Source organism: Uranotaenia lowii, chromosome 2 (assembly GCF_029784155.1).
Source record: "Uranotaenia lowii strain MFRU-FL chromosome 2, ASM2978415v1, whole genome shotgun sequence".
NCBI classification, from domain to species: domain Eukaryota; kingdom Metazoa; phylum Arthropoda; class Insecta; order Diptera; family Culicidae; genus Uranotaenia; species Uranotaenia lowii.
This window is the reverse complement of record NC_073692.1, coordinates 53,100,963-53,173,051: the sequence shown is the minus strand read 5'-3', so window position 1 is coordinate 53,173,051 and position 72,089 is coordinate 53,100,963. Positions and strand designations below refer to the sequence as shown.

Genomic DNA, 72,089 nt, shown 5'->3' with positions numbered 1-72,089 from the left:
AAAAGAGGCAATCGGAAATTTTACATAAATATGGAAATTAAATTACGATATTATAAGCTCAAATAATGCCGATGTTTACACGAGCCCCTGCCAATTTGCCCCATCCAATAGGCGCTGAAACGGCCACTCAATCCTCCAAAGCGGCCGACTGAGCGCAGCGCAGCTCCCAAATAAGAGGGCCCGGCAGTTTCTTATTAGATTAATGCCATAATGATATATCAATTATTTCTTTCCCCACGAATCGTGCTTATCTGGTGGTGGTGTTGTGTGTTTGTTCTCGGTGGGTTCATGAGTTTCACCTTTTGGCCCGCGGGAGGATTCGTGGCCCCAGGATTGACCGATTTCATTCCATCAGAGCCGTGCGGAATGGATGGAAAAAGGGCAGTCGAAATAACCGACTCATGCAGCCTAAATGAATATTTTGGTCAATGACAGGGCGAAAACTGCGGTGAAGTTGGTTTTAAACTTTTACCTTTACCTTTACCTCTCCTGGTGCCCGCTTTTGGACCCACAGATAGGCACCGGAATCCGGATCTTTTTCTGTCTTCCCGTTTTATCGCTGGTTGGCTACCCTGCGTTAAAGCTTGATCGTCCCCTGAGAGTCATGGGAATGAATGAAATTCGACGGTTTGTGATTTCTGTTACATTTTTTTTTTCACATTTCCTCGAGCGCATGCTTACTAGACTAAGTCGATATGGGGTCATTTTTCAATTTCTCAAACCATGGAGTCTTAAATGATAGGTATTGGCTCAAAAATCCTCCATGATATTATGCAGAATTTTTAAGAAAAGATAACATTAGTAAATTTTAACTTTAAGGTTTGTATGGGGAAATTTGATAATTTATACTGAAAAATCAACACCATTTTTATTTCTACTATGGAACCTATACCCTTGGCTTTATTGTTGAATAAGGGTATGTCTTTTAGCACTGATAAAATATATAAATTTGCACAAAAACCGATCGCGTTGAAATTAACTCATGTGAACGTTACTTAAAAATTCTGCAAAAAATCATGTATGAGTTTTGAAGAAAAACGAATTCGAAGAATTCGAGAAATTCAAAAATGACCCACGAATAAAAACTTTAAAGAATGTTATCAAAATTCGTATTGTTGGCACTTTAGCCTTTATTGTTGGAAAACTTTAACCTTTAAAAACAAAAAAAAGCTAAAATTGGCAAAACTGACAAATGTGACAAAAATGACAAAAATGGCAATAACTGCAAAAATGACAAAATGACAAAAATGACAAAATGACAAAAATGACAAAAAATGACCAAAATGACAAAAATGACAAAAATGACAAAAATGACAAAAATAACAAAAATGACAAAAATGACAAAAATGACAAAAATGACAAAAATGACAAAAATGACAAAAATGACAAAAATGACAAAAATGACAAAAATGACAAAATTGACAAAAATGACAAAAATGACAAAAATGACAAAAATGACAAAAATGACAAAAATGACAAAAATGACAAAAATGACAAAAATGACAAAAATGACAAAAATGACAAAAATGACAAAAATGACAAAAATGACAAAAATGACAAAAATGACAAAAATGACAAAAATGACAAAAATGACAAAAATGACAAAAATGACAAAAATGACAAAAATGACAAAAATGACAAAAATGACAAAAATGACAAAAATGACAAAAATGACAAAAATGACAAAAATGACAAAAATGACAAAAATGACAAAAATGACAAAAATGACAAAAATGACAAAAATGACAAAAATGACAAAAATGACAAAAATGACAAAAATGACAAAAATGACAAAAATGACAAAAATGACAAAAATGACAAAAATGCCAAAAATGACAAAAATGACAAAAATGACAAAAATGACAAAAATGACAAAAATGACAAAAATGACAAAAATGACAAAAATGACAAAAATGACAAAAATGACAAAAATGACAAAAATGACAAAAATGACAAAAATGACAAAAATGACAAAAATGACAAAAATGACAAAAATGACAAAAATGACAAAAATGACAAAAATGACAAAAATGACAAAAATGACAAAAATGACAAAAATGACAAAAATGACAAAAATGACAAAAATGACAAAAATGACAAAAATGACAAAAATGACAAAAATGACAAAAATGACAAAAATGACAAAAATGACAAAAATGACAAAAATGACAAAAATGACAAAAATGACAAAAATGACAAAAATGACAAAAATGACAAAAATGACAAAAATGACAAAAATGACAAAAATGACAAAAATGACAAAAATGACAAAAATGACAAAAATGACAAAAATTACAAAAATGACAAAAATGACAAAAATGACAAAAATGACAAAAATGACAAAAATGACAAAATGACAAAAATGACAAAAATGACAAAAATGACAAAAATGCAAAAATGACAAAAATGACAAAAATGACAAAAATGACAAAAATGACAAAAATGACAAAAATGACAAAAATGACAAAAATGACAAAAATGACAAAAATGACAAAAATGACAAAAATGACAAAAATGACAAAAATGACAAAAATGACAAAAATGACAAAAATGACAAAAATGACAAAAATGACAAAAATGACAAAAATGACAAAAATGACAAAAATGACAAAAATGACAAAAATGACAAAAATGACAAAAATGACAAAAATGACAAAAATGACAAAAATGACAAAAATGACAAAAATGACAAAAATGACAAAAATGACAAAAATGACAAAAATGACAAAAATGACAAAAATGACAAAAATGACAAAAATGACAAAAATGACAAAAATGACAAAAATGACAAAAATGACAAAAATTACAAAAATGACAAAAATTACAAAAATGCCAAAAATGCCAAAAATGACAAAAATGCCAAAAATGACAAAAATGACAAAAATGACAAAAATGACAAAAATGACAAAAATGACAAAAATGACAAAAATGACAAAAATGACAAAAATGACAAAAATGACAAAAATGACAAAAATGACAAAAATGACAAAAATGACAAAAATGACAAAAATGACAAAAATGACAAAAATGACAAAAATGACAAAAATGACAAAAATGACAAAAATGACAAAAATGACAAAAATGACAAAAATGACAAAAATGACAAAAATGACAAAAATGACAAAAATGACAAAAATGACAAAAATGACAAAAATGACAAAAATGACAAAAATGACAAAAATGACAAAAATGACAAAAATGACAAAAATGACAAAAATGACAAAAATGACAAAAATGACAAAAATGACAAAAATGACAAAAATGACAAAAATGACAAAAATGACAAAAATGACAAAAATGACAAAAATGACAAAAATGACAAAAATGACAAAATGACAAAAATGACAAAAATGACAAAAATGACAAAAATGTAAAAAATCTCATTCGTCCTTTTTCATCAAATCTGGCGGTGTATTTTAAAAGTCAAAACTGGTTTTGGAGATTTTAATTTTTTTTTTTTTGGATTTATTAAAAAAAATTATTTTTATGAGCTTAGTGGCTGCTCTATGCCTGATTGAGCAGAAATTTTCATATATGAAATAAGAAATTTTCATCGAGTGTTTGTAGTGGTAAATTTTTCAATATAATTCTATTCTTAACTTCGTTTTCGGAAGCTTCTTTCTTAAACATTAATCAAGACTGATTGGGTGATCATTTCATTAACAGAATGAATATTAGTTCCGAATTTCTTATCTTATGAGTGATTCAATTCAAATCACAACAAAATAAGTAACTCATCCAGCTCGCATCCATCTCGAAAACAACGATCAACAACTAGTGACAGCTTCCAAGTTCAACGACCGCGCCTAGCCATTTGCTCCCAACTTAAGCAGTTGAACATTGTTAACAAATCACGCCAAGAGGATTTGATTGAATGGGCAGCACAACAACTTCACTTTTCAACGAGTTGTTTTCCAATATTTATAGTCACAGACACAATCGGACGGACAAGATTGTTAAACCACTTAAAGTCACTACCGATTTAGTTGGCCGAGGGTCTCTCGGAAAAGTCTCTGCCACCCAGATGTAAGTAAGTAGGTGCCTCCAGTAGGAAGGGGCCTGTAGCATCAGCATCAACTGCGTCCATCAAGTGGCTCTGTGTGTTTGATATTCTATTCAATTTAAATCATTTCACGCCGACTCAACCTCCTCGGGCAATTGATGATTCGGAGCTGCTTTATGACGACATCTGAAGTGGCAAGAATGAATAGTACATATTCATTGATTTTTCTCTCCTTCGTCGTACATCTAGAACACCGGTTAAGCGTGAGATCGATCGAAACGCAGCAAACGGCAAACGGATTAACACTCAACGAATCGGATTGGTCCGGACAGAGAAGGTGAAACATTCCAGTCCGTGCGAGTTTTGATTCAACTTGGCCTCCGCAATCTGCACCCTGACACTGTAAGCTATAGGCGGGTATCTGCAGGACACACTGATTAACTGCAACCCGATGGAATCCGGTAGAACCTAGGCGATGGACTTCAACGACAACGTAGGGAATTGTGCCGAGAGCCAACTCGTCCGGAGGCATTGAACGGAATTCAATGGCTCACCGCCACACCACATGGTCCTCGGCTCGGATGAGATAGCTATTTTTAATTAATTTAAATAACAATGTTGACAATTGCCTTATAAGCAACCGCAGTTAGGAAACACCGATTAAGGCTGACTCACGGCCGAATGAGGCCAATAATGCGGTTTGCGTGTGCATTCTGCGATGCGATGCGATGCAGCCAGAAGCGTATCAATAAATGCCAGGAATCTTGCCATTTAAATGCGGTGTGGGTTCTGCTGAGCCCTTCCAGTTGAAATAAGTAAAGGTTTCTGAATGGAAATGGGGGAGGTTTGTGGGTGCTGCGGTTCGATCAGATCGTCAATCAAATCCAACAGGTACTTAAGCCTGGCCACACACAACAAAAGATGATTAACGGGCGAGAACCGGCAAACGCATCAACCTATTGACTTCCAGCGTGGCCGTTCCATTCGGATGTTACCGTTCAATTTGCAACTTCGTGGCAAGGTCGTCACCTTTGAGGTGAGAACTTATTTGAGATACTTGAAGTTATTCATGGAAATACCGAGAGACCTTTCCGGCAAGTTGCAAGCGTTTGATAAAGTATTGTTCATCTTCAATCTGGACGCATTTCAACGGGTCTGTCTCGGAGCTATGTAAACGAAATAAAAATGTTATGTACTCAAATTGCACTTTAAAGGAAAAATTTAAAAAAAAAAACTACTCCGATGAGATCACAGTTTGGACACCCTCTTTGCTGACCTCAGCGGCCATTTTGTTCTACAATCTCTTCTCTGTTGCATCTTCTCGTCCTACCATTCTTCTTCATCTTCTGGTTGACAATTGCCCAATATTTTTCGATAGGGCGGAATTGGGTGGGTTGATGTCCTTTTCGACAAAATCCACCCCGATGTCTTGTTACCACTGTAGTACCTCTTTGCTGTACTGGCAGCTTGCCAAATCTGGCCAAAACATTAAATGCTGGCCCATTGTGAGATCTTATACACTGAAGAATTTGTTTTCTCAAGCACTCCTTCTAGTACATTTTGGAGTACATGGTCTTGTTTGTCACAAAATCGAGTGTTTTCGTCCGCAGTTGCAAATACCTTCCAGACCAAACAGTTTAATGCTAATTTATCGGCAAAAATGAGTTTTAACTTGCCGGGAATATCACTCCGACCAGTGGCGTTATAAAATTGTTGGCCTGGGAGCTACCCAAAATCCATCTTCACGTACGTTTCGTCATCCATGAGAATACATCCATTATACTTCGTTAGAACCTTGTTGTATAAATTCCTGGCACGTCCTTTGGCTACTAAATTCTGCTTCAATGTCCGGTTTGGTTGCTAACTGGCCCAATAAGATCGTATTCCTTCGCGCAGACGAATTCTTCTGACGGTGCGGTATGAACAAGCCGATCGATAGTATGCACCGCACGAAAACGTTTGAGAAAACTGCACGCGGTCGATTTGACCATTTTCAACGATTTCACGATTTTCGAAACTGACCTCGTCGGGTTTTTGACGTGGGCGTCCAAAATTAATTTTTGTTTCGCGGCTTCCATCACGTGGAATTTTTCAACAAGAAGCATGTTTATATTATTGCAGAACAGCGTGAATAAAAATGGGCACAAATTACTACCTTGTGGTACACCTGAAATTGGATTAATTTCGGTGAATTCAGCGGAGTCAATTTTGACTGCTAAACGGCGGTTTGATAGGATACACATAGTCTTTCAGAAAATCCAAAACGTTGTAGCTTTCTGAGCAAAATTTCGTGATTCGTGATTCAAACGCGGCAGTAATATCCGTATCAATTTGCTTGTCGCTATCGCCACTGCCCGTGAATAAATATAATGAGGTGAAAACTGTCAACATAGAGATACAGTCAGGACACTCTGTAGGAAATCCGATCAGTTTTTCGCAAAGTAATTTCACTGCCAACTTTTGCTGACATTGCCTACTAACAATCCATGATATCGTGGCATCTATAACTCAAGTGTACACAAACAATCCATAGTTTTTATTGGAGTAATAATTTTCTACGATAATTTTTGTATACAAATAGCCGTGATGGCTATTTTTAACGTAATAAAAATAGCTTCACCGACCCGGAGAACACAGGTAACAGTAGTGAAATACGCAATATTTATTGCACTTTTTTAAGTGCTGGAGCAATGTTGTAACCGGAGGCGGTTCGGATGGGAGAGTTTTTAAAAGGGGTAGGTAAGTGGCCGATTTATGCGCCACTCCCCAGAGGGAGATCTTCCACCTGTTTTGCTTTGCCCGGCTATGAGACCTATCCGCAGGGCGGGTATAGTCTTTAGTTTTAACCCAAATAAGATTAAGCCCCCAACTGTCCCTGGGATTCTCAACAGTTGATCGATGCCAACCGAATGTTCGGTGGAAAATTTAAAAGAATTTGAGAAAAATGAATGTTCGGTTGGCTAAGAGAGAAACTCTGGAAAATAAGGCAAAATTATCATAGGTCAACCTCTTCTGACCGGGATATCCTAGATTGCTTTGGAGGAAGAAACGGAGGTTGGAAACATCAGAGCCAACCCAACTCAAAAGAAAAATACGCCCGATAAAATGTGAATTCCCTTCCTCTGAAATTTCCTTTAAAACTAAATTTTATCGGTAGAAAAACGAAAAGAGTTTTGTATTCAAAAAAATAATTTCCATTATACAACTTTTATTACAATCTTGTATTCGGGATTCAACTTCTTCTTGCTAGCTAGCTTCTATTTTTAACTCTGCACCCTTGGTGCGGCCTACTCTGCAGATTTCCCCCAAATTAACTTCTGAGCTACCTAATTTTACTCGTAGGTTCTATTTTTAGCTGGAACTCAGGTGCGGCAAAGTAGTGCGTGTTCTTATCAAAAAAACGGCTCAATAGTTTGCTGGCGAGACTTGACGGCTAATAACGACAACCGTCTTAAAAAAAAACAACACAGTGCAGAAAAAAAATGATTGGTCTAGATCCAAGATTCGAACTTAGGTCATTGGATCGTAAAGCACCAACGCTGACGACTAGGCTGTCAGGTGGCGGCGAAAATAGTAGTCTATGGACCAATCAAACTACATCATATGCGCATGGATAAATGTTTTATAAGATGAGTACTCACTCGTAGAGATTCATGGGGCTTGGTGTTTAATTACCCATCGAATCTACCGTTGCTGTGCTGCTGCTGCTCCTGCTGTTCATAGCACGGTTACAACCGCCAGTGGATTCACCAGCGTGCTTCACCGGATGTCGACGTCGTTGTTGAGGTCTGGTCGATGCCGTCGGCGTCCCGATGAAAATCGTAGTCGTCGAGCCGGAAACTGAAGCCGTCTTGCGTATTCCGCTCAGCGGTAACGGTTGCTATTCCGCCTGAACGTACCACCGTTGTTGTAGGGGTGGAGCTTCGGCTGGCGTGTTTTGTCACGAGTCGATATGCAGTACCGGAAGTGTGATCTGAATCTTTTTTTTGGAATTAGAATTAGAACACGCTACGCACTAATGACTTTCCGCATTTACCTAAGGATTTTCTGAATCGCACTATCAAGAAAACTCCTATGATTCTGAAGCACTTTATTGGCGAATGCTTCACTTTACTACGGGGGAAAACGATAAAATTAATTCCACTAAAAACCCAAAGGGTAGAAAATTCACATTTTAAGCTCTACCTTTAATAAGAGCACACGACTCACGGATTATAATACCCGGTCCTGCGTCTACCACAAACTAGGACAAAATGGACGAGCCAAGGTATCAATTCCTCAAAAGAAGATAGCGAGTCCATACATTTCTTCAAAACCGAAATTCGTGCCGACTCTCGAAGTCACGACTTTCTCCGAAAAAACATTTCTTTTCAAAACTCAAATTTTCGGTTGCCCATCCCGAGGCGTCGAACGAAAATTGAGAATCGAAGTTCGGCTGAGATATAAAATTATAAGAATAAAAAGAAGAACGTCTTTTTCTTTGGATCAGATTCATACACGGACAAAGCATCCCAAACGGTCATCGCCCTCTAAAGGTGTTGCATATATCAAATTTAGAAAACCCCAAATTTAGAAAATAGCCGCCCGCGCTAGGCAACAGAACTCATTCAATATTGCGGCGGCTAAAATGACTAAGCGAGGACACAGTCACTTGCGGAAAAAGCTTTTTAGAAGACGGCGGCAAATTTGAGTACTGGTCGGCTGAAAATGTTTGTGAGTGATTATACGGTGTGTTCTCTCTTCTAAAGTTAACGCTAAGTGAATTAAGAAATAAATGAAATTTCTTAATTTTGCTACCTGTTACAATGTATGTATGTAAGGAGTGTATGGAAAATAGATTACAAACAGTTTATAAAGAAATACATGTAAAAAAGTAGTTATTGGTAATATTCTCAGACTTTCGACTAGACGCGTTTCATTAGGTTTTGTACAGCTGATCGATCACACTTCTTGGCCGCAGCATTCCAATTTTTCTTGAAACCCGCCATGGTCCTGTTGGCCTTACCAGCCTTCTTGAAAACTCTCTTGACGATAGCTGAATATCGTTCTATGGGGCGAAGCTGGGGGCAGTTTGGTGGGATAATATCTTTCTCAACGATATCTAGAATCCTCTTTTACATAAGTTTTATCGTAAATGAGAATGCACGCATCTGGCTTCTGCAAAATCCGATGATACAGCTTCCAGGCTCTGGTTTTGGCTCGTGATTTTTGTTCAGTCGTTTGTTTGGACACTTTCTGCTTCTTGTATGTTTTCAGGTTGTTCCGCTTCTTGATCCGCTGTACCATTCCGACCGATGTCTCAGCTTTTTTCACCAAATCCCGTATGGTCATCGATCGATTCCGGTTGATGAGGTTGATTACCTTACGGTCCAGATTTCGGTCAGATGGTCCTGGTTTTCTGCCTCTTCCTGGCAAATCATCGAACGTATAGTGTTTCCCGAACTTGTGGATGATGGATTTTACGCTCGCCGGATGAATGTCGGAACGTTTCGCCACTTCGTTCATCGAGATACCCTTCTCTCGCATCCAAGTGTCCAACACACGAATTTTAACTTATTTTTTAAATCGCGACATTTTGGGAAAAACGAATGTTTCAAACGTAAACCAAGCGCTGGTTCACTATTGACAGATCAAGATGCTACATACAGGTGAGCACAGTTGTGCGCGTTCACGCGTTAGTAAGTAGAAGGCCCAAATATGTTTATAATTAATTTCGATACACTCCTTAATGGCAGAACGGAGATTTAATTGACTTCTTCGTGGGCAGAAAAAATACTATAATATGGAACGCAGATATGCATATCTAATCATGAGAAATGCCTAAATGGCAGAATTATTTGCCGTGATATGATAATTGGAAGCCTCCTCCTGGACCACCTGATCGATAAACGGAACGGCTTGGTGCAGGAACAGTCAATCGTTGGTTGCCAAAGTAGGGGAACATGCCCTATTATGCGCCACCTAAGCGAATCGCTGATTTTCTATGTATTCCACGTACAAATTGTGTTAAAAATGGGTGTAATCGTTGAAGAAAAGTGTTTTCTACAAATTCCTATGATTTTTCATTGCTCTCAAATTACCATAGTTTCTTCAAAAACATGATTTTTAAAAACCATGTTCAAAGCCACAGAACAAAACTGTGTTGCGAATACGCGCCGCTGTGTATTCAATACGCACCTAGCAGCCGAACACACCCGAGAGCAGCCGAAGACCGAAAACACACCAATACTTACAGACACTTTGACTGAAAAGAAAATCAAAATGGACTAATAGAAATTTAACAAAAAATGAAAAATAGGTTTTTTGGGCTGAATTAACACACAAAATATGGTTTTAGACTTTTTGATCATTTTCAATGAAAATTGGCCTTTTTGAAAAATCAATGTTATTTTCAGCCTACTACGATTGGCGCGTTATAAAGAGCGCATGGGCCGTGATAGAACATACCCATGATAAGCATACCTTAGCGAGTTCAGTATGATTTTTTTAGCATAAAATCATAATTTAGATTCTCCTCTATCGATGTGTCAGAAAATATTGTCTTATTAGTGTTTCTCTGCTTGGTGACACCTTATTGAAAGCACAGAAAACAGACGTACAAGCTCGAACAAAAAACCGTCAAAAAAGTGTGTAAAATTTCAAATGCTATCACCAACAAAATACGTTAGAAACTGACTGCAAACAGTGCCATCTATTGCGCCGTTCAAGAGTTAAAAATCAATTTTAAAGTGCCCAGTTTTCGAAAAGGCGTAATCGTAGCCAAAAAACAAAAATTAGTTCAAAAAGGGTGTTGGAATTTTTACACAAGTTTCGTGGGCTAGCTTGTATGTCTGTTCTCTGTGTTAAAAGTGTTTTAAAATTTAGATCGAAATGAAGAAAAACCTAAATTGTGAAATTATCACGACACAGGGACATTTTAAGGAAAAATTCATACTTGCCATGACCAATCACAGCATTTAAAACAAATTGGTAATATTTTGCAGGCTTAAAATGTTTCAGATTCTTCAGAACAAGAGTGGCGCGTATTAGCCACATGGGGCGTTATATGAACTTTTCCCCTACATAGAGAGCTTCCGAATTGGCAAATTACCTTCTCTTCTTTCACTCCTCCGGTAGCTGTTTTGTGTCCCAGATCCTTTCCAGCAGACTTGTTGCTATTCAACTGTCCAATGGCTTCCTTAACTTCACTCATCGTTGAGAGTGGCTCCACCCCGTCGTTGGCTACGCCGGCGATGTACTTTTCTCCACCGTCTTGGTCTCCTGCATGTGCGCCGCTCAGGTGTTCATCGAAGTGCTGCTTCCACCTTTTGATCACCTCACGATTGTCCGTCAGAATGCATCCGTCTTTGTCCCGGCACATTTCGGCTTGCGTCACGAAGCCTTTGCGGGATGCGTTGAGTTTGCACTACTGCCGGCCGGGCGGCGTTCTCTTCGTCCATCATCCTCCTACACTCCTCTTTGAAACAGTCGTTCCGTCGAGTTCGTTCCATTGGGCGGGCATGACGTTCTCCGCAACGCTGTTGATGTCTGTCTTGATGGTATACCAACAGTTTTCGAGGAGGCTTCGTCAAGCTCGCCCTCTACCGGCAGCGCTACTTCGTGCGTTTGCGCGTAGTCTGCTTGCATTCTCCCATATAAAATGACTTGACAAGAACGATCAATCAGTTGCCATCTGGCCAGGTATATTATACACGGATGCCGGCATACGGCTACATGAATGTGAAAAATGCTTCGAATTATTCGGTTTAAAAGCGTGTAGCATTATAATTAAGTTTGTCTAGCTATTTTGTTCTGAGCGTGTAGTGATTGAGTGAAAAGATACCAAAGAATGAGTGTTTAGTATTAAGAGTTCAGCTGTCAAACGCGCACGTGGAAAAAACAATACAAACATAGAGCAACAAACAACAACAATTATCAACGTACTCAAAACAATCAACATAAGAAAACGATTAGGCGGTAAAATTCGCCATCGCGCGTTTAACTAAAAGTGTCCGCTGTCGTTTGGTGTCGCAGAGCCGTTGTCATCGGAAAAGGAGGACATTCCGGAACTGTTTGATGAAAAGGTGAGCTAGATAAACCTCTTGCAGTGGATCGGATAAAGGCTGTCATTTCTTCGACTCACAGGTAGCGAAAAAATAAGTGCTCCCCGAGTGTGTCCAGCAGCAAAGGAAACCGAGCGAAGGTAGCAGCAACTCGATTCCAGCTAAAGCGACTCAGGTAATACAACACTTTTCCTTCGACGATTACCTCTTAAACAACCAGCATTTTGCCGTAGATTGCTGAGAACTTGCAGAAAAAAAGGCAAAAGAAGGAGAAAGAAAGCTTCGCAGCCGCAAGACAAGGCAAAGGGTGAGTCTAACCTAAAATAAAAGCTCTCTCCTGGAGCCTTTAAAGTAACTGCTCGATTTTGTAGTGTCGTGTGGCTCGTAAACCACGCAGCGGGTGGTACCTTAGATCCAGCAGAAGACAACGGCCCCATTAGTGCCTTATTATTGTACTGCATTAGCCAATCCTAAAGTCGCTATGAATTTCAATAGGGTCGTTTTTGGGAGCTGAGCCAATCGCTTTTTGGGACTCGATTTTCGTCATCTTGGTTTTGCGAGTCCCGTTTTTGCGAAAGTAAGCTGCGGACGTGGAGAGAGCCCGCGGATTGAGCCGGAAGTCGTCGGAAGTGCTCCGGGCAGCTGTGGTACGCCCGTCGAAGCAGTTGAGTGTGGCAGGGTTGCCAGTTCACCGGATACGACTGTGATAAGAAGAAAGGAAGCTGTGATACCTCTGTGCCGTCCAAGCAGCTGTGATATGATTGTTGTGCGTTTGATGTTAAAGTAGGAGAAACGGGCCCGTGAGTAGATAATGTTGAGCTAGCTTAAGTTTTTAATATGTCGTATAAGTGAAATATTATAATTGCTACAAGTTTTGGGTCTTGAGTGTTTGTGTTTTGGGATTTAGTTAGCCGTGCAGCACACACTGAAAATCAGTGGTGCTCAACTTGTTTCAAGCGTTTAGACGAAGGTTGCCAGAATTTTTTCAACATGTATCTGGGCCTTACAAATGCGGGTTTTTTTTATCTAAAAGCCTTGCAAAATCCGGGCATTGTTTAAAAAATTGTCGAACAAAATCCGGGCAAATTTGGTCAAAACCTATAAGAATTCCATCAAAATTTATCAGCAGATTTTATATCGCTTTCAAAAAACCTATCATGAATATTTTTATAAAACCTACTTAAAAAAAATCGTTTTTGACGCATTCATTTTTTTTTCTACAACACAGTTTTTTAAAGTTTGATTTGAGAATGAGGATAAACCCCGAATTTCCAACGAAATCTGGGCAATCGGGCCGGACCAGAGTTTTCCCAAATTTAATCTTATATATCCGGGCAAACCCGGATAAAACCGGGCAATCTGGCAAACTTAGTTTAGGCTGACTTTAGTTTGCTTATTATTTCGGATCTTGTAAAATTGGCTTAACATGGTAAAAAATCCCCATAAAGCGTTTCGTAATTATTGGATGTTTTTTTCCTAAACATGTCGAAAGTGTAAGTAAATTGTAATCCAACAAAAATCGAAACAAAATAATTAAGAGTTATCCGTTTTCTAGCTTGGACTTGTTCAAGAAACAAATTCAGTGGCTTCATACTTGATCCACATTAGGAAACCACCGGGCGTTTGTTTTTTTTTATGAATGGCACCCATTGTTATAGTTTGCATTCACAAAGCAACAGCTAGAAGATTGGAGTGACACCTTTCACTTTGCTACGTAGTGCTGACGAAAAAAAAAGAGCGGATTGTCGAAACGTTGAAAGGCTAGGAGTCTTAAACATCTTAAACCTCCAGCAGCCCCCAATCTGAAGTATCACTCAAATCGTTGCTACTGCCCCGATGAACACGAATTTTCAATTAGACGCATGGCCGCAGTGGAAGAAAATCAAACACACTCGAAATGGATTAAGTTCACTTCGATGGGTTTGCCCAAGACAGAGACCCTTTTTTTTGGGTTCGCCTTCAAGGAGCTGATACGATGGGAAACTGAACTGAACAGCGATACTTAACCATTCTGTCTGTGTGTTAAGCCGTTTGAACTGAGACATTCGTTGAGCGATTAGCGGAATTCCGAGGAAATTCTCCTGGCAAATGAGAGGCTTTTATTTTTCTTGTTTCTGTTACCGAAGGTACTGTGAATCTTGATCAGCGGCCAAGTTGCAAATTTTCACATCCGCCTTTTTGAAGGCTGGAAGTTTTAGTTCATTGCCAGTTGTTGGAGTAAATGCGAATGAGAAAAGAATTTCCCGCAAAATTTATTAATATAGATAAGCTTTTAATTGGTGTAAATATCTAAGCTAGTGGAATCGTGATATAAGGCACAGCTCCAAATGATATATTCTGATTGCTCGAGCAGTAATTTTTGTTGCCAAATCGCGAACCCGTTTAATGCGAGCAGTCCAACTATTGAGGCAGGCAGCCTCAACAGTTGTGAATGAGAACCCGAAATGTTGAGGATATCGATTACACCATTTATAATCCTAAATGCTGTTAAAATTCATTCAACAGGCTCCAAGATTTGTTACCTCCAGCCAGGCTCACAAATGGAACGCGTTTTGATTCGTTGTTGGCGCAAAGCTAAGGTGAAAATGTATTCTAAACAGAGGTCACGAAACGATGCCTTCGCCATTTGGGCAATTTGGGGTGGGTTTTGTTGTTGTCAGATGGGTCGACCGGCACCGAAAAGTATCAAATTATTCTGGCGGATCCCTCGAATGCCCTGCCTTTGCCAAGCCCCTGATGAGTGACAGTTTGGTGAATCGAAGTGACGGCCAGTTGCGGTCCAGATATCATCTGTCCAAAGTTGGGAGCTATTGGCTTCCTGACAACCTACTGGGTTGTCCAATTTTTTGGCAGGGCCCGCGTGTCAGCTTTCAGCCGGTGAGAGCATCGATTGGGCAACAAATTGATCGATCAATCGATTAGAACTGGCAACTTTTGGCTAAGGGGAGGAATTTTTTTTTACTGGTGGTTCATTTGATTATAAAATTATGCGCTGTGTTCAACAACTGTGGGGAAAATCGGTGCGCGTCATCATCGACGACAAATCTAATGCAAGTTTGATTACAAAACGCTTCCCGGTGACCACTATTACACTGTTGGGGTTGACCAATGTGTTGATGACACGGAGACATATTTTTTTTATTAAAAATATCGGTAAAAGGCAATGATTTGGCAGCCATATGTTTTCCGAGCTATTCGTGACCGCTGTCACAAAAAATACAGCTATTTACTTCGGAGAGTGCCTTAACTTTTGCCTGCTGCCCAAGATCCGTAAGCATTATCACTCAGTACTGTTTTGACCGGATATGGTACCAGTTCATTACTTCAAGGACATGATAGATTGGTACCAATCCAACAAAGTCCAGATCGTACCGGAGCAGATGAATCCGCCAAGTTGTCCTGAAGCGTGACCGATTGACCGATTTTCGGGCGCTTCAAACATGGATCATCTTAAATGTGGACGCATAAATACGGGTCTATTGTAACTTCAAGGTTTTCGTAAATTAAAATCATAATTACAATTACAAAAAGTCCAATCGTTTTGCTCTTCAACAAAGTTGTTAAATGAATTCAAATCTTTGATATAAAAAAATCAACACTTTCTTCAGCGGTGTCAGAAATAGCTATAATCAGTTATGCGAATATCATCCAAAAGACAGTCGGGATCGAAACAGTCGCATAACATTTCCCAATGACATTCGAAGAGATCTCGTTGACATTGACGGTCATTCAAAAACATGTTTAACGACTGGAGAAAATCTTATTCAGTTTTGCAATGACAGTCGCTCAGAAAATTGTCATTGAATTATTCATCTCGATAACATTTTTGACTTGTAACTTGTAACAGTTAAAGGTTCTGTTGGTCCTCTGACTGTCGGAATTAAATTTTTGAATTTTAAATTGCGTGACTGTCATGGAAAATTAAAAAAAAAATGGTCATGATTTTAACGGTCATGAAGTTCATTGACCACGGCCACTCTGGCTAGTGGCGGAATTAGAAAAATCGAAATGATCAGATTTTAACTTGCGACTCATGAATAAAAAGCTCTTAATCTGTACATGATGAGAATTATTAGGAGAAGTGGTTCGGGGACATCTGGCCCTGGCCAATTTGACCGGTTCCGGAATCCGAAAAATCAATATGATCATATTTTTACTTGCGACACATTTTTATTTTTTGGATTACGGAACTGGTCAGATTGTCCAGTCTACATGGGCAAAGTCTCACTTTCAAAATTCTTCTGAGTAAAACCAGCAAGGGCCGTTTTAACTGTCGTGACATTCATTTTAATAACATTTCATTGAGATTCCTGTGAATGTTACGATTATGATTCTGTAACATTCAAAATGTGAAATGTCTCCATAACATTTGATAGTATGAATACTATCGAAGCAACGATCGACTTTTATCTGCTAAGCTTAACATTTTTTTCCCATGCATGACTATCACAATCTCGATGCAAGTTGTGACATTCATCTCAAATGTTATTTGACATTTTTTCGAGGGAATTCTTAGCGATGGCATTGACAAAACCATAAAGGACATGACTCCGACGCGTCATATTTTGAGGAGCTTTCGAGGAGTTTTTTTTCTAAACCCATTTTTAAAATAAACCACAACCAATATCACCAAACACTTCATGTCAATTTTGAATTAGAAAAAAACAGAATATATTTATTTAATATTTTACTGATTTATTGTTTTTCTATATTTCGTATCCATAAAATATTATTATTAAAGTTTATGTTAATGTTTCAATTGGATTTCATGCACTTTGACCAGAAAATTGGGTCTATGGTTTGATCAATAATCCATAAAAATTTCGGAAACCGTGATTTATTCGTATTTTGGAGTTTTTCCTGATAGCTTCTGAATACTAATTACTGATAATAAACCAAAATTTATAATGAAATTGCTCTAAAATATTAAAGGGATGTTTTTAAATGAATTTTCGAGAAAACTGAATAGAATAGTCCGATAAGAATTCAATCTAGTTCGTGACCCGAAAGATTCTTTGCTCAGAAGTAAAATTTGAGTAAAAAAGTGCAACCGTTCTTCGAAAAAATTGGCAGCGAAATTTGCAATATGTTTTAGACCTGAAATGTGAGAATCTATCCCACATAAAATTAAAGTGTAATTATAAAGAGTTTTTTTTTCTAATTTCTTGTTGACTTTTGATATTTAAAAATTCTGCCAGCTTTTCTGGTTTTTGGACCACTGTGCGACGCTCATTTTCGTACGGATGAATGTCGCTCTAGGCTTTCGAGAAATGTCAAATTACATACTGAAAGTTATCATCCCTGGTTATGATGTTATCAATTTCAATTACAAAAAAATGAAGAATTTTTTTTAAAGCTTCATATCTCTGCATGTACAATATCTAGGCAAAATCTTAATCCATGATGGAATGCAGGATTGAACATAGAATCTAAAACAGTTGTTTTTCATGTAGGTTTGCTGTCTAATAAATTATCAATAATCGATTTAATTCAAATCTGTTCAATTTCAAAATTTCCACATAGCATGTCATTAAAACCTCACCGGAAAGACAACATCTGTCAAAAGATTCGAATTCATGACTCCAAAATCCTCTTAAAACAGGAGTTAAAACAAAGGCACCAAAATGCTATTCCCTCGCGTTATTTGTAGTATCGGTTGTAACAAAGAAGTATTTCATTAACATGAAAATTTTCTACATTATCATCTAAAAATCAATCAAAAGTTCAAATATCTGAAAACTTCTACATTTGAAAACTCATAAATTGAGCTTCAAATGAACAAAATTTGTATTTTTTTTTTTTTGGAACACCTTTCCTTGTGAAATCAAAGCATTAACAATAAGGTTGCCAGTTTTTTTAAAGCACGTATCCGGCCGGACTATTCAAAATTGTCGACCAAAATCCTGGCTATACTCGGGCAAATTTGATCAAAACCCAAAAATTACTTAACAAAAATCATGGGAAAAAACTTGATTTTTTTCATCTATTTTATTTTCAGATTTTGACTAGTATTTAAGACTTCCGAAATGAAATTCCTGATAATTTTCATGAAACTTGCTCAAAAATTATTGTTTTGGACGCAACATTGAGAAAATTTACCACACAATTTGATTTGAGGGCAAAATCCGGGCTTTTCAATGAAAACCGAGCAAACGGGCCGGACCGGACTTATCCCAAATGTTATAATAAATGTAAAGCCGGATAAAACCGGGATATCTGGCAACCTTTAGAAGCAAAAAGGTTGTTTTGTGAAAGTTCTACTTTTATGGTTTTGCAAAGTTTTTGTTTTACTTTTATTGGAAATTTTACCCCTAAAGAAAACATTAAAAGCTTTTCAACGGATATAATTTTCAAAAAAAAAAATTCAAACCGTTAATTGATATTAACGGTTTGAATTTTTTTTTTTTTTTTAATTTTTTTTTATTTCAGTTTGGTGAATTGGATCACTTTTTAAGTGAAAATTTATTAGGAAAAAGCACTTTCCTTTTAAGGATTTTATTTGACTTCTTTAAACATAAATTTGTACCATTTAAACAATCCAAGACTAATTTCTGGTGAAAAATTTTATTGTAACTTTACAAAAGTAGTTTGAACTGAATTAATGCGGCAACTAGCCGTTTTTAAAATATTGAATGAAAATTTTAATAACTTCTTTAAACTTTCATTTCCGTGTAGGTATCATTTTTAAATCAAGTTTCTACATAATTCAGAAGCAGCCACTTTAAAATCAGGGTTTTAGTTGGAATCTCCAATTGCAGTACAAAGATGATTTTGTACATACACTGTAAATTTTTGCGTCGATTTCCTGCAAAAAAATTGCTGGAAACGTTCAGCAATCCAAATTTTTGCTGGAAACCAGCAATCGGTTTTCGAATTGCTGGATTTTTCAGCATTCGGTTGTGTTCTTGTCATTTTTGCTGAAAAATCAGCAATCGGTTTTCAAATTGCTGGACTTCCCAGCAATTGATCTAGTTTGCTGAAAAATCAGCAATCGAGTTGTCAATTTGGAGTTTGTTTTTGTTTTGTACGCTGAAGCAAAGTGAGACTCTATTTTACGAATTTTGGTTAAATTAATATAATTATTTTTTTTTCCTCTATATTCTAGCAAACAGATGAAAAGTCAAGAGTAAGTTTTTCTTGGACAGATAGATATTCTCTAAAATTTTCTAATCAAAACTATTTTTACAGGAGGCGGATGATCAACACTTTGGCACAAAGCTGCCAGCCCATGAGCCGGTGTTATAGAATATTGAAAAAAATATCATGTTTCTGCAAATAAATATATCTCTTTATTAAAAAAAAAGTGTGGAAATAATTGTTTTTATAGCTTATTATATGCACAGCCAAATCAAAATTTGATTTTGAATTAAAAAATAAATTTGATACTGAAAACAGCCGGTTGTTTGAATAATTAGCTGATTTCCAGCAATCTGGATTGCTGATTTTCCAGAAATTGGAATTGCTGGAAACCAGCATTAATGTTTGCTGTTTTTTCCAGAAATTTCAATTGCTGGAAAATTTGCTGGAAAGTCAGCGGGACAAAAACCAGCAAAATTTTGCTGGTTTCCAGCCAAAAAGGAAAATTGCTGTGTATGGTTTGCTGAAACTTTATCTCTAAATTTGGTTTTCCAGATTTGGGTATTTTGACTCTGTTTTTAAAGCTTTATAAATTTTTCCAACTTAGAATACTATTTTCCAAATTTGGAAGACCTTCAAACTACCATATAAACTTTGTATGAATCTAAATTACATATATATGCCACATTCGGCTCTATTTGTTTGGTAAGTTTGATCATCTTTATTTAATGTGTTATGTGAAATCCCTTAAACTAGTTTTATATATCCTGACAAACTATTGTATAGTTAATGTATTGTATGTGTTACATCCATTGATGGGTTTTTATGCCTTATGCTTTTCCCATTCCACCCATTTAGACTTGTCGTTCGAAGGAATAAAAAATAAATAAGAAATAAGCCAAATATTCTTCAATATTCGTTAAATAAAAAAAAATACTAAGCTTTTGGGTTCATATCCCTTTCACAATCCTTTTCTTTTTAATGAAAAAAATTATAATAATATTTTTTAATAATATTAATTTTTGGGTCTTTAATTACAATCTCTGCAAACAATCTCGTTTTGCTTGGAAAGTTCCTGTTGATTGTCTAACAATGCCCATTTTTTCGTAACCAAAAAACCCTCTCAACAACCAAATTTTATTTATTTCTCATACCACATGCTCTTCCATGCCAAATTTGGTTCCATTTGCTTCATTAGTTCTTAAAAGATGAAAAAAATTGAAAGGGAGCTCTGCAAAATAAAATTGTATAATAGATCCACACCCCCCTTCTTATGTTCAAAATCAAAATGACTAAAATCCTCCATATTCTCTCCTACATGAGCCAAATCTATGAAAATTTACTTTTCTTTAGTAAAAATGCCCGTTAAATTGAAAAGACATAGTTTCAGATACAACACGAGCTTACAAACAGAGATTTTGTGCCTTTTTATTTTTACTGAAAAGTATTGAACAAAAATAGACCTTTCCTGTGTTTTTTTTTTTCGAGGAATCAAATAAAGAATATTTTAGCCATCACACGCTTCGGAAAATGGAGTTTTGGCTGATTTAATCTTCTATTTCCCTATATTTTTTAAGTAATTATGAAAAAAGTAAGTGCGGAGTTGAAAATTTTGAACCAAAATGAGACAAATTGTATGTGATTTTTTTCCGAGAAACCGCATAAAAGCTGTTTTCCGCACGCATCGTAAAATGGAGTTGTGGCTGCTTTTACCCTCAATTCTCCTTCATTTTACAGATAATTCAGCAAAAAGCATGTTTGCACTTGTAAATGTTGAACCAAATGAGTGTGATTTTTTTTTTTTGAAAAATCGAATGAAAGCTATTTGAGCCACCGCACGCGTTGGAAAATGGAGTTATGGATGTTTTAACCTTAATTCCCCTAGATTTTTTACACATAGCAGAAAAGCATGTTCGGACTTGATAGTTTTAAACCAAATGGGACTTATATTATGTGATTATCGAATGAAAGCTGTTTGAACCACCGCACGCTTCGGAAATGGAGCTATACCCGCTATTCCCCTACGTATAACTCCACTTTACGAAGCATACGGTAGCTTTAACTGCCTTCTTTCGATTACTCAAAAAACACCACACAAGATAAGTCTTATTTTGTTTTGAATTTCAAGTCTGAACATGAATTTCTCTGAAATTTTAAAAACTGTTATCGAGGGCAAAACTGCCATAACTCCATATTCCGATGCTTGCGATAGCTCATGTAGCCTTCATTTGATTTCTCGGAAATAACTTGTTTTTTTTCGAAATTTTTTTTTCTGAAATAATTGAAAAGTGTAGGAGAATAGTGGATGAAATCAGTCATAACACCATTTTCACAAGCGCGCGGTGGCTCAAGTAGTCTTAATTTGATTCCTCGGAAAAAATCACACAGGAAACGTTTATTTTTGATCAAAATTATTCAGTAGAAATAATTTTTTTCTGAATTGTATACAAAATTAGAAGATTAAGGGTTAAAAAGGCCAAATATCTCTGTTTGTAAGCTCGCGTGGTGTCTAAAACTATGTCCAATCGTTTCTCTAGACATTTTTACTAAAGGAAAGTATATTTTCATTTTCATGAATTTAGTTTATGTAAAAGGGAAGATATTAAATTTCTTCGTGGTTTATACACTTTTTCCCGATTGTTCAACGGAAGAAAGGAGTGTTACCCAGTCATGTAAAATATTTTTTAAGAGCCCCCTTCCCTCTTCCTATTTTTCCACTGAGTAGGTAAAGGGATACCAAAGATTCAGGAAAACATTTATAGTACCCTAATACTCATGTAAAAAATTGTATGGATGCCCCCTCCTACTCTCCTTTTCCCCCCATTAGAAGAAAGGAAAGGTTCCAAATAATCATTAAAAAAAATTATCGTACCCAAATATCTTCCTATGCCAATTTTTTTTCCATTTGTTCGATAAGTTCTTCAATTGTAAGGGAGCTCCCCTCGCCCCTTCCTATCTCCCTACTGGGAGGAGGATAATTCTCAAATAATCATAGAATTATTTCTCTTACACAAATAATCTCCCATTTCAAATTGGATACCATATTTTTATTTTAATAAACTTACCTCACCTTCTGGATAAATTCAATTTAGAGTCATACAAAGCTGTGGAAAAAGGATTTTCGGATAGTTTTGTCATAAAATAAAATTAACTGATTGTCATGTAAAATTTCTTACTATTTATTTTCTTCATTTTTTTTCTCGCTCATAATGATTTCGATTTTTTTTTTTTCATTTCATTTTTGATCAACATTCACAATTTGGGGAGGGGTTTCTTCTAGTATACAATAAAGTACAGGGAGGAAGCGTTAAAAACGTACCGTTTGTTTGTATGTTCCTTTTTTGCATTGTTCGTTTGCTGTGGAAGGGGTCTCTTAACACATTGAAATATTCTGACAACATATCGTAAATATTGGCGGGGTACACATTAAACAAATATGAACAAAAAAACGGGACAAACATCGATGCTAATATAATACACAGGTGGCGGTTTTGTTTCGTTTTTGTTTGGAAACACAAAAACATAAAACGCACATTTAAAACATTAAGTATCACTTTTCTTACTACGAGAGCCGGACGCAAGGACCTGTTTTTGCTTCTTCGATTTGTTTGTTTTTATTTACAAAAAGGGGGAGGGGCGTGTTACGTAGTTCTGATTGTTAGAGTAAATCTTACGTTGCTATGGGCACTGTTAAATACTTGTTTTTTTTTCTTCTATTTGTGTTAGCGAATAGGTGAGAAGAGCTTTTGCTGCAGACTGAAAATTTGTTAATAAGTTACTAGCGCTATATTTGTTTTTTTTCTTAAGTAAGTTTTCGTTTCTTGTTTTTAAATAAGCAGAAGATTAACGGATTGCTTAAGGATTCTTACCTAAAATTTGTTTCTTACCTATATTTACAGATTTTTTTTTTCTTCGTTTTGCTAACCAATACTTAGTTCGTTGTGCTTGTTTATTTGTTTTGGCAATTGAGAGTAGAAAGAACCGAATATAATTTTTCCTTTGTATATGAAAATCATTCTGATTTCTGATTTAGGGATTTTTTTCTCTTATCAAATAGTGCCTGCACTAAGTATAGGTTTCAGTTGTAAACAGCTGCACGGTTTTGGGGAACAAAACTAACACGATTCCTTCGGTTTAATTGCTATCAGTCTTTCATTTGATTGTTAGTTTTCGTAAACATTATTTGTTCATCATTGATGCCTACCGTATAGAGAAAAAAATGTTCGCTACAATTAAGCAAAAAGATACATTTAGTCAGCTTACAGTTGAGCTCCTATCATTAACTATACAACACGTAGTAAACGTTCGCGCGAGCACACTAACGCTAAGTAACTGGGATCTCGTTTTCGGCTTACGAAGCTACTGGGGTCACTGTTCAGGGTTTGTCTTATTTAGCGGGATTCGCCTAGTTTTAGGGGTTCGGATTGGATTACAGATACTGATACGATACGATATTATACTACATTCAATCATGGATATAAAAACATTTAGGTAATACTGAAACAGTTTTCGTTTCCTCGCCCATAGAGGATTAAATAAATACTTTTTCATTCCATCGTCGGGGGTTTTTCGTGGTAAAGATGCTGGACCTTAAAATGTACACATTCTCTTCGCAGCTTCCGCCGGGAGAGTGGTTTTCTAGAAGCAGCATAAAAACAGCGGCTGGGAACCATTTTTTCTTACAATTATTTTTCTTCGCACGCAAGCACCGAAAAATGACGAAAGAAAAAAGGTCGGAACCAAGGCAAAAATATATAATATTTTTGGTTGACAATTAAGATAATTAAATAATATTCCTATCAAGAAGGTATTTTTGTGTGTGTTGCTCTCGTTTTGTCGTAGGATTCCCGGGAGCAGGCTAAGTATTTACAATTTTGATTTGGAGCTGCCCGGTCTGATTCCCGTCTCCTCGATCCTCGAACCATCACTATCTCGCTTTGGCCTTTTATCTTAAACTTTTCCAGCTACTCCGGTCCAGATGAGTTGAAATTCCGACGACAGATTAAATTGAGGAGAGTTGAGAAGAAAAAAAAACCTTCAACGCTTTCGTACTGTCCCATTCCGGGGGCGAGGGCGCGAGGAAGCATAAAATGTCATCCATTATAAGTTAAAACAAAAGTCGAATATTCAAGATAAGAAGATGTTCTCGTTTTTCTCGACGTCCCCTGGCTCACGTCGTCGTCGTCGTCGTCGTCGTCTTGGAGAAACTGACTGGTGAAGGTTTTTTTTTCTACTTCTGCTCTCCTACCTTACAGTTCGTCCACTGGCTCTGGGGTCGTTGTTTGTATTTGGTTTGCTGCTTAGCCTGGGGGCTGCTGCCAAGTCTCGTGAGATTATGATTCAACGATCAACGCACAAAAAGCGGACGGTCCGCGACCGCGAAAAATAGCGTTCCATTCTTAAAGGTTGGGAACGTTTCGCGTTTTTTTCTCTGCTCGTTTTTGTTCCTGTTCTTTCGTCCGCGGCATCAAAATCTCTGCGCGTCTGGCTTGAGGGTGAGGGTCCTTACTCGGAAGCGGGACTCCAAAGTAGGGTTAGGCTTCTCACAGGCATGTGTGAATAATTTTCTTCGTCCGACACAGCTTGCACTTCACCTCGCAGCACCAGTGGAACGTGCAGGCGCAGCGCTCGACCACGATGACCTCCTGGGTCCGGTAGCCCCGGCCGCAGCACATCAGATCGCACCCGTCCACCCCGATCGAGGTGTCGTTACATTGGCGACCGTGCGTTCCCTGGATGCCGAGCCGGGGATTCCGCTCGCAGAAACCGGGCGACGGTTCCAGATAGACGAGGTCCTTGGAGCCGGGCGGCTTGTGGTCCGGATTGTGTGGCTTCAGCTGGAAGTTGTAGCTGCAAATAGGAGAAGGAACGGAGATGTTTTTCTTTACTAACGGTTGTCTAACATATTGATCAGTTGGATGTTTGGAGGGAAAAAAAAGGTGAAACTCTAATGCCAATTCGATCAAAGTTCTTCGGCGGTCGATCATCTGTTTTCTTTTTTCTGTCTTCTGTCTTCGAACTTCTGTCTCCTGTCTTCTGTCTTCTGTCTTCTGTCTTCTGTTATCTGTCTTCTGTCTTCTGTCTTCTGTCTTCTGTCTTCTGTCTTCTGTCTTCTGTCTTCTGTCTTCTGTCTTCTGTCTTCTGTCTTCTGTCTTCTGTCTTCTGTCTTCTGTCTTCTGTCTTCTGTCTTCTGTCTTCTGTCTTCTGTCTTCTGTCTTCTGTCTTCTGTCTTCTGTCTTCTGTCTTCTGTCTTCTGTCTTCTGTCTTCTGTCTTCTGTCTTCTGTCTTCTGTCTTCTGTCTTCTGTCTTCTGTCTTCTGTCTTCTGTCTTCTGTCTTCTGTCTTCTGTCTTCTGTCTTCTGTCTTCTGTCTTCTGTCTTCTGTCTTCTGTCTTCTGTCTTCTGTCTTCTGTCTTCTGTCTTCTGTCTTCTGTCTTCTGTCTTCTGTCTTCAGTCTTCTGTCTTCTGTCTTCTGTCTTCTGTCTTCTGTCTTCTGTCTTCTGTCTTCTGTCTTCTGTCTTCTGTCTTCTGTCTTCTGTCTTATGTCTAATGTCTTCTGTCATCTGTCTTCTGTCTTCTGTCATCTGTCTTCAGCCTTCTGTCGTCTGACTTTTTTCGTCTGTCGTCTGTCTTCTGTCGTTTGTCTTCTGTCGTCCGTCTTCTGTCATCTGTCTTTTGTCGTCTGTCTTCTGTCGTCTGTCTTCTGTCGTCTGTCTTCTGTCGTCTGTCTTCTGCCGTCTGTCTTCTGGTGTCTGTCTTCTGTCGTCTGTCTTCTGCCGTCTGTCTTCTGCCGTCTTTCTTCTGTCTTCTGTTTTCTGTCGTTTGTCTTCTGTCATCTATCTCCAGCCTTCTGTCTTCTGTCGTATGTCTTCTGTATTCTGCCGTCTGTCTTCTGTCGTCTGTCTTCTGTCGTCTGTCTTCTGTCTTCTGTTGTTTGTCGTCTGTCTTCTGTCGTCTGTCTTCTGCCGCCTGTCTTCAGTCTTCTGCCGTCTGTCTTCTGTCGTCTGTCTTCTGTCGTCTGCCTTCTGTCTCCTTTCTTCTATCTCCTGTTTTCTGTCTTCTGCGTTCTGTTCTCTGTCTTCTGTCTTCTGTCTTCTGTCGTCTGTCGTCTGTCTTCTGTCATCTGCCTTCTGTCATCTGTCTTCTGTCTTCTGTCGTATGTCTTCTGTCTTCTGTCGTCTGTCTTCTGTTGTCTGTCTTCTGTCGTATGTCTTCTGCCGTCTGTCTTCTGTCGTCTGTCTTCTGTCGTCTGTCTTCTGCCGACTGTCATCTGTCGTCTGTCTACTGTGGTCTTTCTTCTGTCGTATGGCTCCTGTCTTCTGTCTTCCATCTTTTGTCACCTGTCTTCTGTCTTCCATCTTCTGTCACCTGTTTTCTGCCTTCTGTCTTCTGTCTTCTGTCTTCTGACATCTGTCTTCTGTCGTCTGTCTACTGTCGTCTGTCTTCTGTCATCTGTCTTCTGTCGTCTGTCTTCTGCCGTCTTTCATCTGTCTTCTGTCTTCCGTCATCTGTCATCTGTCTTCAGCCTTCTTTCTTCTGTCGTCTGTCGTCTGTCTTCAGCCTTCTGTCTTCTGTCTTCTGTCTTCTGTCTTCGTCTGTTTTCTGTCGTCTGCCTTCTGTCTCCTGTCTTCTATCTCTTGTCTTCTATCTCCTATCTTCTGTCTTCTGCGTTCTGTCCTCTGTCTTATGTCACCTGTCACCTGTATTCTGTCTTCTGTCTTCTGCCTTCTTTTGTCACCCGTCTTCTGTTATCTGATTTATGATTTCTGTCTTTTGTCAAATAGTTTAGTTCATCCTTACAAAACTTCATTTCAACGTTTCTGTTGAAATTCTGTTGTTTCTGTTCGGCTATTTTCAAGAAAACTAAAATATTCTACAAAAACATTAAAAAAAACTTACCGATTGAACTTCTTCTGCTGGTGGCCCCGCGCGTGGATCGAATTGCTCGAGACGCTGTTGGCCCCGCTGGATCCCACCTGGTTCCCGCTCTTGAGCCCGTTCGGGTTGGCCCGGTTCGACAGTGTGGCCTCGTTCACGCTGCTCGTCCGCAAACTGTTGGACACCATCACCCGGGAGGCGCCATCGAAGCGGTCCTTCAGCAGATCACCCACCACTCGGAAGCTGGGCAGCCGCATCCAGCAGGTCTTGACCGTACACGAGCCGGACATGCCGTGGCACTTGCACTCCTGCCGCATCTCCGATTGTACGTGCTGTTTTTTTTAAAGAAGGAAAACAAAACGAGAAATTGATATCATAAATCTTCGGAAGATAATTTACGATGGTTTAGTGATCGAAATCGTGGCGCTCGGTTTCTGCGAGGAGTGACATTGTAGCGGCCGGCCGACGACGGGTATGGTTTACGAACTTGGTCCGAGGGCGCCCAATGCAGATCATTGACTCAGCATGGGGTCCCAGGAATGTGCAGTTTACAAGTTCATTTCTTTCCCAAAGAAACAGTTTGGGCTTGCGAGTAAAAGAAAACGGTTCACAGAAAACCCCAGATTTATGGGCACATTAAATAGCCATTTATTTCGTTTTCAATTCGAGTAAAATCCTATAAAAATCAATTAAATATCATCATCTCCTCAAAATGCACCATACCCGAACCCAAACGGCTGCTGCTGATATTAATCCTTGCGTTCTCGGGTTTCCCACAGGAATCGTGCGCTCGCTGCTGTGCAGCAGCTTAATTGCTTCGTCGATCGCCCCGAAAGTCGAGTCAAAAAACGGACGCCCAAAGAACTCGGGTCGGGTGTGTCACCAAAAGACGAAATCGAAACCACTTCACACTAATCCCCTTGAGCCGAGATCCGAGCGCAGCAGCGAGTGAGTCGTTTCGCCGATATCGCTCGATCGCGTTGCGCACCACCAAAAGGCTAACAGCAGCAACAGCAGCAGGACTAATATGTCACTTAATTACAATCACCACAAATTAATAAAATTCATAAATGATTTCATTAGGCCTTTTATCAGCTGTCAGCGAGTTTAAAATATGGTCAGTGTTGCCCCTTCTTTGCGGTTGGGAAGTTATGGAACCGCGCGGCGATCACCACCCGAAATCACCGACGACGACAACCGATCGTCGAGAGACCGACGCGGACGAAGGCTGAATCGTCGTGTGTCGCATTGGTGCTGTCGTCGGTGCTCGGGTGGTTCTCGGCTGAATTTCGTCTATAAGGGGTTGATCGGAGTTCTGATCAAATGATCTTAATCTTTGTAAAACCTTCAATTTGAATTCTGAATCCAAAAAGTATTGATTTGATGTGTTAAGGATTTTTTTTTTACAATTGGAACCACCCTAGTCGATCGATCGGTGGGACGATGAAGATCGCATACAATCAGCAGCGGGCGTGCTTTCGTGGGCTCACGCGAGCCCGCAGCGAAGAGGATTAAAACATTTATTAATGAAATTTTTACCGAAAGCATGGCCAAATGGGCTTGCGAAATCGAATCCCACCACCTTAGTTTCCTCAGCCCACTTCGGAAGCTCCAAGAGGCAATCGAGCTTGGAGAAAAAAACCGAAACCACAGTTATAAATAAAATTTATTTATTTGATTTCTCTTGCATATCAGACCGAGGAAGGAGAGACCGGGAGTTCCTCTCTAGTGCTGTCAACTTGTGTGGTAGCGATTCGGTTAAAAAGCTTTCGTTAATTTCACCTGAATCGCTCTCGCTCGCTACTTGGCTTAGCAATGCTGTTGCTGCTCCCGGTCAGCGGATTACTCATAGTCCGGTGACCTCCTCTAACTAAGAAGGCAACCAGAGCAGAGGAAGAGATAAAAAAACCCGTTTTACGCTGATTGTTTTCTGAGTGCCACTCGAATTAAAATTGAAACTCCTCCACGTCACCGAGCCCCTCTGATCTAAAGAATACGAAAATCTAGCTCGAAGGAAACTTACCGCTCGACCAGCTTCGTTGTTGTGCAGGTTCATCTTCTCACGCAGCGATCGACCTCGTTCGCCGGTGTCCACGAACTCCCGGGAGAATTTGAAGCCGAATCCGATGTTGTCACTGCAGCCGCCCCATTCCCAGTCCCGAACGCCGGCCACGGCACCCATCGCATTGGCTTGCGGGGCCCGATTCTGGTGCGAGTAGTCGCAGGTGCAGGACTCGATCGAACCCTCGCTACAGGCCCGCGCTATGCTGTGGGTAACGGCCGCACTGGTGATCGCATAGATGAAGGCCGTCTCTCGACATCCTGTGAAAAAAAGAGAGGGGAAAACAAATCCATCAATATCGTCATCACTTGGGTAGAGATTTTTTTTTCTTAAAGTAAACTTCAACAAGCCCCGCGTAAGCCGAAACATTTAAAGATCAAGACGAACTTAAAGTTTGAGAAGAGAAAAAAAACCTCGAGAGAAGCCTCTGATTGAAGTAAATTAAATCGTTTTGTAATCCTACTTAAGGTCCGGTCTAATCGTGCCTAAGTCGATGAACCGAGTCGTGCGCACTTTCTCTAAATCTTCTCGACGGAACACACATCTCTATTGATTGAATCCGACCGAAGACTGTGAGATGCTCTCGGCCGGGAGAAGAAACCGATCTGTTTCCGAAAGAAATAATCGTTTTTTTTCTCGGTTTCAGGTAAGAACGAAAATTTGAATGAACTCGTCCGTAATCTGAAAAGGATAGAGGACCAGAATTTGTGGTTGGATCGCAGAGAAGCTGCTTAAAGTGATCTTTTAAACTGAAGGACGACGTTTCGAAACATCAGGTTGTTTTCAAATGTTCTATTTTGGTATAGCTTCTTGATTTTCAACTTTTTAGGAAAGAAAATTTGTAGCTCTGTAGAGAATGGAATTCCGCGTGGTTTGTGCAGGAAAATAACAAAAACGGCTCCTCCTGGTCCAGTGAAATAATCTTGAAAAAAAATATCGCTGCACAGAATAATTCACACACATTTCATTCATTTCAATTTCAATTGTTTTCCAAATTAAATTGAGTTTTTGTAGAGGACAAAATTCCACGTCATTTGACCATAAATTTTCCCAAATTTGCTCACCCAGTTCTATGAAAATTATATGGACAAAAACAATGCACAGTCAAATACACACACCTTTTTTCTAACTGTTTTTTCGATTTGTCGAAGATCAGTTGCTTCGTGTTTCGAGTGTTTCCAATAATATTTTGAAGCTTCGCGAGGAACAAAATTCCGCTTCTTTTGAGCCTAAGTTAAGCGAAATCGGCAAACCCAGTTTTGCTCAAATCATATGGAAAAAACAGCGATACCCACACATTTTTTCATAGTACTTTTCAATTCTTAGCAGTTTTCTTAGGGTGAAGCTCTTAAGTTTTTCAAGTTTTTTTTAAACTATCCTTTTCGGATCGTGAACGACAAAATTTCACGTCACTTGAGCATAAATTGAGTTTACTGGTTCATCCTTATTCCGTTAAAATCGGGTGGACAAATACATAGATATTTTTAAAATTAACCCATTAACCTAGTGATGATCTTAAATTCATGATTCAAACGCTGTTTTCAACGAAATTGTGTTTAAATCAATACCAATCACAAACTAATCGGAATAGAGCTGTGAAATTCATACCCAGAACCCAGCATCCGGGAACTCCTCCCATGGGTGTCCCAAAGAGTCGCGCCAGAAAAAAACCTACCGCTGCGAAACCGTTCAGCACCGGCGAAAATTAGCACCCATTTGGAGTCCAATTTCACACCTTAAACTTTAAAAAACCCTCAGCTACGCTCCGAGCAGCAACGCGTTCCGAATCAGGGAAAGATGATCCTCTATTATAAATTTTAATTTCTTGTTCCTCCGGTGCGTCCAGGGAACAATAATCAATCATAATAAACTTCCCACCCCGGGAAACCTCGAAGCGTACCTGTGTCCGAGAAGTTGGAAGGAAGAAAGGGACCAACAGCACCCGGAATACCGAGAGAGAGACATCCTGTTGGGCCTTAAAGGGACAGGGTGTGTCAAGTGCAGCAGCGATTGACGAACAGGGCAAAGGCAAACGACCCGATTGAGGATCACCCACACCCAGGACATCTGGAGGCTGCTGTTGCTTCGAAAATTTCAAGGAAGTAGCATCTTCGGACGTAACCACTTGGTAGCTCTAGGGTCTCTAGGGACTAAGTCCCGATTGACTTGTCAAATTTTCCGCTCAATATATCAATCATGCAGAAGCAGCAGCAGCTTCAGAAGGATGCTTTTTTCCTTGCTGAGACCTCTGAGCGAGTTCTCCGGGAAGGGATCGAAGGCCGGCCAACTCACTCCCTGGTGTGGTTGAGGAAAAATGGTAGAAATAGACAAGTCCCTCGGGGTAATAAAGATGTTTTTCTGCCAAATTATGACGTTCATTAGCCATTCGGGAATCGGACCAGATCGATCATCATCGCCTTCGATGGTTTTTGTGTCCAAGGTTGAATGTGGCATTGTTAATGGGCGGGTTCTGGTACAAGGTTTTGACGTGGCCAGAATGGTGTGTCCCAACTTCATAAAGCAATTAAAAAGGCAGTGCCGGTGCCGGTGAAATATGGGCCCATTATGGGTTTTTTTTTCGGTGGGAACGCACCAATTTGCGGGTGAATGGTTTTTGTTCTCTGATAATGGAATCTTTTTATTGCTTTGGGGTGTAGTCTGGTTATTTTTATTTATTTTTCCGAATGAAAGGATTGCCCAATATGACAGGGAAAGCACGCGTGTTTCAACAAATATGTGTGGAATGTTCCTGAGCTGGAACTGGGAACGGTTCCAGCAGTGCGTTGTAAATGCGCGAACCGGTGTTGCCCATTAATCTCTGCCTAATGAAATCGAACCAAATCTGATGGATCATTGACAGCGTGGTTTCAAGGCATTTCTCCAAATCATCATCATCATCATCATTCCTGTTCCTCGTTCGGCTGCAGGAGGTAGCTTATACAGATTAGCTTTAATTGATGTCATTTGTCACTCCCAGAGGCCCCGGATCGTCGACGGTCATCGGGGAAGATCGAGAACGCATTACAAGTTGGTGTGTGATGGATCTCTTATTAATTGATTTATTGGGATTTGTCAGTTTGGCTCCGGAGTTCAGCGCTCAAGTCGCTATTTATTTATTTTCGAACAGCGGAGACTAAATGATCGCTCCAAGATCAGGTATTTAGCCTTTTTTCTCGTTCAAAAATACTCAGAGCCCTCGAAACGATGAATATATTATGGGATTAAAATCGGTCCCTTCCGTGTCGTCGAGAGTTTATAATCGGGTGATTTCAACAGCGTTTCAGCTTTTTAGGTAAGTCCAACCTTGCCCGGAGGTAGCCGTAATTGATACTTGCTCGATATCAAATCTTCCACGATCCTCTCGAGGAAACGAAACGAGAAACGAGAAGGGACATGTGTCAAAAATGTTAATCCGATCGTCTTCCGACAGATTGATGAATACATTATCCCTGGTCGAATTTCGCGCGAGAGTGACGAACCCGCGATAGCAATCTCCCTCATACGTGAGTGCGTCATCCATCGCTGCTGGCGAAATCACGTCCAAACTATGAATGAACATTCGAGAACCCTTTGTCTGGACACAGATCTGTATATCTAGAACACCCCCAACCATTTTCAGTCCAGGATATTTGGAGGAAATGCCAACCCACCACCTTGGCCTGGACCAAAGTTGTTTGTACAGATTCTCAAACAAAGAACAGCCGCGGGATCAGCAAAAACGCCAAAACATTTTCGGATCAGAAGCCCGACTGGGATAATTGCTGGTTTTCAGCGTGAGCCACCGCCGCCGATTCAGGAAATTTTTTCGGGAAAAGGAAATCCGGTTCGGATCTCGGAGCCCCCGAAACAAATAATAAAAAAAAAACTCGGGCATTTTAAACTCTACAACAATTAGCTTGATGGGTAAATTGAGTGCAATGGGCGTTACCCGGGGTGTTGTTTTCTTTTCATCTGTTGTTGTTGTTTTTGTGTTTTCAGAAGCTGAGAAAAAAAAATCTTTGGTAGACTCAGAGTTTGTTTGAAGTTTGACTGTGTGTGGGTTTTTTCGAGTTATTTTTTGTTTTAAATTTTTAAAGAAGCACAGTGACACAAACAGCCAGCTTCGAAACCATCGATGGAAGCGAAACGATCAGTCTCCGTCTTGCTTCGGGAGAAGATTGCCCGATGATTACCGGGACGAAAACCCGAAAACGGACAACCCTTGGGAGTATCTTCATCAGCTTCGCTGTTGTTTTCGGCCAGTTTTTTTCCCGCTTGTACCGAAACCGGTGCATTCATTTGCATTTGGGCGTTGCAAATTGCAATATTTAGGATAATGGAGTTCGTTGCGTGCATTGCCTGGGTTTTTATTTTTCCTTTTCTTGAAGTCCCTTACTGAAGAAAAAAAAACTGCTGTTCATGCATGCTCTTTTCTAGTTTGCCCATTTCGATGATTGACAAATCCATTCAGCCGGATTGCGTATCGGGGTGCAGGCTTTCCTTTTTTTTGCACTTGGGTGGCAATTCGAGAAGGCAAATCAGGGAAAAAAATTGTATGCCTTGTTGGAAGTTTTTTTAATTTACAATTTTTGAAAGTCAACTTTTTCAGTTAACCTTAAACTTGACATGCTACTCTAAAACAAAAATATGGACTTTTGACCCCTAAATTTATGCAATTGAATCTGTATACCCTAGTTTAAATTATTCAATATAAGTTTTTCTAGCTTGACATGTTATCATGTTTTTAACAATGGTAGCATGTAGAAGTAGAAAAATTGCCTACTTTGACGCATACAATTGTACGCTTTTTACTCCGGAGTAGCATGTCAACTTTAAGTGGTGCTGGGATTTAAAATGCGAACTAATAAAGAATATTATTTGAGACAGAAGGTAACAAGTATCAAAATCTCGCTCGACTAGTCTCCTCGCTATAAGTTGAGTCATTCAACAGTCTAGCGCCAATGTCACCGAAAATGGGAACATAACTCAGCTTTCCGAATAAAATAAACCAATTCACTAAAAGCCCACCTAGAAAACCATGTAAAATAGCTGCTCATCTTGTCCGAAATTGATCCGGCCAAAGGAAGAATAAAAAAACGCCGAACAAAAAACGCAATCTGATTTATTGAGCATATAAAATCGTTTATTAATGTGTATCGATACGCTTTAATAGAGGACTTCTGGCTTCGAAACTGTTAGCTATTATGGGTTATTTTTGTTCGGCGACCGTGATTTTAGAGCAAAATCTCGCCGCTTTCGAGACAAACCTTTTTCTCTTCATCTCCTCGTATAAATGGAGAAGAAAAAAACATATTGTTCTTTGCAAAGATGTTTCAGAGAAACCCAAAAGGTGCTGATGATGGTTTAGTCAAAAAAAAAACAATCTGAGACGGAAGACGGCGGCGGGACTCGATTTGAGAAATTGTTATTGCGGTATTAAAAATATAAAACTGTCATCATCACCCCGAGAGAGGGCCGCCGAGCGTTTTGGGACCCGTGCTTCGGGTTCTTCTCCATTCTTGTATGTCAAGGGTGTGTATGTTTGTGCTCGCGTGTGAGGGTTTTTTCCTCTCTCTCGCTGTCGTATTGTTTCGGGCAGGGTGGTCGTAAATGTCGGTCCCTTTGGTGACTACCTACTGATCTAGTAGTAGTTGTTGCTGCTGTTGTTGGGATGAAGATGACCGACGATTTGATTACGCCCCGGGGATGTTGGTGACGATCTCGCTGCTACCAACCTACAACAGTAGGAGAGGTCCCAGAAAGCCGGACAAGATTTATAGCGTTTAATTGCCTTCTGGTAATAAAGTTGTCTGTGGTGAGCGGCGGTGTGGCGAAGGCAGCTGGATCGTTTTCTCTCTTGGAGCCTCAGCCTTAATAACTGCTGGTCAATTAGGACCCCGGCGGCGCAGCGGCTCCGGAACATTGACGACGACACGGTGCGATAAACAAATCGAAGTGAGGAGATAAAATCGCGATAAAAATGTTCTCACGATGGCGCGGTCGGTTCCGATTCGTCGGGTTTTGTCACACGACGAACGAAGGCCGCAACCGGTTGACGATGGCGCATCAGCAGCGTTCGGATCGGAAGCCTGGTACAATTCGATCAATCTTACGGCAGCTAAATAGCTCGAGAGAGACAGAGAGGGACCCCTTCGGAAGGACCCGAACAGCGCAAGTGACAGCTTTCGGTGAGCCCTGGGACCACACGGTTTGCTGCCGATTGCCTTCTAAGCTGCTGGACGAAGATTTTCGACGAGAAAATGATGAAATTAAGACGGAGATAAGCACCTTTGCAGAGGACCATTCACAGAATGGGAAAACTAGAGAGCGAGATATGCGGATAAGCCGGGGATATCTCGTTGACCGTAAGGGAAAGAGATTAGACGACGATGTAGAGAGCGTTTTATCGTCGTTTAATCTGGCGGCGCTTTCCGGTGCGTGGAGGGAAGCTGTATTGAAGTAGATGGATCTCCATCATCATCTACGTCTTAGTCGTCAAACTCGTCGTCGTTGTCGGAAGATATCATCGTCAACCCATGCGCACGACATCAACAACAACAACAACAGGGACCAGAAGGCCCGCGGAACCGCAAAGAATGACATCACGTTTCGTTCCTATTAGCACGAACGGGTAGGTACCTACTTACGCGAGAAAGAGACGGAAGTGGAGTAGGTACCTCAACTGTTTATACCAAGCAGCTTAAACATAATTACGAAAGACTTCTCGTCGCTGTCGTGGCAGCGTTCCAGCTCTCAATGAATGGCGGTTATTGTCTTGGGGACCACGCTACAGATCTATGGGTAAATAAATACAATTTGAGCGCTTGTTCGGGACTGCAGCTACCTGCCTACTACGATGGGACGCCGCAATGAGAGACACTCGAAGGAAAAAAATAACAGAATAAACAGAAGAAAAAACGAGTGCACGGCTTCTGTGGTTTGCACTACGGCTGACAATGGCAATTTTTAAATGGTTTTGCGAGCGCAAATAAGCCTCCGAGGTGGGCGGCTCGTGAGTGGGTGGGTGACGTGCTCCGGTTTGCCGATCTACAACGGAGGCCGATTTAGTGTGGGAACGAACGACCAACCAATCAACAACGGTGCCTGCAAATTGTGTGTGTGTGTGAAGAATTTAAATCAAACTGATTGGTGTTAATTGGATGTGAAAACATTTGTAGCGTTCCACCTGGTGCGAAGGGATGTGAGAGAATGATCTGGAACTGTCCAAAGCATTTGTTACGTTGTTCAAAATATGAATTTAATATGAGAATTTATTTCATTTGATCGAATTTTCAACATGCTCCTGAAGTCCATACAGATGTTAGATACATAAAGCAAAACATTGAGCCCCTAAATATAGGCAACAATGTTGCTATACCACGCAAGTTAAGTCATGCAGCGCTTCCAATGCGGAAACCCATCTGGATTAATCAATTTATGCTCCACGAATAACGAAAAAACAGATTTTCTTTAACTTTCGCCAAAGACTCTCCTCCTTCTCGTTGCGATCTTCAGCGGCCTACACAACAGAAGATTAACCAACTGAACCCGAACTCTCGAGCGGCGGCAATTAATTCCGCATGTTTACTCAATCAATCAGAGTCTAAATTCGCCATAACTGTTCGGTAAATTGCCATTAATTTTCCGACAATTATTATAATTTATCGCTCCAGTACCCCCGCCAGTGCAGTGGTCGGCTGCTGGGAAAGATCAACGCCGCGTTAAACTCAGCTCGGGAAAAAAGATTTTCAAATTGCTGCGTGGCAGCCTGCCAGTCGATCTGTTTTGCAGAAACCAGAGCGCATAAGAAGGCAGTAAGTACACCTCTAAAGTTACCACCCGAGTTGCTGCGCTGCGCTAGCGGCGGCTATTGCATTAATTAATGATTATATGGAGCGTAGTGGCGTTGAGGCGATATTGCGCTCTAATGGATCTTCGTCACACTCGCCTGCCGCTGCCACCTTTCTCCCGGGCTGTTACGCTGCCGTGGTGATGAGTAATGACTTCATTTCTACCGCACCGCATCGAAATTGCTCCTTAGCGACATTTCCCAACCCCGGAGCACCGCTATTGATCTGAAACTTTGTAAGCAGAGAAAATCAGTTGATACCATATCGTTCTAGCGATTGATAAGCGTTAAATGAGATCATTTGAAAAAATTGAACTTTTCAATTATTATGTCACTCAAACAACATTTTTAGTTAATGGAATCAATTCTGGAGCACCGCTATTGTTCAGGAACTTTGTAAACGAAGAAGATGAGTTTATGAACGGTCGTTCTAGCGATTGACAAGCGTAAAAGGTGATAGTTTGATAAAATTTTCCTATAGGATTATTATGTCACTCAGACAACACTTCTAGTTCATGGATCCAATCCTGGAGCACCGCTATTGTTCAGGAACCATATTAGCAAAGAAGATAATTTAATAATTGGTCGTTCTAGCGATTAATAAGCGTTAGATGTGATCAATTGACAAAATTGTTCATAGGATTATTATGTTACTCGAACAACATTTCTAGTTCTTGGACCCAATACTGGAGCACCGCTATTGATCAGAAACTTGTTAGCAGAGTAAATCAGTTGATACCGTATCGCTCTAGCGAATGATAAGCGTTAGAAGAGATCATTTGATAAAATTGTTCTATAGGATTATTATGTCGCTCGGACCACATTTCTAGTTCATGAACTCCATCCTGAAACACCTTTATTGTTCGGGAACTTTGTAAGCAAAGAAGATACAATTATTAACGGTCGTTCTAGCGATTGATAAGCGTTAAATGTGCTCATAAGACTAATTGTTCTCTACGGTTATTATGTCACTCGGACAACGTTTCTGGTTCATGGACCCAAACTAAAAAAAAGTCGGACATGTAACCATTTTCCGATTATCGCATAGACCCAATGAGAAGACGCTAAATGGAACGCACATACTCTCGCGTCCGACGCAGATCGGTTCCGATTGTAGGTAAACTTCCCTTTCGATAACTAGGCGCGTGACGCTACCGCTCATTACTATGCGCAAAAGCTGTGAAAGCCGCAGCTACCAGCTCTTGCATAATCGCCTACGCAGAATCGAAACTTCGTCGGTCGTTGTCTGTCGGCAGCAGCTGCTGCGTAGGCACACTTTAACGATCCGCCCAATCATCCAAACTTCCCCACATCGATGGGAAGAGTCGAGCCTAGCGTGGCGTTCTCAATGTCAACATCCACAGGCACGTCGATCTCCGATTGTGGCCCTTCACGTTTTTCTCCCCCTTAATCCCGACGCGATGTGTGCCGATTCGAATCTCCAGTTGCTGCTCTCGTCCGAGGGTTTTAGAGACTGCTAATTTTCACACTAGACACGATTATCGAATTTCCTATTGTCGATCCCCGAAGCCCAGGCAGCACATTGTTTCCAATGTCAGATCTTGTGTAACAACAAACTACACGTATCAAATTACCAAACGCCGCTCTGTGCCATGCGTTTGCCGAATAGACGAACTGACGACGACCGACGCGCGTAATAGGAGGTCCTCGAATGTTGCAAAAATAAACTGTTACAGAATTCGTGCCTTTGTTTCGGGAAAAACGCCCTAGAATCACAGAAAACAGATCCTCCGGGACAGATAAGCCCTCCGGGGACATCTGCACACGGCCTTGCACTCCCTTTCGGAAGTACCGATCCTCGAGTGCAACAATTTTATTGAACAGCCTATTTTCGTCCAAAGTTTAAAAAAAAATCTAGAGGGAACAGGGAAATTTCCCGAAAAAAAATCGAAGCATTTTAACGTCTTCTCAAGTGGTTTGATGACAGGGAACAACAGAAAAGAAACGTTAAATGTCGTCAAATGGTTGCTTCCTCCTTGCCGTTCCTCCACTCGTTCACAACTTTAGAAGGCTTTCTCTCACGTTCGCCGCTCTACACTTTTGCCCGAGGAGCAACCACTCAGGAAAAGTGATTCTACCCGATGTGATGGATTTCAAGGTTCCCTATACGTTTTGGGACCAAAATCAACATTCAAGTGTAGGCATACAAGCAGTCAGCAGGAACAACAAACAATTAAGGGTTCCTGGTCGAGGGATCGGCGAAGGATTGGAAATTTTCTGCCAGCCGAAGATTTTCTTCTTTCGGGCCCGAACTTTTCTCAAGACGTCCATTCATCCCGTTTTGATCTGATCGGATTGAAAACACAAAAAAATGGGCGCACAATGCATTTTTGGGTGACAGCCGCGCATACACACTCATACAACGGCAAATTCAGGAACGCGTGTTCCTTGTTGTATAGAACATATGGAGGTTTTTTTTCTGGGTTGTTTGTTATTTTTCCCCTCTGCTGAGAAACCAAATTGGCTGGATAATCTCACTCGAATTACTTGCCAAAGGAATGAAGCCAGGGTTGAATTCGAGGATTCCGTTTTTTTTTCTTTTTAACAGATAAACAAAAAATTTACAATAGTGACGATTTGAAAATAATAACTGTCAAAAAAGATATCAAAGTTCCAAAAACCTGCTTAAATCCAAAACAAACAACAAAGTCAAAAATTTCAAACAAGCAGATGAATGTCAAAAATGCCGAAAATGAAAAAAATGTCAAAAATGTTAAAAATGTCAAAAATGTCAAAAATGTCAAAAATGTCAAAAATGTTAAAAAAGTCAAAAATGTCAAAAATGTCAAAAATGTCAAAAATGTCAAAAAAGTCAAAAATGTCAAAAATGTCAAAAATGTCAAAAATGTCTAAAATGTCAAAAATGTCTAAAATGTCTAAAATGTCTAAAATGACAAAAATGTCTAAAATGTCAAAAATGTCAAAAATGTCAAAAATGTCAAAAATGTCAAAAATGTCAAAAATGTCAAAAATGTCAAAAATGTCAAAAATGTCAAAAATGTCAAAAATGTCAAAAATGTCAAAAATGTCAAAAATGTCAAAAATGTCAAAAATGTCAAAAATGTCAAAAATGTCAAAAATGTCAAAAATGTCAAAAATGTCAAAAATGTCAAAAATGTCAAAAATGTCAAAAATGTCAAAAATGTCAAAAATGTCAAAAATGTCAAAAATGTCAAAAATGTCAAAAATGTCAAAAATGTCAAAAATGTCAAAAATGTCAAAAATGTCAAAAATGTCAAAAATGTCAAAAATGTCAAAAATGTCAAAAACGTCAAAAATGTCAAAAATGTCAAAAATGTCAAAAATGTAAAAAATGTCAAAAATGTCAAAAATGTCAAAAATGTCAAAAATGTCAAAAATGTCAAAAATGTCAAAAATGTCAAAATGTCAAAAATGTCAAAAATGTCAAAAATGTCAAAAATGTCAAAAATGTCAAAAATGTCAAAAATGTCAAAAATGTCAAAAACGTCAAAAATGTCAAAAATGTCAAAAATGTCAAAAATGTAAAAAATGTCAAAAATGTCAAAAATGTCAAAAATGTCAAAAATGTCAAAAATGTCAAAAATGTCAAAATGTTAAAAATGTCTAAAATGTCTAAAATGTCTAAAATTTAAAAAATTCAAAAATTCAAAAATGTCAAAAATGTCCAAAATGTCAAAAATTTCATAAATTTGAAAAATTTCAAAAGTTTCTAAAATTACAAAAACATAAAAAATCCAAGCACTTACCTCGTTCAACGATCTTCCCAAACAGGTTCTTCCCCCGCAGGAAGTTCCGGGTCGAGCAGTTCCACCGGCGATTCCGGAACTGATGCTGGCACTCGCTGATGGCCATGTTGGCTCCCTTGGCGATAGCCGCCAGAACTCCGGGATTTTCCCGAGCCAACCTTCGCTGTTTCCGCCTTAGCGTCGCGTGTATCGCCGGATCCATGTACATCATCCCGTTTGCCAGCGGTGAAATGTTATTCGGTTCTCCAGCCTTTGCAATACCCCTGTTGATTTTTTCGGGAAAAGGTGCAAAAGAAAAACTTTTGTTAGAACGTGGAAAAATATTTTAAATAAAACAAACTCTCCCAGGGAAAGTGTTCATCTGTTAAAACAAAGGTCAACAAAAATCATTCGGTTTTGGAATGTCCAAAAATTCTTAAAGCAAACACCTGAAGATCACCTGGTTCTCTGGAGGACTCATCGGTCGGAAAAGGGTAAAAAGTCAACAGCGGAAGATGGATTAACGCTGGAATCCCTCTTCTCTAGGGCCAAGTGGTTGGACAAATATTAGTTCGGATTTTTGTTGATTTTTTTTGTTCAACTTTAGGACAGGAAGAGAAAACCTGCTGCAGTACGAAACATGTGCGAAGCACATAAAGGCTTTCAAGTGAAGGTATCAAAATTCACACAGAGCCATTCTTCGGACCACCGCGTTCTCAAGGAAGAAAGGAAGTAACAAGTTGCTGCCAGCCATCAGAAAAGGAAACGTGTGTTTACCTTTACCGGAATGCGCAACGCAAAAACGATTTCTGTGATGAAGCTGAGAAGAAACATTCCAAATAACAACGAATTGGTTGAATCAACAAATTCGTTGAGCTGTGTTTTTCTTGCTTTCTGCTAATTAAATCAGTCATTGATGTCTTTGTATAGGGATTCCATCGAATTATTTCCAGCAACCAATCTAGAAGAAGCTGACAAAATTGGAGACAAATAAGCTTTGCGCTTCGCGGTTATTTTCATCCCAGACGCGTAATTTGTATCTATTTCGGTGTGAGGCTGCTGATGATTTCAGCCATCGCCGTCGTCAGGGGCTTTCCGCGGAATTTCGGACTAACTCCGTAGTCCGCGGCAGCAAAAATCAACATTAATATTCATCACCAGCTAATTTCAGCGAAGCGGAAAGTGTCTCACATTTTCAACGCCACCGGAGACACAATCCTCAATTTGCGGTGGAGCTGCGAGATGAGGGAGAGAAATGGCGAGGGTAGAGGGGATCGTACTTGATCTCCATAATTCAGCCCCCGTCTGCTGGAAGCTGACGAGTAACTGCGGCCGCAAAGTTGAAGCCCGTAATTTAATAACCATCATATCGCCTCACATCCTCGAGTCTTAGCGCGTCGTCACAGTCGTCACAGACAGGTAGAAGATGTGATCGTTAAGAAGGTAGTCGTTAGTGTGCGGCGCACGGAGGGAAATAAATCGAAAGACCTCGGTTCCGGATTAAGGTAAAGGTAATGAGATCGGAACCTGGGATGGGTTCCGAGAATCCGTCAATTATTTTGATATTTTTTTGCTAGTTATAAGTCAACAAAGGGTAATGAGAGCTCATTTTGAAGTCAGTACAGTATTTGAGGTGGGTAGAAAGACTTCCTTGAATGCCATATCAATTACAGCAGATTGAAACTTCTGCTGGAGTTCGAAATATTACTTCTGATTGAAACTTTCATTTATAAAAAAAAACTTCTTCTCCTCTTGAGCTAAATGCAATAAACATACTTCTAATGATGGTTTGGAACTCCTGTTGGTGAAATGAACTAAAGTGGATTGAGGTTACTATCAGTAGTGTGAAACATCGATGATTGAGACTTCTGCATGGGGAAAAACGAATTTATTCTATGAGTTGAAACTTCTGCGGATGAAGTGGTTTTAAGCGGCTTGAGACGTCTACTCAAGTGAAAACTTTCATAGGTTAATCATTGAGACTTGCGCTCAAGAAAAAGTACTAACGTTTGATGAGCCTTTCGTTTAGCTGATGTGGATTGAGATTTCTGGAAGTTGGGTGTATCGAAATTACGGCACTATAACAATGAATTGAGATTTAGACTTCCGCACGATAGTTGCGATAGACTGAAACTATTAACGATAAAAGGATTCAAACAGGTTGTGACTTCTCCCCAGGAAAACAATCATTAAGGATCGAGACTTCTGGTCCATTTATGGAGCCAGTACTAATGGATTGAGAGTTCTGTTAGTGGAATAATAGTTAAACCGGAATGAGACTATTGCTTGTCATTCAAAACACTTAGGGGTTTTAACGAAGGAAAAAAAAATGTGGAGAAAAACTGTTGCTGAAAGTAGAGATTTTTTCTAACATCATTATGAGACAATCCAAGCTGATTGAGACTTCCTCCAAGAAATAAACTGTTCCACTTGACTTAGATATTTCTTGTCAGGATGTAAATGTAAGAACACGTTGTGAAAATATGTAACTGATTCAGATTTCTAATTACCAAACGTGTTATGGGGATTAACTGTCGATATAAAATCTTTAGCTGCTGATTGAGACTTCCGTTTTTATGTTGTAATATATGAGGCTTCCTTCTCAAATCAATTAAGCTCTCATATGGATTTCTTAACAAAATTCTGTGGAACCGGATTGTAATTGCAGGAAGTACACAAATGTAAAAAAAAGGTTGATTTACCATGGGTGCACAGCCTGGCCGCAATTTTTAAAATAAAAAGTTGATATATTTTCGTCATGAAAACAGCAGAAAACTTTCTCCGTGTCCTACCCTCGAGGCAAATGACCAATGAAACCGTGCACAAATCTGTTCCCAGGAATCGTCGCTGCACCCCAGGGCAGCCCAGGTGCTTTTGGTTGAACCTGTGTTATCGCGTTGTCGTCCCGTTTTCTTAATAACAATAATAAAATTAATAATAATAAACATCGCGCTGCTGTTCTCGCCTTTTAATAGGCTTTGGACTTCCCTAGCCTGCGGCTCAAAAAACCCCTCACGCGGGTTTGATTGAACATATTAAATCAGTTCGAAAGAGTGATTCGTCCGGTAACTGACAGCTAAGGCGCCGGAACCGGATCAAGATTAGGATCGGCGCTTCCACAGAATTTTCATGAAAAATCAAATTTGGTCAACAGATTGACAAGTGAACGAAAAAGTACGCATTTTGTCTTCCGGGATGAAGACAACCAGCACCATTCGCGGAACTAAAATTTAAAGAAAAACAAGGGTGCTGACCAAGATACACGTCAGGCGTAGACGTCACGATTTGCGACGCAACGTCGCAATCCGCAAATGGGAGGAAATTTTTAACATTCATTTATGGCACATGGCGATGATGGCGCGACACGGTGTCTCACTTCGGCCCAAAAACGGCATGATTCACACGGACCCTCCGTATCGGTCTGTATCCCAACTCTGCGTCGTAGACATGAGCTTCCTCCAAGACAGGTTCCCGGGAACCCACCGGAACGCCACATCGATCCGGGGTACAATACCAGAAAAAATGATTTACAATGCACAGCAATGTTGTTTATGATAATTATTATTACTTCGCCTTCATATTTTTTTTCTCATTTTTAAACGTTGTCCCAATGTTCCATATTTCGCTTTCTTCGGACGAAACAAACCTTTTTATTGTGGTCGGTCCCGGAATTGACAATTGGAACCGGGCGCAGCTTCTGCCCCCGGTATTGTTGTCAAACTCGAAACAGAAAGACAAACTAATTTCGGTTTTACAACCGGAGCTATTATGTAAGGCTGCACTTTTTGTCCCAACACTAAACGAATATATATAAAAAAAAACAAAATTCCCGAGAGAGTTGCCCCCGCTTGAATAAGCAGAGAGGTGCTCCAGATGGAAGCCTGTTTTCAGTTTTCAGCTTTCGTTCCTGGTTCTAAGATGTTCTGGAGTGTCTGTCGAAATTCGAGTGATCGAAGAAAAACGCAAACGCCCATAAATCATCCCAAGATGACAAACTGACTCCTTTTCCCAAGTCTCCGGGGCAGAACGCCACCCGCCTCACGCTTACATTCCACCAAATTTGGCGTGTCGCGCGAATGAAATTGTAAAATTCTTTCAAATTAAACCTTACACATGTTCATTTCGAGGTAAAGTTGTTTTCAGTTTTTTTTTTGCTTTTCCAATGCAAAACAAATTCGAGAACAACAACGGCGCGATTGACAGGCGACAGCCGGAACGAAATCCGGGCGTCCAACTTTTTCTTCTGGGGGAGCAAGTTTTGAAATTTGAAAACAACAAAAAAAATTGACTTGGATTTGAACCGATGAATTGATGAAAAGATCACACGCGTTGTTGCCTTGCCTTCTTGAAAGGTAGCGAGTTGGGATTTTTTCCCCAGTTATCTTTCTATCTCAGCTCGACGGCAGCTCAATTACGCAATCGGCAACAACTCAGGCAGCTTCCGGTAATTGTGAGACAAATTGTGTTCATGTAAGTCATTTACATTCCTGTCACCACGAGTGGCATAAATGGCACAAGCATAATTTATTTCATGAACCTTTTCTAAAACCACTTTTTTTCCTCACAAGAAGATCACAAACAGAGGCAGAAAATTGTTGATAAAAGTCAGTGATGCAAATACGCCTGGGCTTCCTCAGCATAGAGCTCAGCTGGGTGGGTGCATAAATTATCGCCACCGCAGATTTAATTGATGGTGATTTGAATCGGAAAGTAGCAATCTTGACAGCTGCACCGCGATCGATCGATCAGCGAAGAATTCGAGAAGTTGGGAACGCAGAAAGATCGATTTCATCGACGCGAAAAGTTGATTCCAAAGCAAAACGGAGGCTGAGACGCTGACGCCGTCGCTAGACGGTTTACGGGCTATGATTATCGTCATTAGATTTCGCTGCCTCGGCGTTGACGATCGATGGCGTGTGGTCCGGCGCCGGGTAGAGACCCAGACCGTCATAGTCGTCGTCTGCGTATGACACCCGCCAATTGTCGGGTAATCAAAACGTCAAAATTGACAATTGCGGAACAAGAAAATTTTGCTGCCCTAGCTTGTTTTCTTTCCGGTTCAAGGTCGAATCGATATATAAATATGATGAAAACACGTGGACATAGAGTAAGGTTCAAGGGAACGTCAGAGGTTTCACAACAAATTTATTAATAGAGTTGATTGGGAAACCCCTCCCCGTTTAAATTTACAATAACTAGACGATTCCGGTCATTGAGGAAAAAATAAACTTATTCAAACGCCACCAGTTAATCCATCATTCGATGAAAGCTATCATTAGCTACGGGAAAAACTGTTAGATCCAGAACAAAATACCGGCTCTCAACTCTGGGGCAACAAATTGAGTCGATTTGCGACCAACTAGTACTAAATCCATCATTCCGCCGGGTAAAGTTTACACACAAGCAGCGTCATAAAACTCACAACCGGCTGATTAATCATTTCAGCAATCTCGATTGGGATCGGGTAAAGATCCCCTCGCGCAAAACCGGATCGTGATGCCCTAGTTGCTGCGTCGGCTAGTTGTGATTAACGTTCTAAATCTAGAAAAAAAACCACCCAGGGCTGGGGAACCGGAAAACGTCACCTTACTCAGTTAGACAAGCTGTTGCTGCAGTAATTTGCACCCTGAGCGCCGCGCTCAGCCTTTCGTTTTTGTTTAAAGCTGAGAACACTAGCCGACGGAATGAAAAATGACACTACGGTGTTAATTTGTCATTTATTACACCGACTTTTAACCGACCAAGACGCCTTCTTCCAGTAGAAGTGGAAGATTCTGGATTATTTTAGCGAAAACGCTTTAAAACACTCTAAACGCCCTCGATTAGAGGCGTTTTTTACGAGTTTCAGCAAAGGAGGGCTCCCGAAATAAAATTGGAAACTCTTCTAAGTTAAGAAGCTTAAAAGGGTAACCGAGTTGGTGTTCCGTTTTGTAGCTTTGCCAACCTATCGAATTTGGGAAGTTTTTTGGACGGGAGACTTCAACCCAAAATTTTCGGGTTCGTCGCCTACAACGTTGAAGTCTTTCGTACAGTTTTGGCAGCTTTTTGGTGCGAATGTTGTTTGTTTCATAAGCAAAATGCGGCGCTTTTATGACATCGATAAATAAAAAATGTCAAAACTGTGCTAGGCGGGCGAATTTTGATTGAATTATTCAATTGCAATTTAAGGTTGGTCTAACTGGTAAAAAAAATACATACATCTGGCATACATCCCTCAATTTAACCAAACAATTTGGAACCAAAATTGATTCAAAAAGCAAAACAATTTGGAACCAAAATTGATTCAAAAAGCAAAAAAACAAAAAAAAAACCGCAAAAAACCTTGATTTCAACGAGAACCTTCAGCTCATATCCTGAACGATTTAAACGAAATTTTAGAGGAACTCTGAATCTGAATCTGAAATCTGAAATCTGAATCTGAAATCTGAATCTGAAATCTGAATCTGAAATCTGAATCTGAAATCTGAATCTGAAATCTGAATCTGAAATCTGAATCTGAAATCTGAATCTGAAATCTGAATCTGAAATCTGAATCTGAAATCTGAATCTGAAATCTGAATCTGAAATCTGAATCTGAAATCTGAATCTGAAATCTGAATCTGAAATCTGAATCTGAAATCTGAATCTGAAATCTGAATCTGAAATCTGAATCTGAAAACTGAATCTGAAATCTGAGATCTGAATCTGAAATCTGAATCTGAAATCTGAATCTGAAATCTGAATCTGAAATCTGAATCTGAAATCTGAATCTGAAATCTGAATCTGAAATCTGAATCTGAAATCTGAATCTGAAATCTGAATCTGAAATCTGAATCTGAAATCTGAATCTGAAATCTGAATCTGAAATCTGAATCTGAAATCTGAATCTGAAATCTGAATCTGAAATCTGAATCTGAAATCTGAATCTGAAATCTGAATCTGAAATCTGAATCTGAAATCTGAATCTGAAATCTGAATCTGAAATCTGAATCTGAAATCTGAATCTGAAATCTGAATCTGAAATCTGAATCTGAATCTGAAATCTGAATCTGAAATCTGAATCTGAAATCTGAATCTGAAATCTGAATCTGAAATCTGAATCTGAAATCTGAATCTGAAATCTGAATCTGAAATCTGAATCTGAAATCTGATTCTGAAATCTGAATCTGAAATCTGAATCTGAAATCTGAATCTGAAATCTGAATCTGAAATCTGAATCTGAAATCTGAATCTGAAATCTGAATCTGAAATCTGAATCTGAAATCTGAAATCTGAATCTGAAATCTGAATCTGAAATCTGAATCTGAAATCTGAATCTGAAATCTGAATCTGAAATCTGAATCTGAAATCTGAATCTGAAATCTGAATCTGAAATCTGAATCTGAAATCTGAATCTGAAATCTGAATCTGAAATCTGAATCTGAAATCTGAATCTGAAATCTGAATCTGAAATCTGAATCTGAAATCTGAATCTGAAATCTGAATCTGAAATCTGAATCTGAAATCTGAATCTGAAATCTGAATCTGAAATCTGAATCTGAAATCTGAATCTGAAATCTGAATCTGAAATCTGAATCTGAAATCTGAATCTGAAATCTGAATCTGAAATCTGAATCTGAAATCTGAATCTGAAATCTGAATCTGAAATCTGAATCTGAAATCTGAATCTGAAATCTGAATCTGAAATCTGAATCTGAAATCTGAATCTGAAATCTGAATCTGAAATCTGAATCTGAAATCTGAATCTGAAATCTGAATCTGAAATCTGAATCTGAAATCTGAATCTGAAATCTGAATCTGAAATCTGAATCTGAAATCTGAATCTGAAATCTGAATCTGAAATCTGAATCTGAAATCTGAATCTGAAATCTGAATCTGAAATCTGAATCTGAATCTGAATCTGAAATCTGAATCTGAAATCTGAATCTGAAATCTGAATCTGAAATCTGAATCTGAAATCTGAATCTGAAATCTGAATCTGAAATCTGAATCTGAAATCTGAATCTGAAATCTGAATCTGAAATCTGAAATCTGAAATCTGAATCTGAAATCTGAATCTTAATCTGAATCTGAAATCTGAAATCTGAAATCTGAATCTGAAATCTGAATCTGAAATCTGAATCTGAATCTGAAATCTGAATCTGAAATCTGAATCTGAAATCTGAATCTGAAATCTGAATCTGAAATCTGAATCTGAAATCTGAATCTGAAATCTGAATCTGAAATCTGAATCTGAAATCTGAATCTGAAATCTGAATCTGAAATCTGAATCTGAAATCTGAATCTGAAATCTGAATCTGAAATCTGAATCTGAAATCTGAATCTGAAATCTGAATCTGAAATCTGAATCTGAAATCTGAATCTGAAATCTGAATCTGAAATCTGAATCTGAAATCTGAATCTGAAATCTGAATCTGAAATCTGAATCTGAAATCTGAAATCTGAATCTGAAATCTGAATCTGAAATCTGAATCTGAAATCTGAATCTGAAATCTGAATCTGAAATCTGAATCTGAAATCTGAATCTGAAATCTGAATCTGAAATCTGAATCTGAAATCTGAATCTGAAATCTGAATCTGAAATCTGAAATCTGAATCTGAAATCTGAATCTGAAATCTGAATCTGAAATCTGAATCTGAAATCTGAATCTGAAATCTGAATCTGAAATCTGAAATCTGAATCTGAAATCTGAATCTGAAATCTGAATCTGAAATCTGAATCTGAAATTTGAATCTGAAATCTGAATCTGAAATCTGAATCTGAAATCTGAATCTGAAATCTGAATCTGAAATCTGAATCTGAAATCTGAATCTGAAATCTGAATCTGAAATCTGAATCTGAAATCTGAATCTGAAATCTGAATCTGAAATCTGAATCTGAAATCTGAATCTGAAATCTGAATCTGAAATCTGAATCTGAAATCTGAATCTGAAATCTGAATCTGAAATCTGAATCTGAAATCTGAATCTGAAATCTGAATCTGAAATCTGAATCTGAAATCTGAATCTGAAATCTGAATCTGAAATCTGAATCTGAAATCTGAATATGAATATTAAATCTGAATCGGAAAGCTTTAAACGAACAGTTTGAAAATTAAATTGGATTTCTGAAGTAAAATCAGCTGAAATTGAAAGTGTCACTTGCAAGTTATAATTTTACCTTTCCAAAGTAGATAATGAGTTCGATTTCAACAATTCGGCTAATAACTCTTTCCGAACTCGAAACGGTTGGTCGTAAATTTCCGCAACCACAAGCCATAATGAGCTCGGGATTGACATTTTCCCATGAATTGGCGGGACAGCGACAAAAGCGCACGGAAAGTGTTGAAGGAAACACAGAAGAAAAAACGCAGATCCCCAGACCGAATTCAGCAACCAGGCAGGGGCTTGTAAGTTGACAGGCAAATTAATTGCATTTCACACCTGATAGATGTGTGGCAGGCAGTCGGTCGACGGCGGCAGCAGCAACAAAACGCCGAGTTTTGTGCCACTCTCGACGCAACCTCAGGAAGACAGTTTCTGTTTTATACGTGTGTGACCTGATTTCTGCGCTACAGAAAACCGCAAAGCCACACGCCGCGCGCGGTGACACGGAAAAGAATAAAGTGACACTTCCCTTCATCGTGGGTATGGCGACCGTTGAAAAGTTTTTAATAAGAGACACACGAGCGACGGATGTCCCCGAGTCCGAGTAGGGTTTTTTTGTTGGTGTGGGAAAAAAGGAAGAGTTTCGTTTGGCGATATGTATAGTTTGTTGATCAACAACTGGACTAGGAAAGGGGGGATGCTGCCCGATTGCAATAAATTTGGGTTATGTAAAATGTGCGATTTTTAGAGCTTGTAGAACATGCGTGCAACAAGGGGGAAAAAGCTCAATTAAATCTCGGCTCGACTTGACTCGTTCGCAGAGGAAAGGTAAATTTAATTAAAACAATTTGCAAGTTGCTTGTTGCGCCCAGGGTGAGGCAACCGACTTTCGATGCAGCACCAATCGAGCGACTGACCACCAGATGTGGACTCCGCAGTGGCTACGCGAAACGGATAAAATGTAACCCAGGTATAAATTATGTTAACGAGTTTGTTAAGGGTTCTGTAAATGGCAGGTTAAATAATAAAATTAATTGCTGAAATAATTATAATCAGCATTTACGATGATTACAATATTGATTACAGTCAGTGCCACTTGGCTGAAGAAAGGAACGGGGTGTGGTGCGTGTGGCTCAACGAGGAGGTACCAATAACTGCGATTTGCCCCCACGAGAAGGTGCCAACTCCGGAGAACCTCAAGAGGAAAGGGGGGATGACTCGAACATAAATGATTGCTCACACGGGTGGGGGGGATGGTAGAGAGCAGTATTAAGTTTAACCGCCACAGTACACGCTTGGCTGAGGAGACAGACTGATTGGCTCTTACAACCGAAGGTAGCTGTTATTGAGGCAGTAACTCGGTTTCAGGGTCATATCACTTATCGCCATCAGCTACTGCAACAAGACGCAACGACGAAACGACGGACGATGCAGATCATGTAAATTAAACAAACAATGTTTTTTTACCTCGTTTGCATGCCCGAGTAACCCAAAGTTCTGGCCCCAAAAAATCAACAGAAAAAAACACAAACTCTCCCAGAAATCTCCTTAAGCCATAAATTTCCAATTAATCACTATCGAAATTCTGGAGGTGCAGCATCCTTCGGAAAAGAACCTCTCACACGGGGTCGTAAAAAAAAGTGCAGCAAGATAAACTCCCTGGCCTGCCCCCGGAGGAAGCAAGCAAGAGAGTGCCTAATGGGAAGTTAATGGCTGTATTAAAACCGACGAAAAAGACGAAAAAAAGCAACGGTGAGAGCAGCATAAATTTTTAATGTCTCCCAACCTTACCGAGTTGCTTGCATCAACAAAAACAACATTCAACAACCGCTCAGGCTGCTCTCAGAATCGATCTAGAACAGCCAGTTGCCTGCATTTTTATTGGAACATTATTATTTCAGTTTCGGATGATATCATCATTTTTTTTTTATGAGAGAAGCATCTGGAGTCCCTTCGCGTTTATGAGGTCGATGATGGATGGATGGAAAGTATTTAGACCGATTTTCAAACGCCAGTTTTTTTATGTAAGCCAAGTTGGAGTTGAAATTTGTAATTTTCCATCAATAGCGTCCTAAATTTGGATTTATAAACAATACAGCTGAGCAGATATTCTGAAACATGTTGTTTATGAACATATTACGATTTGTTATAAGTTTGTTGTCAAAGGATTTTAATTGGCCTTAACAAGGTCGAAAGGCAATCTGAAAGTTCTTGAACCTTTTGAAGGATGTAGAACATGAATAATTTCAACTCAAAAGCGACTTCCAGAGACGTTGGAATACATAATTTGGGCAGTTATAGAGTTGCGAACTATAAAGACAAAAATTTAGAAATACGTCATTAATGAACATTTTACGATTTGTTATCAGAGGATATTCAATGACCTATACTCAGTCGAAAATCAACCCAAAATTTTTCAATCCACTTATAATATTTCCAACTAAAAAGTCTCTTTCAGAGGCATTAAAATACATCTTTTGATTAGTCACAAGGTTGCAAATAACAAAGACATTTGTCTCAAGTGCTCAGTTAACGGTTTAAAATTGGTTAATAAACCTTTAAAATTAAAAATTCTATCTGAAACATTATGTTTTTTTAGTGAAACTATGAAATATTTCTCAACTCAACTCAACTCATTTGCCACTTTAACAGGCATTGAAAAAAAAATAAGGAAGTTATCGGGTTCTTAGTTTATCTTACATAATATGTAAGATAACTTCCTAATTTTTTTTACCGAAAACAGGCTAAACTATAAATTGCAACCCAAAAGCTTTATTTAATATGCGTTCTAATTCTTGTTAAAGTAGCTTATGCCATTGAAGTTTTTCATGTTCTTGCATTTGATGGATAAACCATAAAATTTCATGTCGATTTTCAAACTTGTATACGACATTTTATACCTTAATATATTTTAGAGAGTACATAATATGTCCTCTCTAAAAATGTTAAGTTATTAAATGTCGTATACTAGTTTGAAAATCGACCTGAAATTTTATGATTCATCTATCAAATGCAAGAACATCAAAAACTTAAATGGCCTAAGCTATTTCAACATTAATTAGAACGCATATTCAATGAAGTTTTTGGATTGCAATTTATAGTATAGTCTGTTTTCGGTACTTGATTGTTGGTTTGAAGAAAAAAAGCTCTATACTAGTTTGAAAATCAATCGGAATATTTTTAAACGAATATTTAAATTGAAGAAAATTCAATTTTCAAGATAACAAGGCATTTTTCAGAGACCTAATTGCATCTTTCCAATAGATATAGGGTTGCAATTAATCAAGAGGAAGCTATCATATAATCCAAAAGGTGTACAAGTTCACACTGACCTCAACTAGTTTGAACTTGAACATCAATCTTAAGTTTTTTAAACAACTTATTAACTTAATTTCAAACTTTTCAATATTCTAGACAATAAGACATTCAACAAAAACGCAAAATGTATAGTTCAAGTTTTTATTGGGTTGCGATAAGTCTAGAAACACCTATAATTTGCTTAGTCCAAAAGTTGAAAGAAACATTCAATGCCCTATGCAAGTTTCAAAACTTATTTTAAAAGTGTCTAAAAACGGTTTTTACATACTAGAAAAAAAATAATTGCTATTAACAAGCCACTTTTACATGTATTGAATTGCATATTTTTAGATATCCAAGAGGGGCTATGATTCCAGAAGCCTCTTAACACATTAGGACCGTGGAGAAATCTTAGACCGGAAACACCAAAATTTGGCGTTCAATATCTCAGAATGCGCTGCACTAGATTCTACAAACTTAGCATCTTTAATTTTCATAGAGTGTTATGTTCAATTCTACAGAAAAAAAAGTTTCATCATTATATTTAAAACAATTGCGTTATACTTCTAAGTGTAGAAAATTCCCGGAAAAAGACAAAAACAAAAGCTCCGGTATTAGGCCCTCAAAACGTTAAAATTCACCAAGAGTTCAATTTTTCTGATTAAAGTAAAAGTTAAACACTCTACTTACCACCACATCGACCCCCGTCCTCGACCAGGTTTCACTTTGTTTTCCACCTCCCCACTGGTTCCGACTGCCATCAGGCAGATCAGCGCAAATGTCACCAGTTCCATTGCGTAAACTTTGACACTTCCTACCGAATCAACTAAAACTTGTCGTTTCAAGCAAACCAAATCGAGTTGGTTTCCCTCTAAAATTTGTATCCGAGATCTTCTCAACGCTTTTTTGTCGTCGGTCGAGCAGCACTTGCACTTTGAAACCAATAAAAAAAAATACAATTTTCCTCCGCGGGAAAACTTTTACCTTGGTGCACTGTCAGCAGTTATCACAGAACTAACAATCATTTTTCTTTTTCTCTCGATCACCCGATGGACATTGATCACATGATAGCGTCGATTTATCCGTTTTTTTTTTGGTTTTTCCGCACTCACCACTGGCGATCGAGTCCCACGCGCTTCCTTCCGGTTCGATCAATGCAACAAAACCACCCTGAAACCAACCACGTTGCGCGTTCAAATCTCTCAGATCCTCGACTCCGTTCCGGACAATTTTCCTTGTTCCCGGTCGACGGTTGATGGTTTAACCTCCACTCGAGAACGTTCCGACGATTGTCAACAACAAGAACACGAACTACCAAACATCAATCACGATCGCGCACGAAAACGGTTATGCTGACGGCTCGCTTTGCTAGGCCGACGATATCCTTCGGGTAGCAGCACCTTTCTCGTAATGCTCTACTGCTGCCTAGCACCTCTCAAGCTGCACCCGACCTCACTCAGTTAGCGCTCGAGCAGCTAACTCAAGCAACGTGCGCCATCTCTCTCGCTCAATTTTCCCGGGGGGCAAAACCCCTGTCGATCTCGCTTCCGCAGCCGAGATCGCTCCGAGCCAATTTGCGCTATTCGTCTCCTTCTTCGTTCCGTCCGTACACACTTTGGTTTTCCTCTCTCGGGTCGTTCGGCACACGCTCTTTCGCTCGGCTCGTTTTGCGCTCGGATACCTTTTGTTTTTGTGTATCGGCCGCCTTTTCTTCCTCCCTTTTCCCCGCTCTTTTCGTTCGGCTGGTGGAGTGATTCTTTCGAGTTTGCTCGTCACCACCTCCTTTTTTCGATTTTCCTTTCTTCACACGATCATTACTCGAGCTCTCACTCTTTCGCTGCTCCGGCGGGCTTTTCCCCGGCTAATAAAAGCCCCCAAATTGGCCCGGTACCAAAAAGAAAAGAAATTTTTCACTTTTCCTTCTGCACCCGGCAATTTGATCCTCTCGGGGTCAATTTTTTCTCTCGCTTTGCCCCACACCGTTGAGGCCGCTTGTTTGTTGCCACTTCTTGTTTTCTGTTTTCCCAAAACAGCACTTTTCGACTCGGTGTGAGTTCTCGCTTAAAACAGCCTTACCGATCTCGCCCGAGCGTACTTCATTAATAAAAATACGAACATAAACAAATAAACAGCACCAACAACAACACCAAGTTAGGTACTCCACACCGGAGGAGAGTGGCTCTCCCAATTATTACAGGTGCGCTCTGGTCTACGCCTCTAAATTCACGATCGATTCTCGCAAGACGCATCCGATCGGGAACCGATCGTTTACAGCAATCACGGAACTCACCGAATTAAATCAACCGAAAAAATTCCCGCTTTCATTCACTCGCGCTGGAAACTAAGAGCGCACTAAAAACTGTCAATGATAATCGTTAAATCGGGGAAAAAACCGGCAGAACGTAATCCCATCACTTCCAGACGTTGCTCCCTACGGCATTCATAAACAACAAAAATAAACTAACAAAAATATGAGGAGCGCAGTTTAATTGTTGCCCCATCCAGGCAGCCAGCCGACGCCGACCGATGCTTATGTTGGACTGAAGAAAACCGAAACTGTTTCACCTCAACACATTTTATGATTATGATGTGATGTTGGGTTATACCTACCGACAACGCTTTTTTTTTATTTTCCGTTTTAATTCATTTATCTCCACATGCGTCGACGCCGTCGTCGTCGTGCGTCTTCTCGCGGTCCGGGCGCGCGCGGTCCTGCCGTCATCATCGTCAACATCATTATTCGGACCACGACACGGCACACCGGTTGAAGTTTTGATGGGAACTTTGTTACCTACTACGACCAGCGATGATGACGGTGCTGATGATGAGTTGATGGCAAACCATCACGGTAAACAACCATAAGGGCGGAGGTGAACCCCTGCGTACATACGCCTATATGTATGACACAATGATGATGTTTTATAACCGTGAACGGTGAAGCACGAACGGGTGGCACTCGTCAACATCGGAGTTTGGTGTGTCAACTTAGGAACAGTTGACATTTATCCTACGATGGACTCCGGTTAAAGAGGCCAGAAGAGGTGACTTGCAGATTGGTTGTTCAGCCATGCGTGGAAAAATACAAAAAAAAAATTTTATAATCGATGTTTGAATATTTTTCTAAGCAACGTCAATCGTTAGTCTCCAGATGACATAAAATTCATCTCTCCTACGACATAACTTGATGAACATAATATCTAAAATTCACTCGGTCCATGGCAACCGTTCTCCAATTTCTCGAACATCCCACATTCGCCAGATCACGCTCCACATGGTCTAACCACCTAGTTCATTGCACCCCCGCTCGTCTCGTTCCTATCGGATTCGTAGCGAACACCTGTTTTGAAGGCCAGCCTTCACCACCTTCTGGATACTCGATTCGCCGTAGATTCGCACGAGCTCGTGGTTCATCATACGACTTCACACTTCATTCTCCTACACGCCACCCCAATGGTTCTTAACTCTCGTAGCTCGAATACTTCGATTGTACGCAGGTCCTTCTCGAGCAATATCCACGTCGCGTGCCCGTAGAGAACAACCGGTTTTATAAACGTCATGTACACATTACACTTTGTGTGAGAGCCTCTCGACCGCAGTTGCTTGTGGAGTCCCCAGTAGGCACAACTTCCACTGATCATTCGCCGCCGGATCTCACGACTGGTGTTACTGTCTGCGGTTAACAGCGAGCCAAGATAGACACAGTCTTCGACCATCTCCAGCTCGTCGCCGTCGATCGTGACCTTGTTATTACTGGATAAGCGGGTTCGGTACTTCAGTTTGCGGTAAATCTCATCTACCGCCGCAGATGATCTGCCGACTATATCAATGCCGTGGGCAAAGCAGATAATATGAATGGATCTGTTGAAAATCGTGCCCCGCATTTTGCTCACCACTCGTCGAATAACACATTCTGGTGCCACGTTGAACATTATGCAGGATAGACCAAGAAATGTTTTGTTTGCAGTCACAAGCTCGCAAGACCCGCAGCAAATCACACTATCTCGCCCCCACCAAGACGTTGTTGCACTCAGCACGCTGCCTCTGACATGGAGAACAGACGCGTACAGAGCCCCATGTATTAGTTTTCACACTACCCGATCTCCGCTAAGGTTGTTCGCACTCCAACCAGCACCACCGGGAAGTTGAGAGTCGAAATTGTTAGACAAAAGGTGATATGACCACTACCCGAAGGTTGGGTGTATAGGTCTCGAGTTGCACATTTCCTACCATTTTGATGATTTCCAGGGTTCCTCCAAAATTAATGATTTTCGCCTTTCTGTCCTTACACGCGTAGCTTCTGTTGTTGGAGTCATCTTTTAAGCACGCGACATACCCGTCTCATTAGACTGAGTCGATTTAGGGTCATTTTTGAATTTCTCAAACCCTGGGGTCTAAAAAGCTTCATCTTAGTCCAAAACTCATCCGTGATTTTTTCCAGAATTTTTAAGTAACGTTTACATGAGTAAATTTGAACTTTTAGGTTTGTATGGAAAAATTGAATATTTTGTACTATAAAATCAACAGCGTTTTTGTTTCTTCGGTAGAACCGATCCAGTTGAATTGTTATTGTGCCAATTTATTAAATTTCCTAAGGGAAATTTTCCGCTGGAGCCTCGCAAAGTATTGCAAGAAAAGTAGTCATGCAATACCTCGTTAGGCGCCCTGCAGGGATGTCAATTGAATTTCTTGTTTATCAATGCGAAAAGATATACCTCTGTTAAACAGCTAATAACTTTTTTGCCTAATAATATACGAAGTAAAAGTCTTCGACAAAGTTGTTCAGCGGAAAATTACCCTTAGGAATTTTATAAATTGGCATAAAAACTGTCAGCTGGCTCGGTTCCACAGAAGAAACAAAAACGATGTTGATTTTTCAGTACAAAATATTCAATTTTCCCATACAAACCTAAAAGTTCAAATTTACTCATGTAAACGTTACTTAAAAATTCTACAAAAAACCATGGATGAGTTTTGGACCAAGACGAAGCTTTTTAGACCCCAGGGTTTGAGAAATTCAAAAATGACTCGCCAGTCTCTGCACACTGTTCTTGTTCTGCGCCGCGCGTGAGGTGACGATATCCGATTCACCCGAGTCACTCGATTCCAGGAGTCGCTTTAGGTGAGGAACTGATGAACTTTAGGATTGAACCTCTGTCATTTCACTCACACCAACTAACTGAATAAGGTGACTAGAATCCCATGACGGTAACGTGACTCGACCCAATATCGTTACCTCACGTCCGGCGCAGAATAAAGCCCTTTGTTCCGTAAATCTCTGTAGACAAGTACTCGACTATGTTGAAGACTTGGTAGCGCACGATTAAGCTCTAGGTGTAATACTCCAATTTAAAGCTCATGAACGGCTCATAGTTAACGAAACCAAAACTAGGTTCAAGGTTTTGGCTCGCACTTTAAGAGGAGTCTCTAGTCTCTAGTATTTTCAGCTAACGGTCATCAGATGGAATCTGGGTCATTGTATATTTATGTAGTGCATTTCCTAAAAGCTTGCATTAGAAACATGCTAGCTGCAATGTTTCGAAAGATAATGTTTGATGTAAAGGGTGATACGATCAAAATTTGGTCAATATCAACTTGACGTATTTCCTTCAATTTTGCATTCAAAAACCTGAACACCCCTCATTTTGAAGGTGTGTATGTAGAATGTTGTTTTGATTTTGGAATTCACTCTTCAGTTGTCAAAATGCCGTCCAAGGAAGAAGAGCAGCGTATCAAAATTTTGCTCGCGCATCGCGAAAATCCGAGCTACTCGCACGCAAAGCTGGCAAAATCGCTAGAAGTTGCCAAATCAACCGTTACAAATGTAATTAAAGTGTTTGTGGAACGTTTGTCGACAGCCAGGAAGTCTGGATCGGGGGTAAATCGAAAACCGGAAGCCTATGAGACGACAAAGAGAGTTGCCGGTAGTTTCAAGTGAAACCCTAACCTCTCTCTCCGAGATGCCGCAAATAAGCTGGGTGTATCGTCTAAAACAGTGCATCGAGCCAAAAAACGAGCCGGACTATCGACTTACAAGAAGGTAGTGACTCCAAATCGCGATGATAAGCAAAATACGACGGCCAAAGCGCGATCCCGGAGGCTGTACACGACGATGCTGACGAAGTTTGACTGCGTGGTAATGGACGACGAAACCTACGTCAAAGCCGACTACAAGCAGCTTCCGGGACAGGAGTTTCATACCGCAAAAGGAAGGGGAAAAGTTGCAAATATTTTCAAGCACATGAAACTGTCAAAGTTCGCGAAGAAATATCTGGTTTGGCAAGCCATCTGTACCTGTGGCTTGAAAAGCAGCATTTTCATAGCTTCCGAGACTGTCAACCAAGAAATTTACGTGAAAGAGTGTTTGAATAAACGTCTGCTGCCTTTCCTGAAGAAACACGGTTGGCATCTTGCCATTACGGTAAAAAGGCCATGGAGTGGTACGCCGCCAACAACGTGCAGGTGGTCCCCAAGGACAAGAACCCTCCCAACACGCCAGAGCTACGCCCAATTGAAAAATACTGGGCTATTGTAAAGCGGAACCTAAAGAAGACCAAAAAAAACTGCTAAGGACGAGCAGCAGTTCAAGGCAAACTGGATTTCTGCGGCGAAGAAGGTGGACAAGGTGGCTGTACAAAATCTGATGGCAGATTTGGAAAAGCGGAAGCCTAACTGAATATTTTTCCTGAATTTTATACTAATAAAACTTGAAAAAGAAATTAAATTTGATTTTTTAAATTAACGATTTCACCGATTTACACGCTTTTACCCTTGACCAAATTTTGACCGTATCACCCTTTAGATGTGTTGTTTCGGGGGAAGTTGAGTCCTTCAATGCGATCCATAAAACGAAATTCTGCATTCAATCTTTGGCTTTAAACCACGCCGATGTCGATTCTCTCAAACGTTAGCCGCAGTCGGAGTTAGCCGGAGTTGTACCGAAATCAATCAGTGTGCCAATCATTGTATCCATGTGAATATAAGTAATAACCTCAAATGTAATCATTAAAAAGCAAAAATTTTATACATAAGGATACTTTGGATTGGCTTGTGGTACTAGACTGAGTCAATTTGGGGTCACTTTTTAATTTCTCAAACCCTGGGGTTTTGAATGCTTCATTTTGATTCAAAACTCACCCATGATATGATTATATTATAAATTATATTATAAAAAATTTGAGAACCAAAGTCTCAATCAGAGCCAATGTAGAAATCGCTCCAAGTGTGTAAATTTCAATTTTATACCTTCAAATCACAAGTTTTCATTAAATGTTTAAAAATATGATTCTTATCAAACAATAAAAAACAAAAAAAAATATCAAATTGTTCTGTTTAATGTGGCAGAAGTTTCATTCGGGGTATGATTGCAACCACGATCTATTGAATTAAAAAAAAATATCAGATTGAAAAAAAAAAACGTTCAAAATACAGAGTCAGTTATCAGTGAAAAAAGTCAAATAAGAAATCCAACTGAGTTTAGGATCTCGAGTTTTCAAAAGTCAGAAAAATCACATTTAGGATCTCGAGTTTTCAAAAGTCAGAAAAATCACAAAACTGGTTTACAGTTACTAAAGAAACACAGAAGAGTTGAAAATCTCAAATCTCAAACATAGAAATATTCATGATTAGAGAATCACTCAATGAAATTGGAAACACAACTGTGAGATCGTTTTTAAGATACAAATAATTTTTGAATGATCATTTGGAAAATAATATCTTGAATTGAGGATATTAACTTTAGTTAAGAAATAAACTGCGGATAAATCAGTTGACAATGTTTCAATTCGAGTTTCAAGTCTTAGACAGACATGTGGATAGAAAGTGAATAGGGGAATTTATCACCATCGATTAGTTTAATTAAAGGCAATTTTTTTTATTAATTTTTTAACTAAAACAAATTCAAATTTATAAACCAACGGAAGTTTTAATGAAGATGATTGAAAAGCGAAAAGTTTTTATAATGTCCAGCATATACCCGGATATTGCCCCAGTAAAATTCTGAAATGTTTATCATGAGGACTTCAATTTAACCCTCCAAAGCCGTTCGGGTCAATATGACCCGAAGCGCACATTTCAAACATCTTTATCATCATTCCAATATACTGATGAACTGGTAGTTTTGACAGACCAAGTATGTTCTATGAAAATAATGATCAAATTAACGCCAAAAAACTAAAATTTAAGTTTTTAAAATCGGTTCATTGAGAAATGAAATACAGCTAAGCAAAGCAAAAACTGGATGTCGTTTTTTTTAAGTAAGAATTTTTTCTACCGGAAGATCTGTCATAGCGGTAAAAACTTTCATTGGACCCCAACATATTTATACATTGTCGGATAGATGGATTCTTGACAATTTCAAACATCAATGAAATAATTAATTACAGAAAAGCTGTCAGAAGTTATGAGTATTTTAGAAATAAAATTGATTTTTCGGACTTTTAACTTTCTGAACCAGTTTCTGAAGTCCTGGTAGTACATATCGACTTTATTTTGAAATGTTGAGTAATTAGAATAAATTACCTACACAATGAATATAATATCATCAAAATCGGTTAACATTTACAGCCAGGAGAACGAAATCAAATTACAACGCATATTTCCCCGAAACGGATATTTAGCGAACGGCTTTGGAAGGTTAAATTAAGAAAACGTGAATAGATACATTTATAATTGCATATTTATAAAATTCCTCACAAACAATGTAAAACTTTGTGTAAACGTTGTTTAACGTAATAAAACTTATTAACGCTATCGTTAACGTTATTAACCTTATTATTGTGCAAGGCGTTTGAATGTATTGAATTTTTTTTTTTAATTTTACCTATTCTGTACTGAATATCTTCTTTCAATTTCTGGTAATAACTGAGATTTATTCAAATTTTGACAAAGCTAAGAAAATGTTATTCGGCCACGAAAAAAGTTGTTAAATTTATTTGATGTGGAAAAAATATTTCATGAACCAAACCTTATGTATATTTCGCTCAAGCTTTTTTATTATATTCTTCAGCTTTATCTGAATACACGCGATTGTGCCGCTAACGAGTGATAGTTCTCCGTTCGCGTATTCAATAGTTTTGATAATTATAATCAACAAAAAAACGGAAAAAAGTGAAAAAAATTGAACATGTTTTATATAAATTTGAAAATCAAATTTTTTGTTGGAAAAAGTGTACCTGTTGAAAATTTTAAAAAAAATAATTAATTAAAACATATGGGTTGATGCATAAGACATATTGAAGCCAACAAATTGTGCCATGAATTTATATCCAATGAGGTTGTTTTAAAAAGCGATCAAAAACAGTAGCAAATGAGTAAAATCACTCACAAAAAAGAAAACTTTTTAGTTTCACTTTAATATTTTCTGACAGAAAAAAAATCTTTCTTCAAAATAGTGAGACTGAAACACTAAACTTTATAAAAATCGGTTGGAATCCAGATGAGTTACGCGATTGGGTGAATTTACGTCACAAAAATTGATTCTGTGTAAAATTTCCTAAGGGAAATATGCTCTGGAAGCTGTTTTAACCCTCCTAATGGTCTAATTCTACCAAATTCAATAAATTTAGTTGATTTTTTTATTTTTAAATTTATTTTAAATTCAAAAAAACAAAAATATTGATATAAAAATTTTAACACAAATTTTTAAGTGGATCTTGAGGTAAATACTTGAGAAACAGTAGTAATTTTAATGTATGATTTCTCAAGATGTTGCAATTCAAGTGCCAGTCAAAATAAGGGAAAGGTTATGAAAAGACATTGATAATTAAAGATTGTACAAGTCGGAATAACAAAATATTACTTTTAGATGTATACATAAAATTGGAATGCTCCAAAGAATGGTTCAGAATAACTTGGAATTTTGTGACGTGAATTTACGTGAATTCACGTCACAACGAAAGAGCTATAACTTAGTTCGATGATGTTCAAACAAGAAGCTATGCACATCAAGTTGTGGGTAATTATTTTTTCTACAACCTATTTGAAGACAGCTATATCCTATTTCAAAAAAGAGAACAGGAAATCAAAGTGGTATGCACTGAAGTCAAAAATGGTGAATTCAAGCTAGAGAATTCACGTCACAAAAGTAATTCACCTCAACACAAATAACTTTAATAAATAACCAAATTATGTTCAATTTTATGAAAATTTACTTTGCGATCGTTTGCCACTATTTTTTTTTTAATTTTCAAATAAATTAGTTGACTTCTAGGATGATAACAGTTTAGAAAGGACTGGAAAAGCGATTTCGAGTCACGGTGGAATGGGACCGGATTTTTTTGGGGAGTCTGAAAAAGGATATAAACCATCCTGACTGACATGTTTCGATAAACACCCCCTTTCCGGGGTTGTGTTCTTGATTTCTAGAACTTAAAACAGTATGAATAAAGAACAGTTGAAAAGTTTTTTTTCCGCATGGGGCCCGGGACAATTACCCCCTATTGTCCCCCTCTAAATCCAGCATTGACTACACAAAAAAAAGAGTATGGTAGCCAAATGAGCTGAAAATTTGAATGTTGAGTAATGTAGGGCAAGGAAAAATTCATCCTCAAGGATTTGATTTCGATACGGGTTTAAACAACGATTAATGGGAAATTTCAAAGAGTTTGGAATCGAGCAACATTCAAATACCTATAATTTCTTTCTGATTACAATATTTTGGCTACATAAATAAAAGCACTCGAAGAATTGAAGCAAATCAGTTTTGATTTTTATTTATTTTCTTTTCCCAAAATTACTGCCGAAATTCTTTTGATCTTAAACGCCATCGACGAGGTGCTTATTTTCCTATGTTTCCATAATTTGCCATAATCGAACACTCCCTCTTTTCCGCTTAGCGCTTCGCTTAATTCATTACCTTCTATTGGCGGATACCGGTAGATGTTTAGTTAAGTGGTGCTACATTTAGCACCCTTCCGCTGGCCATCATGATTGGTAATAATTAGGCATGGGAGCGATTTCCAGGAATTCCCAAAACATCCGATTTAACACGTCGATAAGCGCAGAAGGAGTGAGTGAGTGAGTGACCTATGCACATTTGGACTCGAACTAATGCATAACATCGAGTGGCGTCTGAATGGATTAAAGTTTAGCCGGCCGATCCGGAGAGGGGAAAAAAAGAATAACAGAAACCCAAGCCCTGTGGCACAACCGATCCTTCAGCCATTCCTGCCCTGTCATAATTACTAGGAAAATGTGCGAATTTTGACTTTTTGTTCAGCACCTTCCGATTCGTTTCCCTTGATGGTGGTATGTTGTTTCTTCGACTTTTCCCTCTTTCGGGTGGGTGGATCCCGTTCCTAGAGTTCCTTTTCATCTTTCGCAGCCCGTATTGTTTCTCTCCGGACCTTCCACAGATGATCAGATTAGATATGATATAATTATAACAGCAAAAACCGAAGTACATCAGCCAACAACCTACGAACGAACCAAAGTCAGCAATTTTGTTGCACTGCTGCGAACCTTAAAAGCTCGAAATAAGAGCAAATGATTGACTTTCAAGTGGCTTACACGGGTCTTCCCGAGTGGATTGTAGTTGTTTTCTGTCGGACGTCTTCTTGGCCCATTCAGGCGTGAGGAAACAACAATCGCTGCGTGTGTTATTCTTGGCACATGGTAGTATCTAATTATGTTTGCTTACCCGGGACCGTATTTTATTTATCTGGTCCAAGGGAAAGAGCAAAACTGACAATTTTGGAGGCTGTTTAAAAAAAAACGTAAAGCTTTGGGTGAAAGGTGAACTTAAGATGCACGTGTGGACAACAAAATGAACTTAAAGAATATTGTGTTTGGAAATGAAAACAAACAACTAACAGTTTTTTTTGGAAAAAAGATACTTGGAATGTAGGTCAATTTTGATGTTTTGATTCAAATTTGAAAAAAAAAATGACATAACAAAGTCTGCAAGTGATAGTCACAGCGATAATAATTTATGTTAAAAATATTTTCTATTAGTTTAGCTACACAATTGAAAGGGTCATGACCATTTGGGTAGGATTGGATGTATGGGAAAAAATTCTTCAATAAATTCAATAATCGACCAGATACTTTATGTTGATTGGCTCAAAACTGGACCTGTGCTCAATTTCTGCTAGAGGTTCAAAGCAGTCCGGTTTTTAGTTTTCTCACACATTACTTAAGAGGGAACCAAAGAAAAGCGTAGAAATCGAAATTTTAATTCTGATGCCAAATGACTACAGAAAGCATTAGATAATTGGAAAAAATACTGCTAAAAATCGAATATCTGACGATTTCTTTTTTTTCATTTTTGTTTTGTAAATTTTGTCATTTATTTTGTAATATTTTTTTGTTGAAAACTCGTTGTAATTCGTTTCAGATAAATTTGGATTTGAGCTTTTAACTATTTTTGACATCATTCGACACAGCAAGAAAAATTCGTGTAATTTTAGATAGAAAACCATGCACGGAATTGGAACATTGTTTTTGATCTTAAATTCTATCAATGTGTATTTTTAACAAGAACGTAATTTTTGAAGCGTGTAAATTTAGATAGATAACGATGCACGTCAATGGAACCGCCTTTTTCCGTGTAAAAATACACAGCGATGTAAATGACGGAAATAGGCGATGGCTTGTTGTGCACACGTGTTTCTTCTCGCTCCGTCGCGATGAAAATTAAATTTTTGAAGTTTAAGAAGCTTGTCATTGTGAAATTGTCATTTTTTCTTGGGATAAGTGAATCAAACATATAGACCAATAATTGCTTGTTTCATAGTTTGTGCCCGACTTGATTCTCCGTTGATTTCATCCACCTTCAGCAATTGACATCATTGAATGATCCGCTGCAAGAGGAAACACACTACCTACTTCAACATTTGGTTAGTTCGTTCCATGATTCTTCTCATTTATTTATTCTGAACTGATGTTCCAATCTTGAGAATTCTCAAAATTAGAAAATTCTTTAATACTTTTAATTGAACGTCTCTTAACGTAAGGTGATCCTCCGCATTTTGCGGGGTGCGCTGAAAATTGTTTTTCTATTGTTTCTATCCTTTTTTTTCTAAAGAATTACCAATACGTGAAAAGGATCTTTCTCTAAAAGTAAATAAAAACCATTTTCAGCCAACATTTAACCCTACTTAACGGTAAAACCCTTTTTAGAAAACAATATTCCGTTACAGTAAAAATTCAATTTGAGTGTAGGATCTATAAACATTCTAAAACCAGAACTGCCATCACATTGATATGCACCGTGTACTCCGAAACAATTTTTCGCTACTACTCCGCAAACAAACTCAAAATTATCAATCCAACATAAAAACATAGTTGCAAATGAATGCGAGCTTATAACTAAAGCAAAAAAAAAGACAACAGCAAACGGTGTATACACAACAAAATATTACGTGAGCTAAGTTCTATCTACGATAACGCGTTGCTTTTTCATGAAAATTGATATTCCTATATTCCAAAGGGTAACCCTTTAATGCACAGTGTAAAACAACACTAATCAAAATCCAAATATCTCAGAAACGCGTGGATATTTTTCAACGATGTGTCCACAAAAAATATTTTAGAGATTAAAAGAAATTAGTCCATGGCATTTGTATTACAGAACTTTCATGTATGCGTGAGATTTTGAACAGAGTAAGTGGAAAAATTGCAAAAATCAAATTCATTAATTTTTTTTTTTTAAAAAGGAGTTTTTGGAAAATTGGTGTTATTTCTTCAGATTTGCAAATTCTAACAAATTTTTCAATGTCAATCAATCATAAACACCATTATGCATCCAAATAACAAGGTTTAAAAAAAAAATCGTCAAACCGTATTGAAATTAATTGGGAATTTTGAAAATTATTTTTCAACTTTGATTTGCCATAACTTTTATAATACTCAAAATAACGACTGCAAACTTTTTCAGTTGTGTTATTCGAATTATAGTTTTATTATTTCACTGAATCAATAACTGCTATTATCAATTAAAAAAAGTCATGCATTAAAGAGTTAATTATCCTACAATCATACTACAAATCCATGAAAAGCTTAGCTTAGCTTAGCTTAGCTTGATTGACTACTCACATCCACCTGAAAACATTGAACTTGAAATGCAACATGAAAAATATTCTAAATCAATAGTTCCTTATAAGCTTCGTCAACTTCGTCAAAGTACATTTAAAGGTATTTTTTATCGGTATTAAAACAAATGCATTTCAAATTCCATGATCGCTGGCGTGGTTCAGTAGAACGGATTCCACATCACCAATGGTTGCTACTCCGTGATTGACCGAGGCCATCAATTTTGTCCAGTGGCCAAATGAATGGTATCTGGGATTGACAGCACATTCACAATGAACAAAACTGATGCTCTCTCTTTACACATCAATAACGGCGCCGGCCACGTCCTAGTAGTCAATGGATAGAAAGAAAATAGAGAAAAGGGATTGAAAGAATAATAATTCATGCTTTAGGACCGAGGTCACCTCTGCATCCTAGCAAAACAATTGTTTGTGTGGATTGGGTAAAAAGGATATTATCAGGAAACACTTTTGACTAGTGTTATGTAATCTGGGTTAAAATCATATTCTACTAAGCTTCTGTGATTTCGAAATCAACCAGATCACCTATTCTAGCAACAAACTCGTTTGAATTTTGAAAATTCGTATTAAAATTGAAAATATTTATTTCCTACCAAGAAATGAGAGAATGAATCGTTTGAATAAGTAAAATGATATATAAAACTGTATTCAATTAAATAGTGTTATAATCCTTTCAATAATGCGTTGCAAAAATCTATTAAAAACCTAACGAAATTTCAGGAGATAGTTCTGATAACTGCATAACTTTTCTTATTGCAAAATTTTGTTTATTAAGACATCGTTAAGCATGCACTAAAACATCTTCATGAAGGAAAACTGATCGAAAAATATTTTCTTTTTGCAAAAATATTTTATGGAAATTCTATATCTAACACAATCGAAAAACAAAAGCATACACTCACATTTACAAAAGTAAATTTCTAGCACGGGTCGGTTTTAAAGTTTTCATTTTAAAATACTTCCATTTCTGAATGATAGATTTTAATTTAATAACATTGGTTCTCCAAATAAAAAAGTTCCTACCAGCAAACCGATTTTAGCACATCTTTAAGAATCCTGAGCTTAAAAATTTACACTTTCCACTTTCCGTACGAAACAGCATTTCAAGATACTTTAAATATCAAAAACAAATACTTTTTATAAATCAATTAATCACCAATTTTCGTATTCATTAAGATTTTTCGTTGATTTTCCGTTTTCAGATATATAACTATAGTTATCACTTCAGGAAATAGTATTCAACTGCTATTCAAAATATTTTCTGGCTTCCCTGAAGGACGTTTCTTAACTATCGATCTTAACGATTTATTAACCAACTTTTTTGAAAACCGTTTGGCTCTAAAAATAATGGTAAGACTTTTATTTGCTTTAAAAATCCTCGAGATTCAGTATGATAATGGTTCATCAGTTTCTGGGTTTTGGCAATGCATAGGTATCACAAGATTCATGGACAAATTTTGGTAGATTGCAAAAGTTTTCTAAAGTATCATCCTTTGACTCCTGTGTTCTTAATAATATAAATTAATAAAAAAAAAAAACTAAATACTTTTTTATTACTTTTTGATTGATGAATGTTGAAAATATCCATAGGGTCCTTTTTTTTAATAATTTGCATCTAAGCAATCATTGAAAATAATGACAATCTTGAAATATACATTTACATCATACATAACGTGTACATACGAAATTTAACAAATTTCAATCGGATTTCACTAATTGATAAGCTTTTTAATACGATCAACACACAAATTCCTTCGGTCCTCATTAAATAATTACAACAACTGTATGAACTGTTGAGAAAAGCCAATAATTACTACAACATGAAATTTTCATCTCAGACACCCGCTGAATCTCCAAAAATTAAAACTATAATCAAAGGCTCGTCTTTCAAAACTTTAGAACATCAAAACTTGTCCAGTTTGTGATATTGTAGAGATCAAAAACAACGATGATTAAGGAAAAAAAAAAAAAAAAAAAAAAAAAAAAAAAAAAAAAAAAAAAAAAAAAAAAAAAAAAATTGGAACGCGCTCACCCAGTTGATTGTTGGTAACAAGAACATTTTTCATCCAGAGGTGTCCGTAAACCATTCCAAGCTAGAGACACTTTTCCACAAAATCTTTCAACGCCAAATCACAAATCTTCACTAAATCACTATACTGCCAACATTTAACTGAATTACTTAAGTTTCACTATGGTCAAACTCTTTAAAAACTATTATTTTATTAAAATTTTCGCGGACCCATACTACAAATCCATGAAAAGAAATCAAAACTAGAAAATCGGAAAGAAAAAAAAACTTGGAATTTAAAAACTAAAGGGCCCCCGTGAAATAATATCTTGATGAGTTTTGTCTTAAAATAGTTAAGGGGGCCCCCTAAAGTAAGCAGTGAAGGAGCTCTCCCACATTTTGCGAGCTGAGAATATCAAAATCCTCTGGACAAAACCGAAAAAATTAAAAAGAATATGAAGCAAAACAACACAAATTTTCATTTTTTATCGAAACATATCAGTTACGATATTCTGTACAAAACAGGTAAAATAAAGAAAAAACATTTCCTCATTTTCATTACATTCAAACGTCTTGCACAACAAATTTTTTTGTAGTTACGTTAAGTTTCCAAGTTATGGTTTACTGCACTTAAATAGCAGCTAATTTCGCTTTATGATAAACATTTCAGAATTTTACCCGGGCAGTATTCGGGTTAAAACCGCGTATTAAAATAACTTTTCACCTTTCAATGATTATTATTGAAATTTTCATTGGTTTATAAATTCTAAACCCTTTTTCCTCCCTATTTTTGAAAGTAAAATCTTTAAAAAAAAACTGTAGTTGCTTAAATTGGACCAATCGACAGTACAGGGTTTCTTTATTGAATTTCCATCGCAGTTGCTGTCTATGATTTGAAATTTGAATTGGAAAATATTCAACTGATTTAACCAAAATTTTATCATCTACTGAAGTCAAAAACCTGAATTCAGCATACATTTTCCAAATGATAATTCTCAAATTATCATGAAAACGATCTGAAAGTTGAGTTGCTAGTATCATTGAGTGATTTTCTTAATATGAATATTTCTATGATCCTAATCTTATCTTTTTCCAGATTCAATTCATTGGGATTTTCAAGTCTTGTGTTGTTTCTTCAGTTACTGAAATTAAGTTGCATAATTTTTCTGAATTTTGAAAATTCAGGATCTTTGTTTAAGGTGCTTAACACATTTGGATTTCTTATCTATTTTTTTCCAATGATCAGTGATTCTGTGTTTTTAACATTTAATCTTTATTCTCAATTTTTTTTCAACCGACCATTTTTGCACATTTGTCACATTTAGAATAATAGATTTTTTTTTAATAAAAATAACTTTTTATCTGATGAGAATCATTTTCAAAAACATCTCATGAAAAGATTTTTTTTTTGTGTTCCAATGACAAAGAATTGAAATTCAAATTAGGTGCAATTTCTGCTTTTGCTCTGATTGTAACTTTGTGTCTCTTTTTTTAAATTTAATCCATATTTTGATTCTCAAAACTTGATTTGAAATTATGATTTAGGTTTGAAACACTGAATTTTGGTTCTAATTACAACATGATTTAAGGATTTGAATTCTTAAACTTTCATATCTGTTTCTCTATGCAATGTGGATTTAATTTTTTATTATTTGTTTTCTATGTTTCAAATCTTCATGATACCTCCGAATTGTCACTAGGTAAATATTTCTCGAATAAGCACAATCCAAACGATCAATGATGATATGAAAATCATTTAAAATATCTATCCGGTCTTTTTTTTTTAAATTAGAGACTTCTAGTTGATGATAAGGGTTTTAAAAAAAATGAGAATTACATTTTGCATTTTGCAGCTCATTTCTACGAAATGTCAAAACTCTTCCGCAATGTTTGCACGTGATTAATTAGCAATTTTTATTTGAAGACACCAGAAACTATTTTCTACGCAGGCAACATGGCTATTTGAAAATAGTATACTGAATTCATCTCCAGTTTTTTTACACGTTTAAAAGGTTTTGTATTTTCTGGGATAGCATTTGAAAACAAATCGAATTTAAGGGCCCCCCCGAGAAAAATTGCCCCGGGCCCCCCGATGACTTAATCCGGCCCTGCCCACCACCATGAGCAGTGCCAGGTTGGGATGATGTACTTCGTACAACCTATTTTTATCGGTCAGCGTCGTCATCATTATTCTCGAATGGTTGGCATTTCTTTCCGGACAATCATGGTTCCACTTCACTGCGTAAATCTGCTGTAACAAAAATAATAATAAAGTTCTACATCTTTCACTTATATAACGTCATTTATCTATTCTTCATCCTAATTCCATGTGGACTTTGTTTTTCTGGGCTTTTTTCATCGTCGATTTTCTTGACGAACTGTATATCGCAAACTAATTCAAACTTTTATGGCTGTTCGGACAAAAACAAACACAAATGGCACAAGTTGAGAATTTCCATTCAATTTTCAACAAACCGATATATTTTTACACTGTTTGTGATTTAAATTTCATTTACCGCTTGTTTTTTGCATCACTGAATGTACAATTATAACAAAACAATTTATTTCTAATAATTTTTTCTAAAAAAAACACTAAAGCTACATCATAAGGAGTTGAAATTACATCTACCGTGAATTACACTTTGGAAAAATAAATCATTCGTGTTTCAGATTCCGTATACTTTTTGAATGTTTTGCTGTGTAATGAAAAATGAAACTCAAGACGACTAATAAAGATTGAAATGATCAGCGAGCCAATTTCTAAATCTTCCTTACAAAGCCACTAGTTTTTCGAATATCGACTATGTCCCAATTTTTTTTAAATTCTTGCCAGATCTGTACGTTCTATGCATTTTGAAGTCATTAGTTTCCAAAATACAATTTCAATTTTCCCTCCTAATCCCCTTCAGTCTTCCCTGAGGTGATTTTATATTGTTTAACAAATCGGATCTTTAAGCGTTTTGAGGCACCCCTAAATGAAGTTTGATTGGGCTGAAATTTCTGATGGACAGGTTCAATTTTCGGGCCAATGAACAAATTGTATATGGTCGGTTT

The 72,089-nt window shown here is 38.2% G+C and overlaps 1 protein-coding gene across 1 annotated transcript; it reads right to left on the bottom strand.

Annotated features, from left to right (window-relative positions):
* Positions 1-22,293: 22,293 nt before the first annotated feature.
* LOC129749888 (protein Wnt-1-like) lies at positions 22,294-55,353 on the bottom strand. Its single transcript, XM_055744998.1, has 5 exons — positions 53,670-55,353; positions 40,638-40,900; positions 29,022-29,320; positions 27,020-27,330; positions 22,294-24,972 (listed from the first exon to the last, which is right to left on the bottom strand). The coding sequence occupies exons 1-5, from the start codon at positions 53,771-53,773 to the stop codon at positions 24,666-24,668; spliced, it is 1,284 nt and encodes a 427-aa protein (XP_055600973.1). The 5' UTR covers positions 53,774-55,353; the 3' UTR covers positions 22,294-24,665.
* Between the last annotated feature and the right edge of the window lie 16,736 nt (positions 55,354-72,089).

Bases quoted from the DNA above. Each gene is read 5' to 3' on its own strand.
- LOC129749888 (XM_055744998.1), bottom strand. From the start codon at position 53,773: ATGGAACTGGTGACATTTGCGCTGATCTGCCTGATGGCAGTCGGAACC. The intron at 27,331-29,021 runs GTAAGTTTCCTT...TAAAAAAAACAG, and splicing joins ACAACGAAGCTGGTCGAGCG to CACGTACAATCGGAGATGCG. The intron at 24,973-27,019 runs GTAAGTTTTTTT...TCCTATTTGCAG, and splicing joins CAGCAGAAGAAGTTCAATCG to CTACAACTTCCAGCTGAAGC.